We start from the raw sequence: 72,089 nt of genomic DNA on the forward strand, positions 1-72,089 counted from the left end.
AAGTATTCATGCCAACTTCCCCACCCTAACCATGATGCCATCAGTGAACCAAGAGGCAACTCAGTTGTCATGTGTATCGTATGGTGGGCCTAGGTTGTTATTACAGATGAAGCAGTATTAAAGTCTAATAAAACATTTGAAATAGTGAGTTTTAAACACTGCACATCTTGAACTGATGTGTTACATGGTGCTCCCAAATGCAACGATAAAGGAAAACGAGACACCATAAAATATGCTCATTGCCTAGGATCACACAATTTGGTGAAGTAAGATAATCGGAATTGATCCGAGGTTTCCTGAATGACCACATTTCACAACAAAGGTTACTGCTTCGTCTTTAATTCTTTCAGGATATACATCAGTACACTATGCTAAATAAATATGCAGATTACATAATAAATCATGTTGAAACAAGAAAGCTGTCTAGAAAATAGTGACCAGGGTAAGAGCGTGATAAGCAGAAGCCATACGAAAGTGCGGCTAGTTTTTGAGTAAAGTTTCCAATTGGACGTCGAGCTGAACCAGATCCAGGCATCTGGCTTTAGCCTGACTCAGGCCTTCACTCAGTCTCACGCCTCTACTAGAGATTGTGGAAGAAAGAGTGTATGTCTACAATGTGATGTAGGTGGAGAGCGTTGGATGTCATGCATGAGGGCTTGAGGGGAGCTTCTGCTTGTAGATTGGGTTAGAAATAGTGGGGAAGTATTTCACATTGTGAAATACTTTATAAGAAAATATACATATACATATACATAAAATATACATATACATATACACATATACATATACATATAAGAAAAAACAACAGAGATTCAGAAAAGAATGAATAGGTGCAGCAGTGCAGCCTGCTATATTATTTTATTCTTATTTGGGCAGTTCAGAGGTCTACAGCCATATATATTTTGTACCCTGGTGGTGTGCAAGCATGTGATTTTTTCACGTTTGCAGGACGGTACATATTAATACATAAGTTAGTATACCGTACACATAATAAACAATTATATTTTTTCTTTTTTATGCTTAACTTATTAAACATATGTGAAAACAAGCATTTGCAATGCAATCGGTCTCACCTTTGGGACCTTATATGTATTCAGCTATGCAGCACATTAGCCTGGGTGCTGAAACATCTACTGTTGTTTGACATGGAGGGAAAGTAAGCACCAAACTGCGTGACATGCATGGTATGGGAGCACATGGAGAGAGATATTGCCTTTCAGTGGTAAATGGTATAGTCCAAAGCTCTGTTTTTAATATAAAAGCAGGGCCTTTGTGGTCATATCACTGAAAATACAAGATTTGAAAAAGATATTATTGTCTACGGGTGCTCGTGGAAGACAATTTCTATGGACTGGAATCTAGAGAATGCTAAAGTGATTCTGGTATGTTACTGACCGTTGCTGGTCGTTTTCTATCAAGACAGTTAAATAGAGGCAGTTGAACAGAAAAAAAAGTCCCTAAGTGAAAGCAGAAAAGTCCTAGGGCTGATATCCAGAGCCCACAAAGAACATACACAAATAAGTATATACTAATGTATATACAAGAAGTCTTGCATGCTCAACCTAAAAAGACTGTGAATATCACTGAGTTATATTGCAAGCATTCGGTGCCTATATATAGTAGGTGGGAAGAAAACAAAGGGTGATTAGGGTTTCTGTGAAATATGGACACACATGCTTTGCTATCAGAAAGCTATACTCTTTGTGATGTTTTGAAATTAATGGGGGAATGGTAGTTACCAAAGTTTAAGGATCCGTTAGGAAAGGAAAGTTGCTTGGCTCTGTACTTCAATCTAAATCAAGAAATCATGTGTACTCCACTTATTAAAACTGATAATTATTTTGTATTTTATTAGTTGCAAAACATACAGTGTTCTGCGTAGGTTAATCGGCTAGGCGTCTTTATTAATTTGAGGATTGTGGTGTATTATATAGTATGGTGTGCAACCCTTCCACGTAATACACTTGTAAAGCTATTTTGGGTCAAGTCAGCCTCATTTGTAAAACCTTTAGCTCAGCCCTGTGTAGCTGTGGGTTTGAACAGTAAGGCTTAAATGACAGAACTAGTGTAAAGAATTTAGAAGCACCAAACAGCGAAATAAGAAAGTAAACAAACATGAAAAAAATCTGAAACCAATTTGAAAAATAGATCATATTTTTATAACTTTTTAGACAACAAGATGAACAAAATCCACCAGAGGGTTCCAGAGGTATAGATTTTTTTTAAAGAAAAGGTAAATCTAGTTAAAAGTGCAAACAAACATTGGTAACTGTAAAGTTTAGCAATTTTTGCAAAGTTTGAAAGAGTTGTGTTCGGCTACTCAGACCCGAGCTGGGAGACCAATTCTGACATGAAAAAGGTCGGGGAGGCAATAAGGAGTATTTCAACAGGTACTAAGAAATAAAGTGAGGAGGGTCACATGGGGGTTGTTTAACGACCACAACATCTCAGACCCCAACATATACTAGAAAAACATGAAGAGATGTATGGTCCAAAAAACTATTTGTGTGTTGTGTTGAGACTAGAAATCCGAGGGTCCATCAAACCACATTAAGAAATGACACTGGGTTGAAAAATTCCCATCAGCCCACCCTTATGGCGGAATATCATCATGTGGGATACAAATCGTGAATCCAGATCTCGCCCAACGCACCTGGTAATGATGCTGAGATGGATTATTGAGGTATTTTTCTAACCACAGTGTATTTCAGATGGTGCCGATGGTGTGCAGTGCTAGTGAAAATAAGGTGAGAGTAAAGTGGAGATAAAATTGGCTTCTGGGACAAAAAATGTGTTTAATAGGTATTGTCCTAGGGTCAAAATTTAAAACAACGCCTGATAGTTTAAAATAATAGCTATACAGTGGCGCAGTACAGTGGGGTCAACATGTTTCAGCTCAAACGGACAAACTGTCCAGCTTTCTTCAGGACCGGATAGTAATAGCGACTGCAATATTAGATATGTGATAACAATAATGCTAGTAATTATGTTATGTTATGTTATGTTATGTTATGTTATGTGGTTTTTATTAGGCGCACAGATGCTCCAGCTAAGGAGCGTCCTGGCGCCCGACAAGGCAGCTACACAACACAACTAAATAAAAACAGCACAGGCAAAATAACTAAGGGAATAAAAATGTTTTCACAGCGCGACGAAAAGAAAGCAAATCGCTCGTAGCGCGAATTGCCGGGGGTAAGGAGTTCCACAAAGCAGCGGCCCGCACTCGAAATGAGCGTCCACCGGCCCTGCCTCGCTTAAAGCGCGGTACCACGGCCAATTCGAGGTCTGCCGATCTTAAGGGTCGTGCTGGGATGTAGTTGGCCATGAGGGTCGTAAGGATCGTTGCCGGGGACCCCTTCAAGATCTTATAGGCGACGCAGAGGACCTTAAACTGAATCCGCTGCGCCACCGGGAGCCAATGCAGCGCTCGTATGGTGCTGGAGGTAGGACAGAATCTTGGAAGGCCTACCACCGCTCTCGCTGCTGCATTCTGGATCCGTTGCAGGCGCCCGATCTCAGCTACGTTCAACCCGGCCAGCAAAGAACTAGCATAATCCAGCCTGGAGATGACGGTAGCTTGGATCATGAGTTGCCGAGTGGGGGCATCGAAGAACTTTAGCACAGGACGGAGCCCACGCAAGATGCCGAAGCAACAAGCAGCCGTGCGTTTAGTGTGGCATGCAAACGTAAGGGAAGGGTCCAACCAGACCCCGAGGTTCTTAAGCTCGGCGACTGGGATGGGAGCAGGACCCAACTCCTCCGGCCACCATCTCTCTCCCCACAGTTCCGGTTGCCTACCAAATACCATCACCTCGGTCTTACTAGCGTTTAGCTGGAGACAATTGAGCGTCATCCAGCTAGCGACCGCCCTCAGTCCTTGTTGAAACCTAGGAGCGTCGACTTCAGCATCCCCGCTGATCGTGACCGCTAGCTGGGTGTCATCGGCATATGACACCATGGTCATACCCCATTGTTTGACAACCTCAGCTAGCGGCCTTACGTACAGATTGAACAGCGTAGGACTCAGCGAGGAGCCTTGGGGGACGCCCAGGTTCAACGGAAGGAATTTTGACTGATAAGGTGGGACGGTCACGCTAAAGGCCCGGTTGGTTAAGAACGACCGGAACCAGTCGAGAGCAGTGCCGGTAAAACCAGCCTCCTCTAAACGCTGCAGAACATATTAACAGACACATTAAATTACTCCTACCAGGAACTTGGATCCCCAATGTTTGCTGGTGGATATTTAATCATTTGTTCTTTCCTATAAAAAGAGAAAGATAGTGCACAACAGCATACAGTAAAAATAGTGTGTGATGGTACCTCGGTGATAAAAAGAACAAAACACAGCAACACAAACAGGGCGAAGAGAAACTCTCAACGCCACTCAGAAGACTCAAGGTCCTCCTGGTCATACCAAATATAAATTAAGACATTATTTGCAATGTATTACTTACCCAGCGTTTTGTGGGAAGTTACCTCACCTCGCCCGGCACCCGCTCGGGAAAAATGAGGCCCCGCTCTGTTAGAGTGGAAATGGAAAAATGAAAAAAGAGACCACCTCAGAGACTCTTCAGAGGTGTATAGATGCATTGCTCCCTCATTTCCATAATCTACTAACAAATACCAGTTGTTCTAAAAAAAGACTGTAACCCAAGCAAACATATATGGCTGTGACTAAGCATGGAGAGACCATGTTAGATAAAGAACCCAATTGGCTCTCATTTAACAAAGAAAAGAAAGAAAATTCATTGATCATGAAAGAGCTAGATCACTGTCTCCAGTAAGCTCTCATATAGAGTGGCCAACACATGACAAGCTCTCATGCAGAGAAACCAAATTCGAAAAGAGACAGAGAGACAAAGACTTTTACATCTCTGAAAACAACAAGATCAATCACAAACATTTATCAAGGAGCCTACCTGTCCGTCGGTGCCTCAAACTAGCGTCCGAGTGGGAGTGACGGTGACTTGCTCTTTTCTCGCGCGTCTATTTAAGCGCTGTTGTGATTGGATAATAAGCTGATTACATGCACCTTCGTCTCCAGGAAGTGTCCTTCTTGAACGGGTGCCGCGAACTGCGCTTAATCAGAAACCCGGACACTTGTCTTGATAGCGCATGCGCAGGTGATGTGTATTGTAGCGCATGCGCAACCGAATAGTTGCTACTCTATCACGCATGCGCATGAAAACAGAAGTTAATCGAGCGCGTGTGGCAGGATGAAGGGAAGTAGATGTGTCTACATTAGATGAACTATCGATTAAAATCGAGTTATGGCCATTACCGCTTGGCCCTAGGCCAGAGTGTAATTCTAATTTGGTTTTATCCGATGGTTGTTTAAAGCAGTAATGCCAAAAGGCGCCCAACACAGCCAAGACTATATTTTGGTGAAACATAATATTTTGGTGAAAAATAATATTTTGGTGAAAAATCATTGGGATATTCGTGTTTTTTGGTCAGGCTGTGCAGCCATATGACAGAACATCTATGTCATATCGCGATGGCATATGGCTATATTGTACAGCATTATTGCTATCCCAGAGTTATTATTTAAGCATGTAAATGCAAAACGCATTGTCTTCGTGTGGGGCTTTTATAATGATGTCCACGGTATATCACCGTTAAGGCCCTGGGTGTCACTTTTGAGATGAAAAATCCATTTCTGTTCCTTAACAAACAGGAACCTTGACACGTCACTGATATAAGGGGGGGTGTAAGGGTGTTCTAAGACCACCCACCTCATGTCCTCTGCTGTGTGTTTAAAGGTTAAGAAATAGTTGGTCAGCCTCGTTGATTGTTTGCGGCACCTGATAGTGCTTTTGTGTTCACCAATCCTCAGTTTAATTTTACGGGTGGTGTATCCGACATATCTTAGGGAACAAGGACAGGTGATCATATAAATGACCTTATCAGTGTTACAATTTGTATGTTTTTTTAGGAGCCACGTCCTACCTGTTCCCAAATCAACTGTGTCCGTTTTGCTCGTCTGAGGGCAAGCACTGCATGACCCACAAGGGTAGTGGCCAGAAACAGGAGGAAGATCCCAAAGGGTCATGGATCTCTCAATGTTTTGTGTCCTAGGTCTCGTGTGGACCAGTGTATCATGCAGGCTAGGTGCTCTTTTGAATGAGAAAAGGGGCAAAGGAATATTGACATCAGTGATGTTTAAAATCCCCCAATGTTTTCGTACAGATTTTTGAATTTTGTTGGACAGTGTGTTAAATGTACTAACCAATGTAAGCCTGTCCAATGGTGGTTTGGGAGGACGTCTATCCACAAGTGCCTCGCGATTATTATTTGAGGCACGTTTCCATGCCTTTTTAACGAGGTGTTTGGGGTATTGACGTTCCTGCAATTGGGCAGAAAGGTTGGTTGCATGTTTGTTAAACAGTTCTTTGGAAGAACAATTCCTCCTGAGTCGGAGGAATTGCCCAACAGGAAGGTTTTCCCTCAAGGAACGAGAATGATGGCTATTGAATAACAAAAGAGAGTTTCTGGCCATGGGTTTAGTGAAAAGTTCACTTTGTAGGCCCCCTGCTTCAGGAAAGATTGACAAATCCAAAAAGGGGAGTCTCTCATGGCTGAATTCAACAGTGAATTTGAGATACTGATTCCGCTCGTTTAGCCATTGATGGAAAGACTGGATCTCAACATGGGAGCCTCGCCACACCACCAGGATATCATCTATGTATCTCTTCCATAGCACCACTTGATGGAGAAATGGGTTGCTATGGTTGAGAACATGATCCCGTTCAAATTGATGTACATAAAGGTTGGCGAGGCTCGGGGCAAAAATACTCCCCATCGATGTCCCGGAGATTTGGAGAAAAAACTGGTCTTCGAATTAGAAAAAATTGTCCATCATGGCTATTTTTGCACATGCCAAAATTAAGTTTACAGGAGTGATGCTGTCAAGATCCTCTGTAGATAAAAGATGTCTTATAGTATCAAGAGTTTCCTGTTGAGGTATACAAGTATAGAGAGACTCAACATCGAAGCTGACTAATAAGTCTGTCTCGACATTGAACTCTACACTTGGTAACAGTCTAAGGACATCGGCTGTGTCCTCCAGGTAAATAGGCATTTTTTTAACAAGGGGTCTGAGAAAAAAGTCAACGAACGTAGAAAGAGGTTCAAGGAGAGAACCAATCCCCGAGATGATGGGGCGTCCTTGACTGGTGACAGAGAATCCTGTTACACCAGGGTTCTACTGCCTACCTAAAATCCACAAAGCCACTAGACCACCACCAGGACGCCCCATCATCTCGGGGATTGGTTCCCTCCTTGAACCTCTTTCTACGTTTGTTGACTTTTTTCTCAGACCCCTTGTTAAAAAAATGCCTACTTACCTGGAGGACACAGCCGATGTCCTTAGACTGTTACCAAGTGTAGAGTTCAATGCCGAAACAGACTTATTAGTCAGCTTCGATGTTGCGTCTCTCTATACTTGTATACCTCAACAGGAAACTCTTGATACTATAAGACATCTTTTATCTACAGAGGATCTTGACAGCATCACTCTTGTAAACTTCATTTTGACATGTGCAAAAATAGCCATGATGGACAATTTTTTCAAATTCGAAGACCGGTTTTTTCTCCAAATCTCCGGGACATCGATGGGGAGTATTTTTGCCCCGAGCCTCGCCAACCTTTATGTACATCAATTTGAACAAGATCATGTTCTCAACCATAGCAACCCATTTCTCCATCAAGTGGTGCTATGGAAGAGATACATAGATGATATCCTGGTGTTGTGGCGAGGCTCCCATGTTGAGATCCAGTCTTTCCATCAATGGCTAAACGAGCGGAATCAGTATCTCAAATTCACTGTTGAATTCAGCCATGAGAGACTCCCCTTTTTGGATTTGTCAATCTTTCCTGAAGCAGGGGGCCTACAAAGTGAACTTTTCACTACACCCATGGCCTGAAACTCTCTTTTGTTATTCAATAGCCATCATCCTCGTTCCTTGAGGGAAAACCTTCCTGTTGGGCAATTCCTCCGACTCAGGAGGAATTGTTCTTCCAAAGAACTGTTTAACAAACATGCAACCAGCCTTTCTGCCCAATTGCAGGAACGTCAATACCCCAAACACCTCGTTAAAAAGGCATGGAAACGTGCCTCAAATAATAATCGCGAGGCACTTGTGGATAGACGTCCTCCCAAACCACCATTGGACAGGCTTACATTTGTTAGTACATTTAACACACTGTCCAACAAAATTCAAAAAACTGTACGAAAACATTGGGGGATTTTAAACATCACTGATGTCAATATTCCTTTGCCCCTTTTCTCATTCAAAAGAGCACCTAGCCTGCGTGATACACTGGTCCACACGAGACCTAGGACACAAAACATTGAGAGATCCATGACCCTTTGGGATCTTCCTCCTGTTTCTGGCCACTACCCTTGTGGGTCATGCAGTGCTTGCCCTCAGACGAGCAAAATGGACACAGTTGATTTGAGAACAGGTAGGACGTGGCTCCTAAAAAACATACAAATTGTAACACTGATAAGGTCATTTATATGATCACCTGTCCTTGTTCCCTAAGATATATCGGATACACCACCCGTAAAATTAAACTGAGGATTGGTGAACACAAAAGCACTATCAGGTGCCGCAAACAATCAACGAGGCTGACCAACCATTTCTTAACCTTTAAACACACAGCAGAGGACATGAGGTGGGTGGTCTTAGAACACCCTTACATCCCCCATCATATCAGTGACGTGTCAAGGTTCCTGTTCGTTAAGGAACAGAAATGGATTTTTCATCTCAAAAGTGACACCAAGGGCCTTAACGATGATATACCGTGGACATCATTATAAAAGCCCCACACGAAGACAATGCGTTTTGCATTTACATGCTTAAATAATACCTCTGGGATAGCAATAATGCTGTACAATATAGCCATATGCCATCGCGATATGACATAGATGTTCTGTCATATGGCTGCACAGCCTGACCAAAAAACACGAATATCCCAATGATTTTTCACCAAAATATTATTTTTCACCAAAATATTATGTTTCACCAAAATATAGTCTTGGCTGTGTTGGGCGCCTTTTGGCATTACTGCTTTAAACAACCATCGGATAAAACCAAATTAGAATTACACTCTGGCCTAGGGCCAAGCGGTAATGGCCATAACTCGATTTTAATCGATAGTTCACCTAATGTAGACACATCTACTTCCCTTCATCTTGCCACACGCGCTCGATTAACTTCTGTTTTCATGCGCATGCGTGGTAGAGTAGCAACTATTCGGTTGCGCATGCACTACAATACACATCACATGGCAATGCGCTATCAAGACAAGTGTCCGGGTTTCTGATTAAGCGCAGTTCGCTGCACCCGTTCAAGAAGGACACTTCCTAGAGACGAAGGTGCACGTAATCAACTTATTATCCAATCACAACAGCGCTTAAATTGACGCGCGAGAAAGGAGCATGTCACCTTCACTCCCACTCGGACGCTGGTTTGAGGCACCGACAGACAGGTAGGCTCCTTGATAAATGTTTGTGATTGATCTTGTTATTTTCAGAGATGTAAAAGTCTTTGTCTCTCTGTCTCTTTTCGAATTTGGTTTCTCTGCATGAGAGCTTGTCATGTGTTGGCCACTCTATATGAGAGCTTACTGGAGACAGTGATCTAGCTCTTTCATGATTAATGCATTTTCTTTCTTTTCTTTGTTAAATGAGAGCCAATTGGGTTCTTTATCTAACATGGTCTCTCCATGCTTAGTCACAGCCATATATGTTTGCTTGGGTTACAGTCTTTTTTTAGAACAACTGGTATTTGTTAGTAGATTATGGAAATGAGGGAGCAATGCATCTGTACACCTCTGAAGAGTCTCTGAGGTGGTCTCTTTTTTCATTTTTCCATTTCCACTCTAAAAGAGCGGGGCCTCATTTTTCCAGAGCGGGTGCCGGGCGAGGTGAGGTAACTTCCCACAAAACGCTGGGTAAGTAATACATTGCAAATAATGTCTTAATTTATATTTGGTATGACCAGGAGGACCTTGAGTCTTCTGAGTGGCGTTGAGAGTTTCTCTTTGCCCTGTTTGTGTTGCTGTGTTTTGTTCTTTTTATCACTGTGATAACATCACACACTATTTTCACTGTATGCTGTTGTGCACTATCTTTCTCTTTTTATAGGAAAGAACAAATGATTAAATATCCACCAGCAAACATTGGGGATCCAAGTTCCTGGTAGGAGTAATTTAATATGTCTGTGCATAATTACTAGCATTATTGTTATCACATATCTAATATTGCAGTCGCTATTACTATCCGGTCCTGAAGAAAGCTGGACAGTTTGTCCGTTTGAGCTGAAACATGTTGACCCCATTGCACTGCGCCACTGTATAGCTATTATTTTAAACTATCAGGCGTTGTTTTAAATTTTGACCCTAGGACAATCCCTATTAAAAAAAAATTTTGTCCCAGGAGCCAATTTTATATCCACTTTACTCTCACCTTATTTTCACTAGCACTGCACACCATCGGCACCATCTGAAATACACTGTGGTTAGAAAAATACCTCAATAATCCATCTCAGCATCATTACCAGGTGCGTTGGGTGAGATCTGGATTCACGATTTGTATCCCACATGATGATATTCCGCCATAAGGGTGGGCTGATGGGAATTTTTCAAGCCAGTGTCATTTTTTAATGTGGTTTGATGGACCCTTGGATTTCTAGTCTCAACACGACACACAAATAGTTTTTTGGACCATACATCTCTTCATGTTTTTCTAGTATTTCAACAGGTACCTGGTTACCAAAGCAGTCTCATGTCCAGTTACACACTTTACATTACGACATTCATAGACTTTAATTAAGTGGTCCCGGTGCTGGTGATGCAGGATGCTGAGTATGCTGAGTGATGCTCAGGGTGCTGTGTGGTCGATGGGAGTGTTCCTGCAATTATTCGCCAGTCCACCCACCCAAGGTGGGGAAAACTTTGCCCACCAGGGTTGGTGTCCCTCAAAGTCCTCTATGAGCCAGTTGAAGGACACCTGAGTCTGAGTCACCAATCTCCGTACAAGGCCAGTCCAGTTGTATCCTTTTGTGTAGGCTGGTGTCCATCTTTGGCAACAAATCTGGACTCAGACAATATTCTCAGGTCCAGCAGACTCGGGTGCAATATTTGGCCATTGAGGATAGGTCTCTCAAGTTGCCTGTTGGCAGTAAGCGGCTATTTGAGGAGTGTGGCTACTGACTTGACGGAGTGGGCTACTTCAGCTTTGCATGGGGGGGTCAGCCAACTGACCCTTGGAGCCTCTTCTTTGGCTTGTGGCTTGGTAGCGATGTTTCCATTAGCCAGGAGCCACAGTCACAGTCTTCTCTTTGCTAACCCAATTTGTGGCAGGTGCAGTCCGCTAGTCAGTGCACCCTCTCTTGCTAGGTTCAAGGGTCAGCAGGGCGGTCCTTCTCTGGGAATGCCTCCAGTTCCATTCGATCAGAGGTTTAGGATGTCAGGGGTGCCATATTTATGCTCAGAAAGTGCCTTGGGGTATGATGCAGTCACGAGAAAATGGGCTACCAGGATCCCTCCAACCATGTGACAACTTCTGGTTATGTGTGGCATCTAGCAATACCAGAGTGCACAATTCTGCCCACTCCCAAGATGTCTGAACCCCTACTTGGATATTAGGAGTCTGGTAGCTCACCCTACAGGTGTAGCTACTGTGACCCACCCGTCCATGGGAACATTGGTTTGGTAACTGGTTTCCCCTCTCTGTTCCTGCAACCAGCCTGTCTACCTGAACAAAGGGGCAGCCCTACATGAGTGTGATCGCTATTTGCCCGCTGAAGCTTGCCTTTTGGGCCAATTCCCTGTTTGACTTCCTGCAAGAGAGAGGTATTACCTTGTGGGAGGCCTCTATTGTTTGTCAGCCTGGGAGTTGTCCACACGACTCCCCAGGAGGGCAAACAGCTGTCTGGTGGCCAGCAACGGTGAAAGGTCACTGGATAAACTGGGCAACGGAGTGGCACTTTTTAAAAGTTGCCTTTACATAACTGTGACATTAAATTTGACTTGGGCATCAACATAGATTTAAGGCCATGATTAATTTGCTACCTTGAATTAGCCATGTTAGCAATCCCATTTATAAGTTAGTCGGACTCAGCTATCAGCTTGTAAGAAAGTATTAGCCAATGGGGGCTACTAACGTTTCCAAAACATAAATGACAATTTGAGAAAGGTTACTGTTAGGACATACTAAAGTATATGTCCTAACTAATATTATATAGAGTTCTCTGCCTTAGGGCTCGATAGGCCTTCCTTAGGGGAGGCTCACATAAAATTGTAAAGGAAGTGGGGGCTTTGCCATTGGTTTACATGGCAAAGTCAATTAGTGGCTGAGCTCAGAAGACTGTTACAGATTACGGATCCAGAACCTGCACAGCACCCACTCATACAAATAATGTGTACTATGGATGAGAACCGTCAACTGATAAAATGGCTGACAAGGGCCCTAGCATATCTATCACAAGATCCCTTAATAAGACTCCGCAGAGGCTGGAAGGAGAATATAGTCCGGGAATGGGCACAAAAGGAGTGGGTTATGGCCCTCATTCACCCATGAAAGGTCTCCTGTCATGCTTGGTTCCCGTACATCCAGCACAACATTCTGCACAGGGCCCACCCCGGTGAGACTCCACAGGATTTTACCAGTATCGGAATCGTCCTGGCCAAGATGTATGTAGTGTGAGGTAGACATGGAACACATTTTCTGGAGTTGCCCGCTGGTTTGGGTTCTCTGGCTAACAGTCATAGACAAGCTTAGTGGAATAATGGGCCGCACAGATCTATATAATATGGCGAGAGCGCGTATTGTGCAGGGGCACTGCAAACCACTTAATTGATTTAGCAATGTTGATGGTCCATAGACTGATTGCCATGCATTAGAAGGCTGGAGTATTGCCCGTGAGTGGGACATTATAATGTGGCAACACTTAAGTAAGGTAGAGCCAAAGCTGTGGCGCTGAGGCGGAAGGAAGCACAAGGGTTATGAAAGAAACTCATTGCGGCAGACTGGGATGGTCTCATGGGCTCCTTACCACCACAGGACATGCAGGACTGTAGTAGTGGTTCGTTGGAGTACCATGTCCCCTTCATGGGTAATGGCCTCCTTGCCCACTTATGAACGTGCAGGAGTTGGGAGGGCAGAGTGTGCAGAGAGGATGTTGATCAGGTACTTGAATATATTGATTAATAGGACTTACAATACCAGTTTGAGGGTTGAGAAGGGCCTAAAAACTGGTAGGAAAATTTTACCCCTCATGAATGTGCTCTGTACGATTAGTGATACCTTGGCCTATTAGAATTGGTTATATGTGCAGAACCTGTCTCTCGTGATGCAACTGGAAATGCATAAAATACTTACAAGGCAGAGGCGGGATTACTGCCTGCATTTATGTGCTTTACTGGCTGGCATGTGCTGGCCTGCATAAGATGGTTAAAAAAATGCATGACAAAGCCGAACTAGCAGCTTTAATTTTGCTCTTCCAGGCTACAGTGGTAGGTGGGAGCAATTTTGTATGTTGTCACACGCAGATGGCACAATCAGTGCTGCAGCCCTGGGTGGACACTCTAACTTACATGCCCTGGGTACCGTTGAAACCATATACTATGGATTTATTAGTGGATCATATTTTTTTTTAATTGGGGGTAGCCAATTCCACAAACATTTTGTAATGTGTTAGAACACTGGTACTGGAGTCTGGTAAGCAGGCCTCAGTGAACTTTCAGAGTCTAAAAACCAGAACCTAGTAGTCCAAAACGAAATGGGGACCTGCAAAAAGCCTGAGTCCTCACAATCAATATTGATATTTATTAAGACTGATAATATTAATGTGGGGCACTTGGTTTAAGATACAATAGGCAACCACAAAACCTTGTTGTAAAGAAAAATTGCTGTACCAACTTCATTGATATACTTTTTTGGCATATGATACATTTAATTTGTATTAGATGTATTTTAATAATACCAGCGATAGGTGCAATGAGAGGTCCAAATGTGTTTATATATGATTCCTGTACAAGTCTCTTAAGAGAAGAAGGAATGGTAGTAGGTTATTATGGTTACTGTAATATTGACAGTACTACATTCCATGAAGTCTCATACCATGCCTGTTAAGGGTGCAAACCAAAGTATTGATTCATTGTATGTCCAAATCCGTAGACATGCTGCTTTTAAGCTTGCCAGTCATGCTGATGAGTACCAAGCTGATAGGGTCACAGGTAAAGTAGACTACCTAGTGTTGCTTGTTGAATGTCACTTGTGTGAGAATTGTAGGCTCTTGTGCATGATGGCCTGAGGGGTGAACCTGACCTGTCACTGTGGTTCTGGAGCTGAGTTGCAAAGGAAACTGAGGTAGACATGCTCACATTTGTCAATAACTTTCTCGAAGTGAGCTCTAGGCCACTTAAATTGAATTTCGACTTATTGGTAGCATCGAAGTTGTAAAGCAATCTTGATTCAATGGCAAAGGCTGAGGAAACTAGTCTGTTAAAGACAGACAGACCACCAAAGCTCTTCAGAGATCTTGGAGGATAGGTAGTTTTATGATACCTTTTCTGATTGAGCCCCACCAGTGGTTAATTTGAAAATAATAAGTGCTGTGGCTCTTGTCAGGAGGCAGCTTTACCAGACCATTTCTCCTGTTAGCGCCGCCTAAAACAGAACCAACTACTAACCATGAAAGAGGGGAGAGGATGTGGCCTAATGGCCATAGATGCTAACTTCGGAATAGGGGAACCAGGTTCGAGTCTCGACATTCAGCCTATCATCCTGTGAATCTGGGCAAATCACTTAATCTCCCCATAAATTAATGTGTCCTTAACTGGTGCTCATGAAAAGCGACGGTGTTGATGATTAAGTGTTGGTGCTGAGCACGGAAACCACTGGCTCAAATTAAGCACTGAGTAGATTGTCTGTCTCTACTCTAAAGGTTCTCCTACCAGTGACAGACGTTCTGAGCTTGGGTCAAAAGTGTTTCCAGATTTGACCTCAGGGTCCTTCTAAATTTGAAGGTGATGAGTTTGTGTTGCAGAAAAATCATTTTGGCTTCATAAACAGATCGATATGTAACGCTGATGCCTTGAAGGAAATACGTATGGCCATTGGGCCCTCTGGAGAGCTTTTAGGACAAAGGATATGTGATCCCCCTGCTGAAGTACGAAGAGTAGGTGTTCCCTCCATTAACCACTTTTTCCAAGATTGCAGAATAATAATCAGGTTTAGATTAAGATGTTAAAGTCACCTTCTTTGGTGTTTGTGGTTTATGGGAAAAGAAATGCTTTAGATATTTATATCACGTAAGAAAATATTATTTTCAATACAATTTAAGCTTTATCATTTTAATCCATAACATTTGCAGTCAGGGCATTATTACACATAAGCTCATCATGCAATTTACAGTTTAGTGCCTTAAATGAAGCGTCTATCTAGCGCGGTTTAGGCATGCGATGTTTCTGCAGCCTGCAAACAACAGGGGGAAGATGTTTAAGACTAGAAATAAATAAGTGTTGTGACAAGTTCTAGCTCAAAGAAAAGGGACAATTGTAGGTATTCTCTTCCACCAGCCTTTGATTTCTCAAAAAGGACAGAAAAAGGCTCTTCCACTGAGCCTGTGAACTCGAATACCCCAACCAGTGACCCTAGTGCAAGCATTCAACCAAAATCGATGTAGTTGCAAATTAATTTGTATAGTGCCGGGGTCTCCAATCTCTTCTACAGTGTGAGCTACTTTTGATTAATGAAAATGATACTGAGCTACTAACAAACAAAACAACTGCGACAGTAGATACCACATCAGACATGGTTATCAGATTATTTTTTATTAAGTTTGCATATCTTGATTCCAACTCATGCAGTTCTAAACTTGGGATACTCAGCTCTTTTGTTCCTGCCAGAGGTATACACACATACAAGGACATTTCGGAGAGCTGTGCTGCGCCAAATTAGGCAGCGCTGCGCTCTGACATTTCCAAAACTCAGGGATACACCGTATTTACAAGAATACTCCGCACCCTTGTGTTTTCTCCAGCACTGGCACTGAAATTAGCTGTTTGGAGCCAACGCAGGCCCCCTTGCACCATAGTAAAAGGGTTCCTGTGATGCAGGGAATGATTGTTCATTTACAGGTAGGTATTCCTTCCTGCACATAAACAATCCATAATGGCGATTTGTAACGTCTATGTGTGCTGCAGAACACATAGAAAAAGCAAAAACGAGGAGGAATAACAGTATTTCACCATTCTAACGCCTGCTAATGCAGGGCATTTGTTCTTGGCACTGCCTCAGATTTACGCATCCATGTAAATCTAGGGCAGCGTCAAAAAGCAAAGGGTGTTGCGGTGGAACACCCACAGCAACACCCATTGCATGCCCCTTTCATGCAACGTAATGCATTTAAAGGGGTTGCATTTACAAGCCGGCATTTAGCTACAAAAACTGGCGTAATGATGCTTTGTAAATATGGAGAAGGGCATAGCGCCACCAGAAAGTCGCTAAAAGTGATGTTCTGGTGATGGTATCCCCTTGAAAATATACCCCATAGTGTGACTAACAGTACCAGGCCCCACTGTAGCAGGTAGCTTTGCTGCATGGCGATTTTCTATGTAGCAGGCTTCATGCTGGCAGTCTCATTGTGTGAGTTTGAGCATGGGACCTTGCTATTGGTTTGGCTGGCTTCTACTTTAAAGGGTCGGCAACTCAGCAGTGATATGCACAAGGTAGCACTGTTAAGCTTCAGACTCTTTGAATCATATACTTGGTTAGACTTCATGTCGAAGAGCTACTTTCCGGCAGCTGGTGAGCTACTGGGAGCTCTTGAGCTACCTGTTGGGGAACCCTATAGTACATCATATCCTATTGTTATGTGAGAAACTACATTATGGGACAGATAGGATGCTATGCCACGGGGAAGTGCTTGGTTGTCAGGGTATGCACTTTCAAAAAGGCCAATATGGTGAGCATTTTGGTGTGGTCAGTGATGATCAGAGTGGCACTCTTATCCTGTCTTGAGTTGCAGCGCTTAACAGTATGAATGTTTAAAGACAAGTGGGAGATTGAGAGTGCACAGTTTACGTTAGGCAGCTGATATGATTTACCATACAGATCACATGACATTCCCTCTTTAAAACTACTGTGGTCTAAGAAGGGAAAGAGCACAGAGAACTCTTGAACTGTGCCAGATCCATGTTTTTTCTATTTTCTAGATCTCTCTTCATGCACCCTTTCTCTCTCATCCTGATGGTGATCTAGTCTTTTTCTTTTGAACTTATCTGCAGCAGCTCAACCACTCCAGAGTTCGGTCTGTCTGCCAGTGCTAGGAGTGAATATTGCTCTACTTTGGCCTGTGTTGAGAAGGAAGCATATGCTATATCAGCTAGATATATTATACAACCCAGTACTATATCTGTTTTATATGGAAAACAATTTGACAGCTGTTATGCTGTATCAAATGTATGTGTAATAGAATCATGCACTGCAGATGCCTTTACTGTGCCTATTCTGTGAGCGAAGCTTGCACTGTTTCTGCTCACCCTGCACTTTTCTCTTATTTAGTGAAGCATGAGAAACACTTTTTAGAATATAAAAGACACAACTATTGTTTTTGTCAATGCTTTTTTAAGGAAGACATTACAGTAGTTCTGGTCTGCTTCTCTTTAAGGATCTAACTAAGCTTAGCTTGTGTTGCAGAGTAAAAAAAAACATTTTCTAAATATTGAGTACCAGGCAATGCAGCCCTTTACTATATATGGTGCATTTGGAAATGTACCTCTTTTTCTGGCTTTGATGACATGACTGTAGAAATGATATGTCAAGATTGCAAAATAACTCCTGGATATAGGTCTTCGGCCTACACTTGTGGGTTTTCACAGTTAGACATTTATCAAAGCCTCTGATTTCAATGACTCACACTTGTAATAAACTATTTTGAAGGCCATTTTAGACATGTCTATAACATTAAACGGTTTGATCCAATGAACACTCTTTAGGACCATTCTGAAAATATACTTTTCCATTCTTTCACATCACAAATCCACTCTCTGGGATACCAAATTAGACAGCAATCTACATTACTGTGATAATGTTTATTAGGCAGGCCAAGCAACACTCCCAAGTGGTTCCTCGTTATTACTGAAGCCTTCTGTTGGACTTGGCCCTTTTTGCAGGGTCATCCCTGAACTTTTGCCTTCCTCCTGTATTTTGTCGACCCGTTTTTGTTGGTTTTATGACTCTGGGCACTTTACCACTGCTGATCAGTGCTAAAGTGCATATGCTCTCCCTATTGTAAATTGTTATATGGATTACTGACTTCATGATTGGCTGACTTGGTTTACATGTCAGACCCTAGTACAGTTCACTGAGTGTGCCCAGGACTTGTAAATCCAAATGCTGCTGGAGGGCTTGCAGCACTGGTTGTGCCACCCACAGAAACAGCCTGTAAAAGTGTGTCTCATGTCTGCCATTGCAGAGCCTGTGTGCAGTCTGGTACTGCCATGCTGACTGGGCAAGTGCACCCACTTGCCTGTCCCTAAACCTTCCCTTTTCGTCATATCAGACACCCCTATGGTAGGCCCAAGGGCAGGGTGCACTGTCAGTTTAAGATAGGGCAAGCCCTGATGTATGTGGCATGTCCTAGTAGTGAATTACAGCCTTTTTCGTTTTTCACTATTGCAAGGCTACCTATTCCCCATAGGCCAAAATGGGCAGTTAGATTATTACATTTTATAATGCTAACTGACTCAGGGAACCAGGTGAGTTTAGTATGCCTGAACTCAGAATGATAAAACACATATTTTAGTGAAGTTGGTTTTAACATTCTGTGTTTGAAAATACCACTTTTAGAAAGTAGGTATTTTCCTGTCTAACCATCCAAGCCTTCCTCTGCTAGGTTGTGTATTCCTTGTCTGGGGTTTATGTGACAGGGGCTGGGGATTCCAGGAGACAGGGTGAGTCAGCACAGGGTTGAATAGAGAGATCTGAATGTAAATGGGTGGGAGGAGTTGCACCTGGGACCTAAATAGGGCTGTGCCTGCCTTCCACGATACCAGCTCCACATCCTGTGGTACGTCTGATGTCCCTGGCTCACACTGTCAAAGGAAAGAAGGAGTCATGTAAACAGAGTGCTCCAGGACTTACCAGAACTGGTTTGGACTAGGCAAAGGCCTCTTTGCCTTCAGAGAACAAAGAGAAACTGTGTATAAAAGCGTGGACCCAGTCCCCAGAATTTTAGATCATTTTTGGACAACAAGAAGAAACCTTTGCTTAGGAGTGGACCCCAAGAGACTGAGGAGAGACCAGTAGCGGTCGGCAGTAGGAGTTACTGCAGGGCGGTGACGTGGGCAGGGGGAGGAGCAGGGGGGGGTAGTAATGTATGGATTACGGAGTTTAACAGGTAAGTAAACATTTAAATAAAGAAAACTAATTTCTTTGCGCATACTGCATCACATTTGGTGATGCAGTGCGCGCAACAAAATTCGTTTTATTTATTTAAATGTTTACTTACCTGTTAAACTCCGTAATCCATACATTACTACCTCCCACCCTGCCCCTCCCCCTGCCCACGTCACCGCCCTGCAGTAACTCCTACTACCGACCACTACTGGGAGAGACTATCTCTATTCTGAAGTGCTGCTTGGGGGATTGGCCTGCAGTGGTTTCCTGACTGCCAAAGGAAGGAGAAAGGAACTTTCTGTGCTTTATTGAACTTGTAAAGGATCTCCAAGGGCTTGAGAGAAGAGCTTGCCTCCTGCTGAAGTCTCAGAGACAACAGACTTCAACCACCAGCTCCCCAAGAGTTCTTTGGAAGTGCCTGCAGCTGTTTTGGGCCTTCTGAGGGACTGTGTGTCGCAAGGAGCTGGAAGCGCGACTCACGAAGAAGAAGCGTGTCGCCATTGCAGCCGCTGCCGTTGTATCACTGAACAAGGATGACGCCGCTGTAGCTGTCACATTGCACCGCATCACAGGAAACGTCTCACAACATCGAAGAAGCGTGTTGCCGTCACAGCCACTGCTGTCGCATCACTGAGCTAGGGTGTCGCCGATGTAGCTGTCGCAGTGCACTGCAGAAGCGCATCGCATCCACGGAGAAGCGTGCCCCCGTCGCAGCCGCTGTTGTCGCATCACTGAACAAGGGTGTCACCGCTGCAGTTGTCGCATCAAGCGGAAGCGTCTCGCATCCTCGGAGAGGAGTGGTGCCGCCAAAGCCGCTGTCGTCGCATCGCTGAACAAGGGTGTCACCGCTGCAGCTGTGGCATCGAGTCGAGACATCTCGCAACATCGGAGGAGTGTGTCACATCAAGAAGAAGACGCCATCTTTGTTTCTTTGCACCGGATCTTCAACGCATCACCGTCTTTGAATTTAAGGAACTACTGCATCCCCATCCCTGCAACACTTTTGTTGTAGAAGCATTACGCATCTTAAGGTATATTGACTCAAAGTGTCGAATTTTAAGATCTAAAGAGAACTGAGCAAATTCTACCCTTTTAAGTACAGTATTGTGGAGTTTTGTCATTTGTGGTCTTATGTTAAATCTATATAAAAGATACTTATTTTTCGTATGCAACTTGTGTGGTATCCATTTGTAGTGTTGTCACTGGATTACGGTATGTGTTCACAAATGCTTCACACACTGCCTCTGAGATAAGCCTGTCTGCTCGTGCCAAGCTACCAAGGGGGTGAGCAGGGGTTATTTTAGGAGTGTACCCTCTTACCCTGACTAGACGCAAGGGTCCCTATTTGTCATATGTACCTAGCTATGCCAACTAGATATCCCCAAATCTAACATTGGTGGGCAACGGTGAGGATTCTGGACTTGCATTTGTGACTCATATACAGTGATTGGTGAACACTGCTAGTGAGTGAAGACCAAAACGCGACCACATACTTTATGGTAGATTTCTGTTTCCTGGAATTTTCTATTTTTGCCAAGTTTTACCATCATGGAGAAAGCAGAATCCATAGCCTCTCTTGATTTTGGGTGGGAAGAGGAGAAACTGGAATGCTACAAAGTAAGGCAGCTGAAGCACTTCTGCAAGAAATTCAATGTTTCAATTATTGGACTCACCAGGAAGGAGGAGTTCTACAAGGCGCTGAGGGCCTGGGTAGGAGCAAGGAATACCCCTGAGAATGAGGAAGGTGGTGAAAATGCAGATGTGCTGCTGGAAGGGCCACTGAGCCTAGGAGGGAGGAGAGCACCTTTCTCCGCAGGTAGCAGTGTTTCTGCCAAGAGTCTGTCCCCAGAGGAGCTGGAGGATAGAGAGAGATGTAGTAGGCATGAAATGGAGCTGGCCAAGCTCAAATTGGGTGGGCAACTGGAGTTAGAAAATAGGAGATTGGCCCTAGAGGAAAAGAAAATATAGTTGGAGCATGAGTTAAGAATGAGGTAGCTTGAATTGGAGCTCGAGTGGCTTGAGGCCATGAGTGTCTCAACCCAGCAACAAGAAATGAATTTTCTAATGCTGAGGGAGTAGTACACACACCCAGAGATGTGGTGCCTGACTTGAAGGAGGGGGTTACCATATACCAGGAGGTTCAAGGACATGAGGTAGCTCCAGTAGTGCACAGTATCCCTAAGGAGAATGGGTAACTGGCGCAGGGTTTCATGGTCCTAGTGGTGGGAGGGACACTCTACTGACTCTAGATGAGAGGTGCAGGGAGAGGGGTTCCCCCAAAGTTGAAGTTCTGGTATGTGAGTGTGAATACCGCCCAGAAGAGTATGGGTTGAGTGACAGAGACAGTCCGAAACTGTCTTGCCAATCTCAGGAGAGTGGTGTGGAGTATGTGTGTGAGGCACTGGATGGTGAGGTGAAGGATAGTTTGGTTAACCCCTGTGGGGGCTGTGTGATACAATTGTGGGAGATCATATTGTAAGTCCCTGTTTCCCAGAGCTATGGCAACACCTGTTGGAGAGTGAGTTCTCTGACCCCAGGGAGCTCACTTGGGAGTCAAACCTTTTGGTGGATTCCAGAGGATCCGGAGAGGCATGGGGGAGTGACCCTGTGGGGAGTGGCTCAGGTATCTTCCAACCCAGAGTGATGGAAGGGGTGCAGAGTAGCCCAGCTAGGTCCAGTTGTAGTGGGAGGGGTGTAGGGGCTCATGTCCTGTCTCAGTGGAGAAGGAGTGGGTGTGGGACTGCATGTCCCCGGGTGCCTGAAACCCAGTCTCAGAGCCTGGATTGTGCTTTAAGGGAACACAAGGTGGGGAACCTAGGCTGTCCTGATGGGCCGCCCGTTGAGGGAGATCCCCTAGTGTCTGGTGAACTGGGAGTGTCTGTAAGCAGGCCTCCATTAGTTCTGGTGTCTGGCAGTACTGCTCCTAAGTGGAAGGTACAGAAGTCCAGACTGAGGGGTGAGAGGGAGAAAGAGTCCCCAGTGGAAGAACCAGTGGGTCAGGGGCCAGCCAGAAGCGCTGCATCACCAGTGAATGACCATGGTGACACCACTTCTGTCCATGGGGGATCTTCACACACTGTCAGATGGACAGGGGTCGGGAGAGCTGCGCCAAGCAGACTATCACACAACACATGAGTTATGTGTTACCCTCAGGTGGGGCATGCGTGCTCCCCAGGGAGTCCTGGTGCACCAGGCAAGTGTTCAACCGCAGGGGTTGGGTCCTAGGTTGGGAAGACAGGTTTAGCTGTTGTCTGACCTGGAGGGAGAAACAACTGTAAACAGAGTCCTGACCGGTTGGTCTTCTAGGGGTACCACCCCTGATGGGAGGGTGCAGTACTCTGGAAGGGGGTGCAGATGCCTATCTCTTCTACAGGATAACATCTGAGTTAGCTTTTTAAATGTGTCTTTTCCAAATGGGAACAGATAACCAGTTCAAAATGGTGTCTATAGGACCAGCATTTAAAATCGTACCTCATGGTGAAGTCGAATTTTAAATTGCCATTCTGAAAATGCCACTTTTAGTGAGTTGGCATTTTCCAGCCTTTTCCATTTAGTGCCTGTGGTCTGTCTCTGGTCGCATTACTGGGTGTAGCTTGAGGTAACGGGTTTTTAGGAACCCGTTGGTGTCAGGGGATAACACCCGAAGACCTCTGAGTTCTCCCTTGTTCCGGACCACAGAAACACGGAGTCTTCTAGTCGCAGTCAAAGATCAAGTTTTATTGGTAGCTACCAAGTAACACGTGTCCCAGAAGTACACCACACGGAGAGTAGGTTCTTGGGAGACTGTTCGTTTTTACAGAACCAGCCTTCTCCTTATATATCAAATATATGGCTTCAAGCAAGAATTCTTGAGTTTATGGTATGGCAACACACATATTTCTACAACAATACAAAGAGCGAAGTCATGTAGGCAAGCCCATATTTTAGATGTCCAGTTCGTGATAGATTACCCGGTTAGGCCCGGAACTCCCATCAGATATCGATGAAACACCAATAAAGGAAGGTACAACCCAGCCATAAAACTGACCATAAACAAGATACGTGGACAGGTGCATGTTTGTAGAAAGCATGATCTGTATGTAGTGAATGGTTCGTGGAATGTTATGCGTAGAGGCTATCGTATTCGGCCACTGGGCGAGGAGCTGCCTAAACAGGTTTGGCCGAAGACAGTGGAGTCAGTTGGGACAGGTCAGGGGAAAGTCACGAAAGGTGGACGTGTCTATTTGGATCAAGCTCGACCTTTAATTGACTTAACATGAGGGCAAGATGTAAGATGGATGCCGTTCACAAAATGGAGTCTAAGGGTTGGGACGGAAACTGTAATTTAGGGGTGTTGGCAACCCTCGATTGTAACGTAAATACATAGGAATGATGTCCTACCCATTATCGGTTCATAGACACCAAAATCGTTATGGTACGTTGAGGTTTTGTGATACGGGTATTGGACCCCGATATAGACAAAACAACAGGGTCCAGATTTTCAGTACCACAGACCCTCCTTTTGCCCTCATATAAGGCAATAACTCATGCTAATCTGAGTCCAAATCGGTATGACGAAATTCGTGGAGATGTTGCTGTAGCATCATTCTGTTACTCAGCTCGTTCTGTGACACAGGCTTCCGTACACATGAGGTAGCACAGAGGCCACATAGTGCAGGAGCGCACTGTATACACAGGCAAAACATGAACAGAAGTGCCAAGATCATCCCAATGAAGATCAAAGTTTTCCATCCCCAGGCAGCGATCAGTTCCCAGAACCACCCCAGCAAGGACCAATCCCCTTTCTCAACGTGAAGGGAACCAGATATTTCGTGCAGTTTGGAGATGGCCTGGTATACTGTCGGTGCGTTATCAGGGATGAATATGCAGCAACTGGATTGGATGACTCTACACACACCACCACGATCGGCGAGTATAATGTCTAAGGCAATTCGGTTCTGAAGGGTCATAAGTCGATCCGACTGAAGCTCGGTTGTCAAATTGCCAAGGGCTCCGGCCGTCGTAGTCATGGCGGATTCAACTATCCTTGCTAACTGGCGAATATTCCTGCTGTTCACCATAGGCCCCCAAAATGGCAGAAAACCCTTTGTAAAGTCAGCGAATTCCTGACCCGCGGTGTCGTCTTTACTCATGACACCCCTAGCTGTCCTTGTCGGATGGTAATCTGCTCTGGCCGTGTAGGTGGGAGGCAGCAGAAATGAAATGAAACACGTGCCTGAGAAATCAGGGGGCAACCACGTGTAGGCTTGGTCGTGGCAAACGAAATACGTGCCTTTGGCAGCCAAGAGTATAGGGGAAGTTCGGGAAGCAAATACGTATGTTTCCGTGCAAATGCTCCTTCCTAGCTGTGCTGTGGGGTCCCTACCAATACCCTGTAAGCATAAATGACCTCGGTGGGGCACTATCCAAACTGGGCCGGATTTCTTTGCTGCCTGGCTCTTGACCTGGTAAACCCCATGTTTGGTCACGTTCCGACGGGTGTAGGGACTGAGTTCCTCTTTGGGCATTGTCAGATATGTGTCGATATCCCTACTCATGTTCCTTATCCCTGCAATCAGTGCCTTGTTACTGGAATCGCTTGCAGCGGAACTGGTCGGGTATGGTTCTAGGGAGAATAAAAACATGGTCTGGAAAGCCCACAGAGAACCATAGTAGCTAAATGGCAAAATGAAGTATGGGATTCCCTTATCGGTTGTGTGTGGCATAAGTCCGCATATCCAACAGTTGGATGTGTTCATTATGGACTGGTGTTGGTGTAGAAGCTGAATGAAAGAGTTGTTTGTAAATTCGAGTCTTCGGGCAGACTCGTGTTCAGGTAGAGAATGAAAGTAGTGTGGAGAAATAGTGGGAGGAGGTGGTGTCTGGGTGTCATTTGAAAAGGTAACTTTAAATACGAACAAAGTATAACCAATAAAAAACACAAGTATGCTACATAACATTAAAACACATAATATCAGGAATCTTCTTTTGGACAGTATCGTGCATAACTGCTTTTTGAAGTTCGTGAGTCTGATAGGTCTCTCTACCCTCGGAAACTCCATCCTCTAGTTGCTGCCCGCGGTGGTTGATTGATGCTCCCAGGGAGCGCGCTCTGCTCAGTCCGGGGTAACTCCCGTGGACCAATCAGAACCGTGGACCTAGAACTTCCCAGTTGCACTCCCCAGACTTCAACCGCGACCCTAGCAGCAGAACCAGATGGCGGTTCGAAAAATCAAAAATGAGCTAGTTCCCAGGGGACGAGAGAGCTGAAAAATCCAAAAATAGTTCTTAGGGGAAAAAGGAAATTACATTAGATCAAACTTTTATTAGTTCTTTTGTTTAGACCGTAAGTTGTATCGTCGTTTCCCAGGTACGGTGTGATCTTCAAACAATGTCTTAGGTTCAGTAGTGTCCAATTGCATAGACGGTGACACAGGTCCTTGCAAAATGTGACCACTCTCTTTTTCGGTACTAGTTTCTTTCAACCGTGCATCGCTGAAAGGGATGAAACGACGTACGGATTCTGTTTCAGAGTCGGCAAGTCCTTTGTTGACCCACCGGTCGTATGGAAGGGGTAGAGGGACCCGTTTGCAGTGGGTCCCATGCACCCAGTTCTTCTTGCCTTCCACTCGCACAGCAGATCTTGTTGAAAGTAGTACTAGGTGCGGTCCGGTCCACCTCGGTTGTCCGTTGTTGGTGCGCTGAAAGTTCCGCAACAGGACCCATGAACCGGGTTCGATGAGGTGACCAGGATCGTCAGAGGCTGGTGGAGAAGAACTGTGAACCTGTTGGTGTAAAACACGCAATTTAGTTGTCAATTCGCACAAATAGTCTAGCAGCACGGGGTGCTCTATCTCGCTTAGTTTCTTGGGTCTCGGCACGCCCCAGACGTTGGCTGGGCGGCCAAACACAATCTCATGGGGGCTAAGTCCTAATCTGGAGTGGACAGTCGTCCTGGTTGACAAGAGTGCTAGAGGCAAGGCATCAGGCCATTTAAGACCTGTACTGGCTTGGATCTTGGCTAGTTTGAGTTTCAGAGTGCCATTGTAGCACTCTACTAATCCAGCTGATTGGGGGTGATTGGCAGAGTGGAATTTCTGGTGGATCCCTAAACACTCACACACTCTCTTCATCACGCATCCTACGAATTCACTTCCGTTATCACTCCAGACAATTCTAGGCATACCGAACCTAGGGAAGAACTCTTTGACAAGTGCTTTGGCAGTTGATAAAGCGGTATTGTCCCTAAGGGGGTACGCTTCCACCCACCTTGAAAAGGCACAAACAACAACGAGAACGTACTTCAGATTGTTGCACCTCTCCATGTGGATGAAATCGAGCTGCAAAACCTCGAACGGGTACGTTGGAGGCGCAAAATGACCAGCTGGAGTTGGCGTTCCCCTACCGGGATTGTACTTCAAACACACCATACAGTTTCTGACCACGTTTTCTGCGTACTTTGGGATATTGCTATTCTGCCATACTGGGGCCAATAGTTTACATATTCCTCTCAAACTAATGTGTGCCATTCCGTGAGCCATCATCACTACTGCAAATATGTATGCATTAGGTAACAGCCATCGCTGGTGTTCCGATAGTTCGACCCAACAACCATTCGCATCCAATCTACCTGTGCTTTCTCTCCATTCATTCACTTCGTTCTCAGTGGCCTCGGCTTGTATTGATTTTACGCTTTCAATGGTGTCCTCACACATTCCCACATCAGCAATCCATCTAGCGGGACCCATAACATACATTCGAGTCATTGTGTTCCTTGCAGTCTCTTTCGCAACCTCATCTGCGAATGCGTTCCCGCGGCCAACATCATCCTGAATCTTTTTGTGTGCACTACATTTTATAATGGCGACCTGTAGGGGCAAGGTGAGTGACTCAAGGAGCTCATTGACTAACTGGCCATGTTGTATCCTTGCACCATGGGACGTAAGGAATCCACGTTCACGCCATAATCTCCCAAAACTGTGAGCCACGCCAAAGGCATATTGGCTGTCAGTGTACACATTCACTCGCTTTCCTTTTGCCAGCACACATGCTCTGGTAAGCGCTACAAGTTCGGCGGCTTGTGCAGAACCGTGGGAAATGCGTGCAGTCTCTACAATGGTGTGTAATGTCGTTACGGCATATGCTGTAGTCGTATCACCATTTGGCAACTTGAAACATGAACCATCAACCCATAAAGTATCATTGCATTCGGGAAGGGGAGTGTCTTGTAAGTCTACTCTCCCTTTTGTCTCTTCCTCTGTCCTGAAACAACAGTCATGCTTGTCAATCTTGTCTGTCTCTGTCGGGATGGGTAATAACGTAGCGGGGTTGAGTGTATCACACCTCTTTATATGGATGTGACTTGCTAGCAGGGTAAGTTCGTAACTGGATAGTCGAGCGCTAGTAAGATGTTGCGTCTTTGTCCTATTTAGCAAAATGTCTACTGCATGCGGAACCATTACGATCAGAGTGTTATTCATGACTAATCCAGCAGACTGTCGAATGCAGACAGCTGCTGCGGCGGTTGCTCTTAGACAACTTGGCAGTGCCTTAGCCACAGGATCCAAAGTTGCCGAAAAATACGCGCATGGGCGCTGTTTGTCCCCAAAGTATTGCGTTAGGACTGATAATGCACAACCTTCTTTTTCGTGGACATACAATGTAAAAGGCTTATTGTAGTTGGGGTTTCCCAACACAGGAGCCGAACATAATGCATCACGCAACTCGTGGAAACTCGTCTGACAATCGTCAGACCAAGGCATAGGATTAGGCATGTCTTTGCGGAGTAGTGCTAGTAAGGGTTTGGCTAGTAGTGAGAAATTCGGTATCCATTGTCTACAGTACGATGTAATGCCCAAGAAGGCTCGAACTTCTCTCTGTGTCCTTGGGGCACTTAGTTCTGTAATTGCCTGTATTCTTTCTGGTGTCAGTCTCCTTCCCTCCTTCGACAAGATGTGACCTAGGTAGGTCACTTCTTGTCGGCAAAATTGCAATTTGGAAAGAGAGACTTTGTGCTTCATGTCACATAAGTGACGCAATAGCGACAACGTAGCTTCCTTGCAAATCTCTTCAGTGTCTGCAGCGATTAGTAAATCGTCTACGTACTGGACCAAAGTTGACCCATCTGGCAGCACAATTGTGTCTAGTTGTGTTTTCAGAGACTGACTGAATATTGATGGGCTTTCGCAGTAGCCTTGAGGGGCGCACTTGAAGCGGAAGCTTCGTCCTCCTAAATTGAAGCCGAAAAGGTCTCTACTTTCTTCGGCGATCGGGATGCTGAAGAAAGCGTTCTTCAGATCAATCACCGAGAACCAGGCTGCTGAAGCTGGAACCATTGTTAATAAAGCAGTAATGTCGGGGACGACTGGAAACTGTGGTATAACTACCTTATTTACTTCTCGGAGGTCAATCACAAACCTATACACAGGGGGTTGTGAAGGACTAGTACGTTTCAAGACCGGTAAAACTGGACTGTTGCAAACGTTACCTGTTGTTTCCTCGATAACATCTTTATCGATCAAATCATAAACGATCGTTAACAACGCCTGTTCGCAGTCGTTAGAAATTTTGTATTGGGGAATACGTGGCAATCTGACGTTGGCTTTCAAAGTTATGACATACGGTGCTATCTCCAAACGACCTACATCGTTGGAACCATTAGCCCACAGTGTATCAGGAAGTGATGACAATTCTGTCGGAATACCTTCTTTTGACAAATACATTGGAGAAATGACTTTTCTCCCCAAAGTAAGTTGTACTCCCGAGGGAGAACAGTACAAAGTCGCATATAACCGTTTTAGTAAATCCAAACCTAACAAATTTTCACCGCAACCTGTTGTCAAAATGAGGGGTGCTTCTAATTCATAGGGACCAACAGAAAGGGAAACAGGACTAGAGATCGGGTTTCTAACAGGGGCGCCAGAGAAGCCTACTGAGACATTCATTTCGCCAGACAAAGGTGCGCCAGGAAGTTTTGAGTGCATAATAGAACTTTTCGTAGCACCAGTATCCAGCAGAAATGGCTCTGACACTCCTGAGGTAATTACCTTGACATAAGGTCCATTCTGATCTACTGGAACTGAAACAACTCCCTCTCTTTGTCCATGGCTGTCCTAGCAATCATTACCCTCGTTTTCGTGTTCGGTGCAATAGTCGTCGGCATAGTACTGAGCTGACTTGGATGATGAATTATTCTGTTGATCAAAGCTATTCATGGATTTCTGAGGCGGAAAAGAAGTTATATTCTGAGTGAAATTTCCACGGCCTCTACCTCTAGGTGCATGCTGAACACCTCTTCCCCTTACACCTTGAGTACTGTTTAAACGTCGCGCAAGGGCCGGACAATTACCTTTAAAATGACCCTCTTCTTTGCAATACGCACATTGATTCGGGCCATATGTAGGACGCTATTGGGAAAGCTCGTTTCCTTGCGCGTCTCTAGAATACTGCTGATTCTGTTGATAATTGGGCGGGCTAGCCATACGAGGCGGATAGGCCTGTTGGAGAAGAACTTTAGTTTTTAAATCTTTCGTCTTTTTGTCTGCTTTGTCTAGCTCGTCTTTACGCCTATTTTCATAATACTGGGCTGTTGCTAAAATCTGTGCTGACGTAGAGACAGCCCAAGCACTTTCAGAGTCTTTTAGTTTATTACACAGTTCAGGAAGCAAATTGTGCACAAATTTGTCTACAAACAATCTTTGGCCACCCTCGGTAGCCATATCCTGACCACTATGGTCAGTGAAAGTTTCCTCAAATCTCGTGAAAAAGTCAGACACATTCTCATCTTTCTTCTGCTTGCACGCTGATAGCTTGTCCCAGTTTACGCGTACTTCAGGCATAATTGTCTTCATGTACGCAATAATTCTACCAGGAAGTTCAGCTATTAACGGCTCAGGTTTGAAACCACCGACTTGTCTAGCATCTGTAGTCGCAATATTCGCCCATGAGTCACCTAATTCCTGGTCATGATCTGTATGACGTATCTTGCTCCATAAAGGATGTGGAACAACGTTCCCAAATAACATGTCTATATCCGCTAAATTCATTATGCATGAGCTTGCAGTTTGGGACAATTCCTTATAATACCCAGTTGGGTTTTTACGGGGGTCGGGTAGTGTCTGCTTGAGTGCTAAAACTTCGGATCTCTTCCAGGGGACATGTACCCATACACGCTGGAAATGAGGCAGAACCGGTGGAACTGCGTTTGCATCACCTTCCCTCCAAACAGGAGGAACCTCTCTCATGGGGTACTGTCTCGCTCTCTTCCTATTAGATGTACCACATTCAGACGATGACGCAGAATTACCACCTGTACTTCGATGTGATAATAATATCTCTTCTGCTCTTTCAACGTCGGGACCAACTATCATACCCTCCCCGAATCTAAATCGTAACCTACACAACTCTGGCAGGTTGCTCTTCTGACCATTATCTTCCAAATCCTCACACAGGAAAACACACATCTGTTCAAAGACGTATCTTTGTGTTGGTTCATCCCATTGACGGAAAACGTTCATGACAGATTCTACATCATATCTCGCTGTATTCATAGCCCAATTCCGTGCTAACTTATTCAATGATTCCCTTTCCTGATAATCGGGCATTTGGCTTCGTAATTGTCTTCGTTCCGTGTTAGGGGTCGTTTTAGGCGACCGAAAAAGTGGTGAAGGAAAGTTAGTAACAATGCTGGCCATTTTATGCCAGACGGAAGGTGAAAGTGGAGGAATAACTGGTGGTAGAACAGAGTCACGCAAAGCAGAAACAGAAATGTTCGTAGAACGAGTATCAGGGAGACTAGAAGGTGCGCTAGGCGAAATTTTGGAAGGAACAGTAGGAGGAGTAGATGTGATCGGTGAGCCTTGAGGAGGCTGCGCCAGAGAAACAGGAGCCAGCTGAAGAGTAGCTGGTGTGTGCGGTAAAGGAGCCTGTATAACAGCTACCAGAGGCGCAACTAAAGGTTGCGGAGGAGCTGTGGCATTTTGTGCATAGGGTGGTGGCGAATTTAGCAAATGTGCCATTAATGGATCTTTTTCGGATCCTTCCTTTGGACCTTGTCCCTTATTTGGCAGCATCGGGTAACATTTATCTATCGCTAGTTTCTTGCTCCTAAGCATCTGTTCTCTTTCCTGCTCTTCCTCGTTATCTCTGTATGCAACGGCAGCTTGCACCATCGACATACCTCTTTCTCTCTTATTTTTCTTTTCTAATTTAATTTCTTTTTGTTTGGCCTCTTTACGCCATAAACGGAAAGAGTCAAACATCGCCGGCCGGCCTTTCTTCTTGAATAATTTGACCTCTAAGTTATCTAATATTTCTGAGTCGAAACTACCATATTGGGGCCATTTTAAAACACCATCCTTGCGGGTGTATCTCATCCATACTTCGTTATATGTTATAGGACCTACGCCATGCTTCACATAGAGCTCATACGTTGGAGTTCCAATTGGAGGAACCGGACAAGAATCCTCTAATCGAGAGTCCTTACTATAACCAAGACAAAACAAGTTTCCAAGTTTGCTAAAACTAGGCATCTTCGCTCACTAGTCTAGCTTCAAACTTCAAAGGATTATCTGTTACGATATTTCTCGTGAATACACGAGTCCTTCGGCTTTGGGGCTTGCAAGTTCCAAATCAAAGCGTATCTCAAGGATACCAAAAACTAAGGACAAACTAAGGACTGGAGACGCTCCACTTATACTTAACTGAAGTAATTGAAGATCGATGACGTCGCTAGAAGACTCGTCTATCGTTTCGCTCTACCAAGGATCACTGGGTCCAAAACAAGGCGATAGTCAGGGCAGCAGTCCTTCGTAGCCGTCGGGACGCGGGGAACCTCGCAGCAAAGACCTTCGGAACCACGTCGACATACAGGGGTCGCTGAAGTGGCTGGCCGTCCTCCGGAATTTTCACACGAAGCTCCTCACGAACATCTGGCATGGACCGTCACCGCTTGATATCACCCAACGTTGGGCGCCAACTGAGGTAACGGGTTTTTAGGAACCCGTTGGTGTCAGGGGATAACACCCGAAGACCTCTGAGTTCTCCCTTGTTCCGGACCACAGAAACACGGAGTCTTCTAGTCGCAGTCAAAGATCAAGTTTTATTGGTAGCTACCAAGTAACACGTGTCCCAGAAGTACACCACACGGAGAGTAGGTTCTTGAGAGACTGTTCGTTTTTACAGAACCAGCCGTCTCCTTATATATCAAATATATGGCTTCAAGCAAGAATTCTTGAGTTTATGGTATGGCAACACACATATTTCTACAACAATACAAAGAGCGAAGTCATGTAGGCAAGCCCATATTTTAGATGTCCAGTTCGTGATAGATTACCCGGTTAGGCCCGGAACTCCCATCAGATATCGATGAAACACCAATAAAGGAAGGTACAACCCAGCCATAAAACTGACCATAAACAAGATACGTGGACAGGTGCATGTTTGTAGAAAGCATGGTCTGTATGTAGTGAATGGTTCGTGGAATGTTATGCGTAGATGCTATCGTATTCGGCCACTGGGCGAGGAGCTGCCTAAACAGGTTTGGCCAAAGACAGTGGAGTCAGTTGGGACAGGTCAGGGGAAAGTCACGAAAGGTGGACGTGTCTACTTGGATCAAGCTCGACCTTTAATTGACTTAACATGAGGGCAAGATGTAAGATGGATGCCGTTCACAAAATGGAGTCTAAGGGTTGGGACGGAAACTGTAATTTAGGGGTGTTGGCAACCCTCGATTGTAACGTAAATACATAGGAATGATGTCCTACCCATTATCGGTTCATAGACACCAAAATCGTTATGGTACGTTGAGGTTTTGTGATACGGGTATTGGACCCCGATATAGACAAAACAACAGGGTCCAGATTTTCAGTACCACAAGCTGACAGCTGCCCTTTACGTATTTGTCCTAGACATCCACACACCTTAGGGAGCTTAGGTGTGTCTCGATGGACCATCACTGGCAGTATGGGAGGGAGGAGATGGACACAGCCCCACTTACACTTGAATAGGCTGTGTCCTGTCCCTGCACAAAGGGCTGCATGCTCACAGTTAGTCTGGAGTGAGTAAAGGGAAGACAGGATGCTTGGGGACTTCAAAGGGAAACCTCTAGGAGCTTCTCCCCATTTAATAGGCAGAACTCTGTATAAGAAATGGACCTCAGACACCACAACTGCTGTACACTTCTGGGCCTGTGGATGCTCTGCCAGGAAGAAGGGCTGCTGTTCTGCTGAAGGACTGCCACTCTGTTGGACTGCACTCAGCTGGACTCCTGCTTTGCTGTGCTGACCTGCTGCCTGCTGCCCTCTTGCCTGGGTGAGAAGGACTGGACATGCATCTCTTGAACTGAGAGGCCAAAGTGACTCCAAGGGCTGGTTGGCTGGCCTCCTGATTGGGAGCCTCAGGGACATAGTCTTCCAACAACCTTGCATCTGCACCTGGACACTGCCATCTGGTAATCTCCCCCGCCAACTGGTGGCACTCCAGTCCATGTCCCTTGGAAGTGGGCTTAAGGTGCTTTGCCAGCCCCTGTGGATCTAGTAGAATCAACACATTTCCTCTGCTGCATGGTGAAACCCTGAGCAGAACGGATGAATCTCAGCTGCTGCATAGATTGGACATGTCGCAAAGACTTGCATCGCTGCCGCAACCCACATTGCCTTCAGAACCACCACCACAGGACACATCCTTGGTAAAGACCCTCGCCTCTTCTTGTCAATGGCAGCCTCAATGACAATGTGGGACTCCACATCACAGCCTCGCAGCTCTTTGGAACCAACACATCACCTCGATTGAGCACTGCATCTTCGATGCCGAACTGTGCATTGTAAGTAGGGCTCCCAGTTTTCCGTTTAAACTGATTTTTACATATAAATACAGACGGAAAACAATTTTTCCTTTGTCTGTATTTATATGTAAAAACAGGAAAATACTAGAAAATTACGGCGCTGCCCTGCTCAAATCCAGAGCTATCTCGCCCCCCCATTGTGTGTGGCAGCCCGGGATGAGAAAGCTTCCCGGGCACACACACAGCCACACCCGAGCACTTCACAAGTCTTTAAGAGACCATTTACATGTTAATGATGCTTTGTTGTTGTTTCACCCCTTCTAAGAGCCCCTGCAGCTCCACTCTGATTGTTGCTCTAAGATTCAGTCCCCCCTCCACCCACCCCGCCCCCCCGTAATTTGACTCTAGTTGCGCCTCTGGGCAGAACATTTTATAACAAGGATTTGTGACCTGTTCTTCATACGAACTCCTTATCAACAGAAGGCCCCGGATAAAATCATTTTATTTAATAAAAAAAAAGGAAACATGTCACTCTGACCGGGTTTTTACTTAGCTTTCTAGTCTTGGATGTAGACTGTGAAAAGGAACAGAAATCACCAGCTTTTCAGGACGAGCGCAGACTTGTGGCGACACACACATACTCACACACACCTCTGCCAAAGATCTGATTAAGGGCAACAATGGTCAAAATAATAAATAATTAAATAGCACATGGATTCCACCCATATGCCCTATAGCGCTACTCGGGAACCAAAACGATTTTCAGCTTACTCCTTCGACCTGGACATTTGAAGAATAAAAGGAAGTTAAAACCGCAAACTACAGTTTTTTGTGTAGTGCTTGCTGCCAGATTCTTACGGATTCATAGCACTGCAAATGGGATAATGTGCCGAGCTTTGGAAGGGTTAAAAACCAAGACTGCGCAGAGATTGAACATGGGACCTGTATCTTCCACAATGGTTATTACTATGCGTGCAAAGCCCATTGGGCTCAAAGGGCTTTAGCTGCTCAGAAGCCAGTACTGTCTTGTTCTATTCTCTATATAAAGAGAACAATATTTGGGCTCTGGAACGCATAGAAAAAAATACAGCCATTTAAATGTACACTCTCATATTTCAATGCACAGTCCAGAATCTTTACCTACACACCGCATGGCTAATTCCAGTCTTTGCCAAGTGATAGCACAAGGCTGGCGGCAGAGAAGCAGAGGAGAATGCTAAAGTGAGGAATAAAATAAATGAGCAGAAACATTGTTACCGTAACTGCCGCAAAGTCTTGTTCATACCTTTGGCATGCCTTCATGAAGTACCTGTATCATACTGTACATATGTACACATAGGGCCTTCTCATACAATCTTGGCTAACGCTCCTGTTTTTTAAAGCTGAAGAATTGCCTAACGTGTACACATTGATTGGAAAATAAAGGCATCCCATTCCATTCAGGAGAACCATATTTCCAGTGAGTACGACGTTATTGAACAAAGACAGCTTCAGTTCCCCACATATTCTGAAACACATTTAGAATCTGTGTACAGGTAGGAGCATTTTTTGCTGCCCCGGCCCTTCAGAGAATTCACCATCTCCAAGGCTCTGCCTCTCAAGTGACCTCTGCGCCAGCCCTCTGCCATTTCAACTCGAAAGATACCTGTTAATATCTGAGACTCCAAAAGAACCAGGGCACACCATCACTCACTCATCGGGGCCAAGCAGATTGGTACTTTCTCTCCAGTACTACCCTATTACGGTAACCAGTCCCCAAAATTCGCACTTCCACATCGGTGCTGTCCGGGCTCTCACCTGCCCCTTCTCCACCTAGGGTCACCAACATCCTGCTATGGCCACCCCCTACGCCCCGAACTCCTCCTGTCCCAGGCCCCATACAGTTGACCAGCTCTGCCCACTGATGCCTTTAGCCTACCCACCCTCCAGACAGATGTGTTGTCTCTGCCTCGAGTGTCCATCACTATCACCCACTCCCACCTGGCGCCCTTGCTTGCTCACCCCCCCTTTCTTTGTTACCACTCCGCATGTTCATGACATAATGACGTGTAATTCCACAGCCTGCAGATCCCAGCAGCTCGGGCTCACGGCATACGCCGTGGATTCCACGCATCTCAACCAACCTCCACCCAGGGTTTTAGATGGAAATACAGAAGCTCTGGCACATGTTTGCTCCTGATAAGTGCTTGTACTCTATCCTAATGTGTCTTATAACAGAACTGAGGAGCACAGGTACTCTCCTTTTCAAATTACTCACTACCGGACCATTTCAAGCAATGCTAAAGCCACAACAAATCGCTAGTTTAAGTGAGCGCATGTGTGCATTGTCAATTTAAATAAATGTGGAAAAATACCAGCTGTAGCTTCGTCTTTTGCTTGTGGCAAAAATAAATGTGGATAAATAAGAAAAAATGCCCAAAAAAGAAATATGGATAAATACAGACGGAAATTGCAAAAAATAAACACCATAAAACCAGGAGCCCTAATTGTAAGCCCCGCCAACAGATCACCTTTTGAGCCAATATCCGGTTTTCCTTCCTGCAAGGTAGAGGTAAGACCTCCCTCTGTGGGAGGCTTTTATTATTCCTGAACCTGGGAGTCATTCACACTACTCTCCAGGAGGGCAGACGTCTGTCTAGTGGCCAGAAACTGTGAAAAGTCACTGGATAAACTGGGCAACAGAATGGCACTTTCTAAAAGTTGCCTTTCCATAATTGTGACAATAAATTTGACTTGGGCATCAAGTTGGGTTTAATACCACTAATACTTTGATAATTTGAAGTACCCCTGTTAGTAGTCCCATTCAGTGAGATGTCAGCCTGTAAGTCTGTATTAGCCAAAGGGGTTACTAACCTTTCCAAACCAAAGTGACAATTTGGGAAGGTTTACTGTTAGGACATATTAAATTGTATGTCCTACTTAATAATATACAGCTCTCTGCCTTAGGCTCAATAAGCCTTCCTTAGGGTAGACTCACATAAAATGTTAAGCGAAGTTGGGGTTTTGCCATTGCTGTACTCTGAGCTCAGCAGACTGTGGCAGATTACGGACACAGAACCTGCTCAGCATCCACCCCTACAAACAATGCCCACTATGAATGAGAGCTATTGTCTGATAACATGGTTGACACCAGCCCTATCTTATCTATCACAGGATCCCTTAATAAAACTCTGCATGGCCTGAGAGAAGGATATAGGCAGGGAATCAACACAAAAGGAATGGGACAGGGCCCTCACATACCCACAATATGTCTCCCGTAATGCCCAATTCCAGTATATCCAGCACAACATTCTGCACAAGGCCTACCTAACCCCGGTGAGACTGCACAGGATTTTACCAGTATCAACATCATCCTGCCTTAGATGTATTGAGACTGAGGCAGACATGGAACACATGTTCTGGAGTTGCTTGCTGGTTAGGGACCTCTGGCTAGCAGCCATAGACATGCTTGGCGAAATAACAGGCCTCACCAATCTATATAATATGGTGAGAACCATTCTGGGGCTTATAAGCCCAGCTGTGCAGGGGGCGCTGCAGACCACTTCATTGATTTAGCAATGTTGATGGTCCATAGACTAATTGCCATTCATTAGAAGGCTGGAGTATTACCCAGGGTAGGATATTGGAACGTTGTAACACTTAAGGTGAGTAGACTCAAAGCTGTGGCGCTAAGGCGGGAGGAGGCATGAGGGTTATGAAAGAAATCCATTGTGGCACACTGGGATGGTCTCATGGCACCTTACAGGCACCCAGGTAAACTCTGACTTGCAGAACTGAAGTAGTGGTTCGGTGGAGTACCAGGTCCACTTCAAGGGTACTGGCCTCCTCACCCATTTATGAGCATGCAGGAGGTAGTAGGTGGGAGTGCGGTGTGCGCAGAGAGGATGTGGATCAGGTACTTGAATATATTGAGTGATAGGACTTACTATACCAGGGTGAGGGTTGTGAAGGGCCTCAATAGTGCAGGACTGGTGGGACAGCTTTGCCCTTTCACGAAGTGCTCCGTATGACTGCTGGTACCTTGGCTTATTGTTTGAATTGGTTATATGTTTTTATGCTGTGCAGAACCTATCTCTCCTGATTAGATTGAAAATGCATAAAATGCTCACGAGGCAGCGGAGGGATTACTGCGTGCATTGATGCGTTTTACCGGCTGGCATGTGTGGGCCTGAATAAGATGGTTAAAAAAAAACATGACAAAGTCAAACTAGCACTTTTAAAACTGCTTTTCCAGGCTACAGTGGCAGGTGGGAGTTATTTTGTACTTTATGGCAGGTGGCACAATCAGTACTGCAGCCCTGGGTGGACACTCTAACTTACATGTTTTGCGGACCCTTGGTACCATATGCTATGGATTTATTAGTAAGTCAGATTATTCCAATTGGGGGTAGCTAATTCCATAAACATGTTTTAATGTGTTAGAACACTGGTACTGGAGTCTAGTAAGCAGTTCTCAGCGCCCTCTCAGAGTCAAAACACGTGAGGGGGACCTGCACAAGCCAGTAGAGTGCAGAGTGAAGCGTCAGAAGCGTGGAAGCGTGAGTGAGAGGAGGGCGAGAAGAGGCGTCCTTACCATCTTCGGCCCTCTCCACCTCCCCCGGCTAGGTATCTGCTGTACCCTGCTGTACCCTGTACCCTGCCCCCCCCATTGCAGTGAGGTGCGGCACGCGGGGAAGTATGAGCGCAGGAGGCCGCCAGAACCAGAGCCAGAGCTCGCGGTCTCCTTAGCAGCCGCAGCTGCACCGGGCAAAAAGCGGGCTAAAAACGGGAGCGGCCCGGTAGCGGCAGGAACCGCTGCAAAGCTCTTTTTGCGAGGCTCTTTTTCAGGCAGCTGGGACAGCGGGAGCAGGAGCTCTCGGAAACCTTTGGAAATACCCCAGTGTCATTCCAGTGGGGGGTTACAACCGCGGTCTGTTCGGAGTGGAGCAACTACGGGAGACTGTGCAGAGCCAGCACCAGAGGAGCAGACTGCAGCATCAGGAACGGAGTTAATCGGCGTGAAAGCCGAAGATTTTTTCATTTTTTCATTAATCCCCCGCAGTCATACCCACATGCCCTGAAGCCATAAAAGTCGCAAAGGAAAAGGGAAAGGTGGCGGCTGCACTTGGGTCGAGCAGCAGGGGGCATGCCCGTGTTTCCCTGTACTGGTGGCGGCCACTCTCCCTGATTACACTGCGGCAGCAATAGCTGGGGGTTGGGCGCAGATTCTGTCTCCCCAACTGTCCGGCTGCCAGGTTGTGCATGAGCCCCGCTTACCTTCTCTGCTCTTGCCCCCCCCGGAAGTGATATCCACAGCAAGTCTCGCAGTGGTGGCGAAGCGGTTCGCAAGCTGCTACAGGGCCGGCTCAGAGGTGAACGTGGAGATACGGCAGGCAATGAACAAGACATCAATGTGATACTGAGGTACTGGGTCGTTTGAAAAAATAGTGCTCCTACACACTTTGAAATTGTATTTCTTCCCCCTTTTCACCTACCTGCTGTTAGTGCCACTACCTTTCCCTCGACGGCTGCTGCTCATGGTTGTCTATCACGGTCTGCCTGTCGCCATTATGCATTGTTAAACTGTGCATTTGAGGATTGACTGAGGTTCGCACTGAGGTCAGATTGCCATGCTGTTTGGTCTCGATGCGTGGTGCTACTGGCGGCTGCGGAACGAGCGTGAGTAGACAGGCTGGGGAGGCAGTTGGTCTACAGCTTGAATTGATGAGATAAGGGGAGACACGGAGCCGGAAAGACTCATCTGCCCTATGCTTAGACAGGCTGGCAAATAAGGAAGTTCAAAGTACCTATTCCAATACTCACAGTGGAACGCGTGCTGAAAAACCCTACATTTTATTGTAATCTAATTTTGAAAAGTATGTCACTGTTCATTGCACTAAGTATCATACAAGGTATACATGGTATCACAGACGGGCTGAATTACACACAGTTTCTCTACCAGGGAGTTTGATCGGTCCTAAATCATACTACATCGATATCACTGTACTACATTAATAACAATACATTCTGGGAGGGAACGGCTATCTGCCCCCCCCGACACGTAGATCACGTAAATCTAAAGCTCCAAATACCATAAAGAGCTCCAAGGCGCAACCTAAGGAGTTGAGACAAACACCCATCTCACCAATTGCGAGAATGTTTGAAAAATCCTCTAAAATCCCTAAAAAATTTGACTTTCTAAAGGATCCAACAGGAGTTCTATTGTCAATGCAAGGCGACCAAGCAATAGGTAATCTACAAACACCCATTATACCTATTAATGTTATACCACACAATAACCAAGAAAGCAAAAATAAACAACTTGGAATAAATGAGGCAAATATGGAGATCACACAATCTAACACCTCAGTGAACTCTGTAAATCAAATATCAATGGAAGCCTCGGATCAGGATGATTTGCATATAACGAGCTCACAAGAATCTGTTATTAAAGGTAATACCAAGGACGGGATAAAAACTGGAGACTCTATTGTTGATCTCAATGGGGACTCAGCAATAGTATCCATGCCATCTAGGTTACCTATTGAAGTCAATGTTGAAATAAGGAAAAATACAGCACAAATAGGGATACTAACAGCCAATAATCAAACCATCTTTAATACGTCGGATAGTTGCATACTCAAGAGTCAACTAAGTAAAGAGAAAATTGTTTCATTGGACATCGAAAATGACAGATTATCATTAAGAAAGGAAAGTAGAGAACAAGGTACTCAAATAAAAGATTCATTAAACCCCAAATCTGCCGAACCATTGAAACAAGCAATCAATGCAAACTCGGACAGGGAGATAACACAACCTGCGGGAGCTAAAAGAAGACGATTCTCTGAACCAGAACAATCATTAGACTGTGAAGACAATACTAGTAACAACGCAAAAGTCTTTATTAGTAATGATCTTAAACTGCAGGGGAGTTAAAAAAAAAATCATTGATAATCAGGACTTGGCCTCGGTTTGGGATATTTTCTATCAAACCTCAACACTTACTATCGAAGCATTATCACTTCAGTCTAATAAAATGGATATCCAAATTGATATTCTAAGCACAATGGCTAAAGCAGTAGCAGGAAGAGATCGCAAATTAGCTAACCTCCTCTCCCTGATAACCAGAGTACAGGCAGACAAATCGATATCCTATGTAGAATGTTCACACACACCAATAATGAACAAACTTGCAACTATACCAGAGGTTATAAGTACGATGCTAGAAGATATTAAAACAACGCTCAATAGCGGCCTAAAATGGTCATTAGATGGGAATGAAGATATGATTTGTACATCTGGAAGTAAAGAAAATAAAAAAGAGAACAAGGCATGCCAAATTGAATTTCAAACTGTTAATCGATTGACAGACCGACTAATTCCAAATATTCCAAATACTCGAGAGATTGTTAAAAATACTGAAACTGAGAAAGTAATCGCACAAAAAATGGAAATAAGCAAAGGATATATTGAAGTGGAGGAAAAAAGTGACACAGACCGGAACCCATTTATTATGTCAAAAAGGAACAAGAAAAAGTTACGCAAAGCCCGAAATAAAGCAAAACTAGTGGAACAAGTAGGATTAGTCCCTCTAGAGGAATCATTACAAAGCAGACCACTGAAAGGAAATATAGAAAATCAACCTACTAGGGAAATAACCAGGCAAATAAGTAACAAATCGCCAATCCAGACAAATGGAAAAATTAAATATTATGACATATTTGCGCAAAAAAGAAATAATACTAATATGGATAAAAATATGAAGGATGCCAACTCCGGAGATAAGCAACCTAAACAATATACACCAAACCACGTAAGTGCTAATAGTAACCTTTCAAGTGGTAAAGCCGAAAAAATCAAGACTCAAATAGTACTCAACTGTTGCAATACAAATGGGCCAATAACACAAGAAATATGTAACACTGTACAGGAAGAAAACAATGCAGGTACAATGTATGCTGTGCCAAAGGACCAACATCCACGACTTATGCTCAAAATGAAGAAACAAATCGGAATGAACTTTTTTCTACTGATCTGGTAAAAGAAAAACAGAAAACGCCTAATAAAACTATCACAGACAGAAGACAACTCCCTTGGATTGTACCAGCAAAACCCTCGGAACCTATAGCACTGACAGAAATTGTGATTGAAACAACAAAAAAGGAACAAATACAATTTATAAAAAGTGCTAACAGGGAAAGAGTTATAAATATCGTCAAAGGGGAGTCAAATTTCTATAACACAAGGGATACAAAAGACCATAGGAGGGAACAACTAACATTTAAACCATAATATGAGTCCAGAGGTCTGTGGAAAAGTAAATTTTGCCATGTTCTGTGTCCCTACGCGTCCTCCATCATATGTTATGTGCGCATGATTAATATGCATATGTATTCCCCATGTTCGATTAATGACGCAATTACAGTTGTGTCCATCTCTAGTATGCCAGTTTCCAGTTCTCGTGAATACTACGAATATCAGGCCTATGTAAAGTTACGTTGCCACGTTTCTCAGTGTGCACGTTATTCCATTGTAAAGTCCCCGTTTCTAGGCCTCAAAAGGGCCTGGACACCAGATTCAGCTCCTGTCTCCTGAGCCTCGCTGAGGAGCGATACAGCCCCCACCTGTATCCTCGACCCTTCACTTACTTCCTGCCTTGCAGTGCCCGGTTCAGCCTGGCTCTGCCTCTGAGTCTGCCAAGAGTATGTTATGATTCTAGTTATCAGTCCAGTCCTCCTTCTCTGCATTCCTAAAGTTACTGAACCGCATCAATAAGTTTCCGTCATTGTCTAGCCTTTACGTCTCCATGTAAGAGAAATACTGTATTTAATGGTCATTTAATATTCTTCATCACGCATTACATGTAGAATAATGCATGCTCCAGTCTTAGAATCAAGTTAGCCTTTCCCCTCCTGACTTCTAGTTTATATCAACATGTTCTCTAAACATCAGATACTAGATACTGTTTAGGTACATGTCGCCCTGACTCTCCAGACTTCAGTCTCTGCTCCTAGCACAGAGTTCGTAGCCCCCAGCTTCTCCTAGTAACACGTCATTGCCAGTTTGCGCGCACCATCAGGTTAGAGGTCCCGGCTCCTTAGGTAGCCCCCTCCATGTTTCCGCCCCATTTATGACATATTCTGTTACGTTTGCATCACATGTCTATGTATACGCCTCTGTTACACCTACTTTCACCCTTATCTTTCGCGACTGCTATTGACCACACCCACTGCTCCGCCTATCGTATGTATTGTAATGCAACTGTTTTAGTATATATGATCGTGTATTGTTATTAAATGTTAGCGCGCTCATCCCAGATCCAGCCCCGGCAGCTGCCGGGCCACGCTAGTCCAATCCGGCCCCCCTGCCGGGCCCCTGCTATTCTATTCCTATGCAGGTTGTCCTGTTCCTGTCCTTTATGCTGTAATAAACCTGCAAACTCCTACTACCTCGAATCTTGACTCTTATTTATTGAGCTATCTGCTATTGCTATGCCTAGACAAAAATAGATCCGGTATTATTTATTTATATACCACATAATGGCGCCCGAACAGGGACTTGCCCTTTCCCCACGCGTCGGTGAAGCCACGCCGGCCCCCTGACCCTCTGCAGTCGTGACGGAACTCTTCTGCGCACCGGCAGATATTTCTGCTTTAAGTATCCCTCAGGCCCACGGAGGAGACGGAGGAGGCGGTCCAGCATCCAGACGAGACGGTGGAGGAACGCGGCGAGTCCCGACCAGAGCCCAAGCCGAGAGTCCAAGGTCCGAGGTATCCGGAGGCCCACCCGTAACAGAAGTCCGAAGTTCGTCCGTCCGGCGTCGAAGCAGTCCAGTCCAGTCTGAGGCCTTCCGTTCTTGCTGCCCGGTGAGTACCGTTGCTGGGGTAGTATCTAGACAGGGTCAATCTAAATTGTCTCTGGTCCGATGGGTCTGGGTACGCAGATCTGAAACGAAGTGTTCACCTAGGTGGATACGGGTCTTGATGCGTCCCTTTATGGGACCGGTATGTTCCGTGCTGTTTCAGCAGCGCATCCAGTAATTCTAGTCTGTTCCGTTCTCGAGAAATTCATGTGTTTCTGTTCTCAGTGTTCCAGGTAGTATTCTGTCCGAACTGTTGCTTCATAATGTTATTCAATGTATTTTCAATGCCGTGGTATGCCTGAATTGTTTTCTCAATTGTTATTGTTCCTCGTGTATTGTATTGTGTTCAGATTCAAGTTTGCAATGTCCCTCTTTTCGAGATTACGTCAGTTAAAAACTAGAAAGGGTCTGCTAGAAGAAGCAGTTCCTGTCCCGCCTAGGGACAGTCCAGGTCATTTTATGTATCAGAAGCATGGCATAAGTGCCATATTATATCTAGATTTATGGGTAGAGTATACCAAACAGTTAGAAGAAAAGTATAGATGGCCTGTATCAGGCACATGGGATGCCGAGTGCATCATGCGAGTAGAAGAAGCATTATGGAAAAAGAAAGCCAGACAGTCACAGAAAGATGCCATCGAGTTATGGCGCAAAGAATCTCATAAAAGAACCGAAAAAGAAATCAGAAAGTCTGAATTAAGTCGAGAATCCTTAGAACGAGCCCAAGAAAGGGAACTAATCGAGATAGGTGAACGAGTTAAAACCGAACAGTCAGACAGACAGAGGCATGCTCTTATTAAGGGTATGTATCCTCTTCTTGCCGAGGGCTTGCCAAAAGCGACCCCGGAGGCATTCAGCAATTCTCCGCCACCCTTAGTTCCGACCAAGCTACGTCACAAACCGACCGCAGCTGATATTTTCATTTCGTCCTATTTGGACGACACAGTCCCAGAATATGCAAATCCCGCACCGCCAGTCCCTGTAAATCAGGCAATTCCCGCTCCTCCAGACACGGGAGTACCTGTTACGGTACCCCCGATCCAGCCCGCCATACAAGTCCAGCCTGCACTTCCATTTCCCACTCTGCCAGGACGAAGAGCATCAGTAGATGACTCTAGTTTAGGGGCCGCAGGGGGAGGTCTTCCAGGAACCCCGCCGCCACACAAGCGTTTAACGTTAGCCGAATTACATGCACAAGCGTCACAGCGTACGCCCAGGTATCAGTCTGTTGCAGAAATAAGAAAAGCCCTTGACGAATGTGGCTATGATCCAGTCCCAGGCGAGGATAATATGGTTTTATATTCATTACGAGTGAGAAAGGTGACCGAGTATCTAGTCACCCTACCAGATATGAAAGAAGATCTAGACAGAATATATCGTTTCATCCGTACAGGGAATGATCCAGAAAGTATTAGTGACGTCATGTGCCAAAGAAAAGTTGAAGTTCAGCTCATGCTATTAAAGTTTCTGATTAATTGTTTAATACGAGAACAAGATTATCCGACCAAAGATCGAGCCGAAATGAGAGTCTTGACAAAGTGGAGTGATAATATAGCCGAGGGTAAACACAAGACTATCAGTAGTATAGAGAGTATGTACAAGAAAATCCGTAAAGAAATAATAAAGTTACACGATCAACGTAAAGCCGCACAAGTAAGCGAAAAAGAAAATGACTCTTCTACTGAAGAGGTAGACGACGAGAATCCCGCCAGAATAGCGTATGTAGGAAAATCTAGATTTCCAGATCGCCATTTGCGCCTAGAACACAAGTCAGTTTTACATCATCCAGCACCAGAACAAGGTTCTCTGGAACAAGTATTTCAAGCTACCGATCACATTCTGAAATCACGAATCGGTTACAGTGAATTAAGTACTATGCATGAACAAGAACTAGTCCGATCAGCAGTCCGATGGATTACTGATTCTACCACTTTTCCAGACGAAATAGTGGCACAAATGTTTCTGAAAATGTCCCCAGCCGAGCAACGACTGGTGGGTATGTATATGATCCAGCACCTCATTACATTGTATGAGGGTCAACATTCTGATCCAGGTCCGTTACATGATGTCCTGAACGAGTTACTCCAGTATAAATGGAAAGGTTTAGGTACCGATTTAATTAGTGTCATTTTAGAACAGCGCCACAAATATAGTATGTTTCTGAACCCGCATTTTGTTCATGTCTCACCTCCAGAAAGTAAACCGTTTTACATAGACAGACAGAACCCGTTACGAGAAGTGCATCCAGTTAAGACAGACGGTGGTGAAATGCAACGAGTGTTTGTTTACACCCCGATCACAAAGATGGAACTCTTAGAGATGAAAAAGTTAATTCCCTGTCATGATAAAGATCCAGCAGGGTTCCACCGAGAATTAAAGGACATGCTCCGTATGGGAGAATACACGTATCCAGATATAATTAAAATGTTAAAGGTCCTGTTGCCCGCAGGGGTATATGAGAAACTCAAGGAAAAAGAATGGGAGGTGGGAGAGAAAAAGATCGATTGGGCAGTTCTAGAAGCTGAAGACAAGATACGAGTACCAGGTACCGGTCTTGGAGATAAATGTAAAGAATTACCTGAACTGTTAATACAAGTTTTGCCCAGACTATTAGCAACTAAAAAGGAAGACTGGGATGCAATCTCAGCCTGTAAACAGAAACAAGACGAAGACACTAGTGATTTTTACTCTAGATTTGAAAAATGTTTTATTATAAACAGTGGCCTCAAGACGAGTAGCGAGTCATACCCTCATCTTTTTGTTACTAAATTAGTCGAGAATTCAAGTCCACAAGTTAAAAATCGAGTTTTGAAAGTCGAAAGTACCTGGCAAGCTAATACCCCGTCCCAGATGTTACAGATGCTCCAATACCACCAGAATAGAATCAGAGAAGAGCAAGACCACGAGAGAAAACGTATGAAAGACACGAAAATGAAAGTACTAGTTGCACAATCTGTTCCTCAAGACAGTCAGAAGAGGGGTCCGAATCAAGCCAGTCATTCTGCAGCTCCCGTTAAAGGAAACTGCAATTATTGTAAACAGCCAGGTCATTTTATAAACGAGTGTGCAGTTCTGAAACACAACATAGCTACCGGTAAGACTAAAGAAAGACCACGTCCGCCTAGACAAGAACAAGTTTCACAGACTCCTCAGCCACAGAATGCACAACAGACAGTTACAGCACCGCAGCCCATCGCTGCAACACAGCATGTTACACAACAGATGTACCAGTATGCACAGTCCGAGTATCCAGAGTATCAGCCATATTCATGAAACAGCCTAGAGAGGGAGGTAGGCTTGCCTCTCATCGAGATACCTGTAGATCAAGAAGGTCCCTATGTCCACAGTCAAGTACTAGGGAAAGACAGAAAGTTTCTGATTGATACAGGGGCAAGTAGGACCACCATCAGTCACGCCGAAGTTCCAGGGGCTCCGCTCTCAGGCTCTAGAAATGTTTCCCTTGGATTTTCAGGAAAACCTATCGTAAATGAAATTTCAAAGCCAGTTACTCTAGAAGTAGGTCCATTGTCCCGCACTACTGATCTGTTACTTACTAAGTCATGTCCAGAAAATCTATTAGGCATTAAAACACTGAAAGAGTTAGGTGCAGTTATATGCTGTTCCCCAGAGGGAATACGATTGTTCCTACGTGACTTCAAGGGTCACTATGTATTACGAGATTTTTATCCGAGATTGTCTAATGTTCCGCAGCATCTATGGGCGCAAGGTCCAACTGATGTTGGCTTTATGCAAATCACACCCCATCGTGTGACTCTTAAGCCAGGTGTAGTCCTGCCACGAATCAGACAGTACAGATTGCCACCTGAGGCTGTAGCAGCCTTATCCAAAATTATTGACGAGCTCATCGCTCAAGGAGTAGTTGTAGAAACTGACTCCAATGTATGCAATTCTCCGATCATTCCTGTCATGAAACGTACTGATCCAAATGCACCTCCAGTATATCGATTAGTGATTGACCTTCGCGAGCTTAATAAATGTATTATTCCCCAGTATCCAGTTGTCCCAGATATCTCTTCCCTATTGACAGCCATTGATTCCGAAGCTTCATTTTTTACAGTCATAGACCTCAAGAACGCATTTTTCAGTGTCCCCATTCATCCAGACAGCCAGTTTCTTTTCGGATTTTGTTTAAATGGAAGGAGCTATATGTTTACACGAGCTCCTCAAGGTTTCACAGAAAGTCCTAGTATTTACAGTCAAGCACTCAAGAGACAACTAGACAACATTCACATGCCAACTGACACTGCCCTGCTCCAATATGTCGATGATCTACTGATCACAGCCCGTTCTGAACATGCTTGCGAACGAGCATCCCTTACAGTCTTGTATTTCCTAGCCGAGATGGGGCACAAGGTGTCCCCTTCGAAGCTTCAATTCTGTGTCCAGCAAGTGGTCTACTTAGGACACTTACTGTCCAAGTGGGGTAGGCAGTTGACACCAGACCGTATCCAGTTAATAGCGAGTCTTCCTCAGCCCAAGACCCAGAAGGAGGTACGTGCTTTTATCGGCCTTACTTCTTATTGCAGACAATGGATTCCTCAGTATGCATTTCTAGCTAAACCACTGATATAGTTAACGACACAGGAGGCAGCCGTATCGACTGTCCTCCCTTGGACATCTGAACATACACTTAGTTTCAATGAGTTAAAGAAAGCCCTATGCCAAGCTCCAGTTCTAGCTACACCAAACTACAGTAAGCCTTTTACACTTTTCGTCACAGAACGTGAAGGTACAGCATTATCTGTTCTCACACAAGATCAAGCAGGACAATACAAGCCCTGTGCTTATTTTTCGAGCACATTAGATCCTGTAGCCCAGGCTTTGCCTGCGTGCCTCAAGTCAGTTGCAGCCACAGCACTAGCTATCAGACAAAGTGATTCCATAGTCTTAGGACACTCCCTGACCGTACAAGTTCCACACTCCGTGGAAGTTCTTTTAAACCGAACACAAACTCAGCACTTGACAATTGCACGTTTAACAGGTTATGAATTGACACTGTTTCAGCCACACATAGAAATCAGACGCTGCAACGTCCTAAATCCTGCCACACTGTTACCGTCAGTTAATCCAAATCCTGCCACACACGATTGTGTGGAAGTAGTTAACATCATGACCAAGCCAAGACAAGATCTGACAGATATTCCATTACCAGATCCCGACCTGACACTTTATGTGGATGGTTCATGCATGAGAACCAGTACAGGAGAACTAGTAGCCGCGTATGCAGTGACTACTGACACTGAAGTTATAGAGACACACCGTATTGACACCCTGTCTGCTCAAGCAGCAGAGCTAGTTGCTCTGACTCAAGCCTGCATACACGCCAAGAACCTGAAAGTTAATGTTTACACAGATTCACGTTACGCATTTGGAGTCGTACACGACTTTGGAGTGCTCTGGCAGGAGAGAGGTTTCATGACTTCTCATGGAACCAAGATTCAGCATGGTCTCCTTATTCAAGCTCTGTTAGATGCCATACATTTACCGACATCCATTGCTATCATGAAGTGCAAGGCACATACGAAAGTTACTGACATTATTTCCCAGGGTAATGATCTAGCAGATCGCACAGCCAAGCTTACAGCTCAGACTCCAGACATTTCAGTTAAGCCAACACAGACACTTACTCCAGATCCGACTACATGTATGACAGTTAAGGACCCTACTCAAGATGTCATAGATATCCAGTTACATGCTACTCCCGATGAAATCAAGAAATGGTCCGAACAAGGAGGGGTCCAGACAGATCAGGGATGGGTGACGAAGGGAAAAGCCACATGGTTTCTCCCCGACTCTATGGTTCAAGTCATTATTAATACCGCACATAGTCCAGCACATCTAGGAGAGAAAGCTATGTTAGACAGTATCCAGAACATTTGGTTCAACAAGCATTTACGAGCTGCAGCCAAGCAGAAAGTCCGTACCTGTATGATATGTTGTCAGTTCAATCCAGGTAAAAGTGTCCCGGTGGAACAAGGTGGATTCCAGCCCCCTGACCACCCTTTTGAAGTCCTCCAGATGGATTACATTCAGATGGAGCGATGTCGAGGTTTCAAGTATGTCCTTGTAGTTGTATGCGCTTTGTCCAGGTGGACAGAAGCATATCCAGTCCCAGATTACACAGCCGCGACTACTGCCAAGCAGTTGGTTCGTGAGTTCTTCCCCCGTTACGGACTCCCTAGAGTCGTATATTCTGATAACGGCCAGCCATTCTCATCTGAGTTGATGAAACATGTTTCCCTGTTGTTAGGGTACCAGTGGAAGTTCCATTGTGTACGCCATCCTGAAGCAGCCGGTCTCGTAGAGAGACATAATCAGACCCTGAAAATTCGCATCGCCAAAGTATGTCAAGAGAAAGGTGTGGACTGGCTAGTAGCTCTGCCAGTTGCCCTGTTTTATATGCGAATGGTCGCACATTCCAGATCAGGTCTGTCCCCGTATGAGGTCATTTTCGGCCGCCCCCCTAACATGTGGGGTACACCTAGACCCCGAAGTATTACCGATGTTTCAAGTAATATGCTGACAGATTACCTAGCTTCCTTGATGTCTGCCCTCAACTCTTGTCGTTCACAGGTTGCCGCCGCATTTCCAGACAATACCGAGGTGGCACCGCATGAAATCATTCCCGGATCCATGGTCCTAGTGCGAAATTTCGATCGCTCAAGTCCACTGGAGCCTCGCTGGAAGGAGCCCCGACAGGTCCTCCTGGCCACCCGTACAGCCGTGAAGTTGGAAGGACGCAAAGGCTGGGTGCATCTATCGCACATCAAGAAGTTTTATGGATTGAAACCAGTTTCAAAGGACATTTCCGAGGATTTAAAGGACTGCCAAAGTACTATTCTTAAGGACTGTCCCGCAAAAGACAATGTTACTACACCCTCCCTGTTAGAGACAACTCCGCAACAGGAGTATAAGAAAAAGCTAAGTTCTAGTAAAATAAGTCAGCCAGTTTGATTGTCTAAGTCCTCCCCTAGGTGAAACGGTTAGACCGGTTTCTGACATGTATAAAATAGACCCCCATAGTGAGAGAGTTAGTCAAAACTCAATCCGATGTATCGTTTTTCTAAGTTTCATATTATTTCTCAGCATTATGATTTCCTGCACCAGTTATGCATTTTACCTGTATTTTCCAGTTTCCCATGTAAATAAGTCTTCTAATGTTACAGTAGAGCACACGTTTAGTGATCTGCCTCCTCATGAACTCTCTTACCGCCTCGCTATGCGTAACAATTCTTTTATCCGCATGTTACATTATTCACACCAGACCAGCAATGCCACTAATTGTTGGGTGTGTGGTCGACTCCCCCCTTTCCAGACACCGAAGGGAGTTCTGCCACTCTTTCCTTATCCATTTTCACATAATGGTTCGTGTGGAGCATGGTCCACGTTAACGTCATCCTCAACAGATATGTCTTTTCTTAACAGTACATGTTTCCCAGACAAGCAAGGTCTTCCCCACAGAACAGGGTTAGATCTAGAGAATGAAGTTTATAATTTAGGTAATTATTCTTCGAATTTTATGGTCCTGAATGTTCAGTCTGATTCTACTCCAGACTTACCTGCTATATCAGTACTACCAGTCAAAGGCGAATTATGTGTCCGAAATAATGGTTCCGTACATGTAGGACATAGTGATTGTACTACTATTGTCAAGTATAGTGACAGTAGGAAATCTATTTTCAAAGCTTCACGTCATTCTTATTTTATTTGTGGTCAGACCGCATATGTTCGTCTGCCCCTCGATTGGGAGGGAACCTGTTACATTGCCTTCCTACTGCCACCTGTTTTCCTAGCCCCACCTGATTATCATAGAAACACACATCTAGTACACATTAGACATAGAAGGGAGATCGAGTCCCCGATTGTCGATTATACTGAAACTGCTCTAGAACAGTATACAGATTTCAATAGAGGTTTCTTCTTCTTTATAGGACCTATCCAGAATAGTAAGCTAATTCGTAGGTTAACCAGAACCCTTGAAGCTGTAGTAAATGAGACTGCCTCTGCTCTAGGTAACTTAACTGAAGAGCAATCTGCTATGAGATTTGTCGTTTTGCAGAATCGTCTTGTCCTTGACGTCATACTGGCCGATAGGGGCGGGGCCTGTAGAGTCATCGGATCTAGTTGCTGCATTTTCATTCCAAATAACGCGCCGTCTGTTTATTCAGCTATAACCAGACTCCATAAAATTGCCCATCTGTTACACCAAAATCCAGGCACCTGGACATGGTCCGGTTGGTTCTGGAATATAATTTCCGCCTGGGGATGGAAAGTATTGTCCTTTCTAGGTATTGCAGTAGCGATCATATTCAGCTGCTGCCTCTGTATACAATGTGGCCCTGCGATTTGCGGCATTTGTGCTACATCTTGTATTCCTAGTCCCAAGCCCCGTTCTAAATCCCGTTCCAAGAAAATTCGAGACGAGCAAATGATACTGTATGAAATGATAGATGGTATCATGAATATTGATGTTTCCTGATGGAAACGTAGTGACAAGGAGGGAATGTGGAAAAGTAAATTTTGCCATGTTCTGTGTCCCTACGCGTCCTCCATCATATGTTATGTGCGCATGATTAATATGCATATGTATTCCCCATGTTCGATTAATGACGCAATTACAGTTGTGTCCATCTCTAGTATGCCAGTTTCCAGTTCTCGTGAATACTACGAATATCAGGCCTATGTAAAGTTACGTTGCCACGTTTCTCAGTGTGCACGTTATTCCATTGTAAAGTCCCCGTTTCTAGGCCTCAAAAGGGCCTGGACACCAGATTCAGCTCCTGTCTCCTGAGCCTCGCTGAGGAGCGATACAGCCCCCACCTGTATCCTCGACCCTTCACTTACTTCCTGCCTTGCAGTGCCCGGTTCAGCCTGGCTCTGCCTCTGAGTCTGCCAAGAGTATGTTATGATTCTAGTTATCAGTCCAGTCCTCCTTCTCTGCATTCCTAAAGTTACTGAACCGCATCAATAAGTTTCCGTCATTGTCTAGCCTTTACGTCTCCATGTAAGAGAAATACTGTATTTAATGGTCATTTAATATTCTTCATCACGCACTACATGTAGAATAATGCATGCTCCAGTCTTAGAATCAAGTTAGCCTTTCCCCTCCTGACTTCTAGTTTATATCAACATGTTCTCTAAACATCAGATACTAGATACTGTTTAGGTACATGTCGCCCTGACTCTCCAGACTTCAGTCTCTGCTCCTAGCACAGAGTTCGTAGCCCCCAGCTTCTCCTAGTAACACGTCATTGCCAGTTTGCGCGCACCATCAGGTTAGAGGTCCCGGCTCCTTAGGTAGCCCCCTCCATGTTTCCGCCCCATTTATGACATATTCTGTTACGTTTGCATCACATGTCTATGTATACGCCTCTGTTACACCTACTTTCACCCTTATCTTTCGCGACTGCTATTGACCACACCCACTGCTCCGCCTATCGTATGTATTGTAATGCAACTGTTTTAGTATATATGATCGTGTATTGTTATTAAATGTTAGCGCGCTCATCCCAGATCCAGCCCCGGCAGCTGCCGGGCCACGCTAGTCCAATCCGGCCCCCCTGCCGGGCCCCTGCCATTCTATTCCTATGCAGGTTGTCCTGTTCCTGTCCTTTATGCTGTAATAAACCTGCAAACTCCTACTACCTCGAATCTTGACTCTTATTTATTGAGCTATCTGCTATTGCTATGCCTAGACAAAAATAGATCCGGTATTATTTATTTATATACCACAGGTCCATATGATACGCTAAATAGAGGCAACCTATTGTGCCTCTGCTCATTAGTTCCGTCTATGGAAACAGTGACAACTAAAGATATTGATTGTGTTGGTTTTTTAGAAAACCCAGATGGTCAATTACCAACAACAATAATAACACTCGCCTCCCCTGTCATAGCCGAGCAAATTATAAGGCAAGAAGACATCTTCAGTAAATGGGGAATATTGGTCAATAAAATCATGCCAAAAGAAAATCCCACACCACTTTTGAAATCATTAAACCTGAATGGTCCAGAGAAAGACAAAAAAGGCCTCCCAACTTATTCGGTTCTTAGAAATCCAAATCAACGGATAGATAAAGGAGTGCTAGACCAAGCAAAAGACACTATAGATAGAACTGAAATTGGGATAAATGATTTATGGATTAAGAGTGCCCTACATGGAAATAATAACCATTGACAAGCAAAATATGAAAAAACAATCAAAAACACAAATAAATTCACTACGGAAATTACGATTTGTTCTTGGAACGTAAATGGTATAACTAACAAATTAGACAAAATAACCGATCTACTCAAGCACTATCAAATAATTTTGCTACAAGAGACCTGGGCAATAACCCCGTTTAAAATACATGGTTATAAAGGATACTACATACCTGCTATCAAGGAAAGCACTTATGGACGCCCATCAGGCGGGTTAGCAATTTTCGTTTCAATTGATCTCAACGCAGAACATTCTGAAATATTTACAAACAGTACGAAACTTCAGTCTATATTAGTGAGGTATTGGATGTACGGACAAAAAAGATCATTGAAGCTGGTTAATATATATATCCCTCCAAATCCACTTCCAGGAACTCTATGTGCACAGCACTGTCCACGTACCTGCTTGAGCAAAGGATTGAGGACCCCTTTATGGATTTTATTACTTCAGGAGATTTCAATCTCAATCTTTTAATACCATTTACAAGGGACGAAGTAACGCAATCACAAGACCACCAATGGTCAATCCCGGTTCAGGTAACTGACCCTTTGAATAAACAAGGTCTCCGACAATTGGGTATAAATTTTATAAAGGATATGGAAGCCTTGGGATTACGAACACTCAATGGAAGATTTCCAACAGACTCACCACCAGCATGGTCCTATTATACCCACAGTACTAAATCCCGTATAGATTATGCTATGGTATCACTGAATATCTTTGGCAATTGTACATCATACTATCTAAAGAAAGTCTTGGAGAGTGATCATAGTCAGCAAATCATTACCACAACATTCAAAAATAAAAATCACCAAATCTATCTAACAACTGAAGGTCAAATTGGAACCACTAATTACAAAAAGTTAATTTGGGAAACGGAATCTCGAAACAACAAACTAACAAGCGATCTGGCACCAAAACGGCTACGGGAATGCAGCGAAGAGGTACCATTTGCATCAGCAATCGAACAATTGGCCAGTTTCACCGGCAGATTACCTACTAGTAAAGGTAATTCCAAAATCTCTAGAAATGGCCAAATGACCCAGATAATAAAAAGGGTAACCAATATTAACCTCACACACGCAGTACAGAAAATGAAACGAACAAGAAATAGATTAAGGAAAGAGCTGACTAAATTCCCAGATAAAGAAGAAACTAGAGCTGCCCTGAAAGTGGCAAATAAAAATTTAAAGAAGATAATATGGAATGAAAAAGCTGAAGCCAATAACGCTCTGTGGACTCGTATATTTCATGCAAGTAACCTAGGAAATTCGAGGGAGTTCTGGAAGATTGTTAACACCTTAAATAGGCCAGATAAAGTGGTAGTCTATTCAGTCCTGACTGAAACTGAATGGGTAAATTTTTTAGGCTATCATCTAAATCCACATCCAGCAGTACATGGACTTGAGGACCATAACCCAGGGAAGGAAACTGTGATAACAAATCAAGAACCAGTCATAGAAATAACACAGGAGCAGATTGTTAAACTAATAAAGAAGCAGAAAGATGGAGCACCAGGACCGAATGGGATACCCTTTTCTGTATACAAAGATGATCCGGAAACATGGGCAGAAGTACTTGTAAAAGTCTTTAAAGAAATAGTTAGTAAAGGGGAGATACCTGAAAGCTGGAGAGGTTCTTTAATATCCCCAATTTTTAAAAAAGGAGACTGGGCGCTTCCTGAAAATTATCGTTTAATAACGCTACAGAACACTGATGCAAAACTCTTTGCAGCCTATCTGCTAACAATCTTATCCGATTTGGTGAAAAAGAATAACATTCTCCCGCCAAATCAAACCAGCTTCATTAAAGGACTTGGTACATCCTCCAATATCCTGGCACTATCTATTTTAATGGAAAAGGCAATCTTAAACGGCAAATCACTGTTTCTATGTTTTATTGATTTTAAATCCGCTTTTGACTGTGTCAACAGAGATCTTTTATGGAAAAAGTTACAAGCACAAGGGATTCCTCAGCCTTTAATATACCTGATCAGTCTCCTGTATACAAAAACTTGGGCCAAAGTTCGCATTGGGAATGGCAGATCATTAACTGAAGAAATACCAACACTTTGCGGTGTAAAACAAGGCTGCGTATTGGCACCTTTATTATTTAATCTGTTTTTAACTGATCTAACTGAAGAATTGAACAAGATAAATGCCCACCCACCGAAACTTGCAGATAAGCACATATATAATTTGCTATATGCAGATGATGTTATTCTTTTAAGCAGAACAAAGGTAGGCCTGCAAAGGTTAATTACATGTACACAGGAGTACGCAATAAAAAATAAAATGGTAATAAATTAATCCAAATCTAAAGTTATGGTTGTCTCAAAAAATCCAAGAAGGAAATACAATATGAAATGGTTCTTAGGTAAGGAAAAACTGGAGCAAACTAAAACCTATAGTTACCTAGGACTGGTTTTTGATGACAACGGTAGCTTTAAACCCCAGAAATTGGACATCGCCCGGAAGACGAACTCCCTAACAGGTGCATTTGGTATGATAAAAAAGTCCACCAGCAATTTAACCTACCAGCCACTACTCAAAGTCATATCTGCAAAACTGTTACCTATGTTACCTACTCCCTAAACTATGGCAGTGAGGCATTAAACGGAAAGGACGCAATAACAATAAACAAAGAAATCTCGAAAACTTTTCGATCCCCTTTCTGTTTACCTAAAAATGCCTCACAGTCCCAAATTAGACTAGAATTCGGCTTGAACAACCAACGGCATGCACGGATGGGTAACGCAATTAAAGTATAGTATAGGGTGAAAAATGACAAGGACAATTTAATCTCAGAGCTTTTATGGAAAGAAGTAGAGGGCAATAATAAATTATCTGTTTGGAAGTACCTTGAAAAGGCTTTGGATGAATTTGGGCTTAAGGAGACTTGGATGACCACTATTCCTCAGGAATCTTTTTAAAAAATTGTAAATAAGACAACTGATATCTTATCTGTGATAAGTGACAAAGAGTCCCTGGTCAAAAGGCAACATGCTTGGTCTATAATAAACGGTTACAAAAAAAAGAGTCTGCAACAATATTTGACTACAGCGTGGACTTGGAAATATAAAAATATATTCATGAATGCTCGATTCGGAATCCTGCCCGGAGAATCTCATGCACTGCCATGGAAAAAGCTGGAAAATAATATATCATGTCGGCTGTGTAACAAAGGAGAGGAAAATATTATACATCTATTGTGCCTCTGCCCAGAACAAAAAAATGAAATATTAACACTTCTAAAAAGGCACTTCAATAAAAGATCAATAAGGACATGTAGACAAGCCCTAATCCAGTGTCTTTGCCTGGAAGATATACATATTAACTCTGCCCTCTCAAAATCCTTAATAAGTGCATGGAAAAAACTTGAATTTTTATAACATTAACTATTATACTGTTTACATTTCCAAATTTTTAATCTTATGAAATTATCGCTTATTTTTTTTTTTTTTTTAAAGTCATCGCCCTTTTACTGTATTACTATAATTGAATTGTTATATTGTGTATTCTCTTTTGGTAAAGATTTTAAATAATCAATCAATAAACATATCTATCTATTGATATTTATAAAGACAGAGATAATAGGATTGTGGGCCACTTGGTTCGAGATTTACTAGGCATCCACAAAGCCCAGCTGTAAAGAAAAATTCTATATTGTGTGCCTTAAAGACTAATCAGCATTATAATTGCATTATAATTGCCGTACCAACTTCACTGATATACTTTTTTTTGCATACAAGCTATTTAATTTGTAATCTATGTATGCAAATAATACCAACGATAGGAGTGATGAGAGGTCCAGATGCATTTATTTAGAATTCCTATACACGTCTCTAAAGAGACAAAGAAATGGTAGTGGGTTATAATGGTAACTGTAATATTGACAGTACGTCATTCCATGAAGGCTCATGTGATGCCAGTAAAGGGAGCAAACCAAAGTACTGATTCATTGTCTTTCCAAATCTGTAGAAATGCTGCATTTCAGCTTGCCAGTCATGCAGATGAGTGCAAAGCTGATAGAGTCACAGTTAAAGTGTCCTACCTAGTGTTGCTTGTTGAATGTCAGCTGTATGGGAATTATAGGCTCTTGTCCATGATGTATCAAACAAAGGGATCCACCCTTATAGAAATGGAAAAAAGTGTTCCTCCAGATTTCGTGTGTCTCCTAAACTGATGGAAAGCACACAGCTTTGTTAAAATACCCCTCACTCATCAAAAGGACCCTTGAAGGCATGCTTCATCATCGGGGTCTTCCTGCCCTGCTGCGGGACGGGCAGTGCTACGACCTACAACTACGTGGGAGCACTGGTTATGAAACAATAATATGTAGGAATGTGATTCTGGTGTATAATTAAAAAAATACCTTGCTCTGCGGAAAAATACATTTTAATATTCCTTTGGGCTGGTATTGTTCAATGGGCAGTGCTTCCTGTGTCAACGTGTTTCGAAGCCCTCCCCTGGCTTCTCATCAGGCCCTAGAAAGATAAAGATCCCTTCTACACTCAAATTATTAAAGATAAAACGTGATTTCTAATTAAGATAAACACTATGTGGTACATATTACAATGTACAGAGACCGTGATACTGCACTGTGCCTGGCCTGCGAGAAGGGGCCCTCTACTATCAAGGTTCCACAATATCCTTATACTAGGACTACACTCCGATGGTACAGAGGCCTGCCACAAATTCGCTGATGCTAAATGCTCTCTCCAAAAACTGGTCCTCAAGTATGGGATGTTCTATCCTGTACGACTCTGGGTTGGATCAGACGGCCAGCACTATGTTTTCAATACTCCTGTGGAAGCTGAGATATTTTGTAAGCAACGCTCGCTCAACAAGTCCTCAGCTGGTGTGGACTCTTGTGCATCTTCTCCCAGGGGCTCAATGCCCACGTCGCAGAAGAATAATGCTTCATAAGGGTCCCCGGGGTATCTACTGATGTGCACTGACTATTGCTTCTGCATGCCTTGCCTGTTTAGACAGCACCTCATTGTTATAGATTGTTGGAATTGTATTGTCTCTGCTGTATGCCACTAATTGTTAGTGCTCTGTTTGTTTTTGCTCACTACCTCTTACAGATATGCAATCGCTGGCTTCCGGGCCTACTCTTCTGAGTCTTGTCACCCCACAATGGTGTACACCATTATGTTTGCAGATGGAATTTTCTATTCAGGTTATTGGGATCTCCAGACTCTGTTTCAGCTGGGGTGGGTGGGGGGCACCAGGGATTGTTTATTGTATTGCTTTATATTGAGGCTTTTTTACTGCCATGGTTCACTGCAGAATTACCATCACACGTACACTGCCACTGTAATTTCGGAGAGCAATCATATGCCTTCATGAATGTCCTTGCATACCTGACTTGGCACAGTATCCAGATGGCCTTTCTACAGGAGACGCACCTGGCTCCCAGTGCGGGCTGTAGATATGCTACTACATGTGGCACACATCTGTACTTTTCTCACTATGCCTCCTACTTACGAGGGGTCTGCATCCTCATTCATAGCGATGTCCCCTTCCAGCACCTACAGACTGCCAAAGACCCTGCTGGTTGATATCTGCTGGTGGCGGGTGTGCTGGTGAGCCACACCATTCTGTTTGTCTATATCTATGCTCCAAACACCGACTCTCCTGACTTCTTCATGGATCTATCATCACAAATTGACCAATTCCAGGTGGATTATATTCTTATGGGTGGGGATCTAAATCTCACCCGGCAGCCCGAGTTTGACTAAACTGGGTCTACTACGATATTGAAACCCCATTTCATGCAGGCCTTTACAAATCTCCTTAATACATTCCACTTGTCAGACGCATGCGCCAAACGTTTCTGCAACAACGGAGCTACACCTTTTTTTCTGCTCCACACGTGTGGACGCGTATCGATCATTGGTATATGTCCTTGAATGCACTTCTATGCCTGCACTCTATTGTTCACTTTCCTCACTGTCAGATCATGCTACTGTAGTGATCACATTACACGTACCTGTAACTGCCCCTATGTACCGACAGTGGTGCTTTCCCGCTAATGCGCTGTATGATGCAGTCTTTCGCTCTGAGGTCCAAGGTGCCATTGTGGAATTTTTCTCCACCAATATCATTTTGGTGGACAGTCCCTCCAAACTATGGGAAGCTTTTAAGGCGTTCATACACAGGATATGCATCTCCAAACACGCTAGGTTACTTCGCAGTATTCAAGCTGACCTCGCTGGGGTTGAGGACAGGCTTCAGCTCTTGGACTCTGCTAGAAAAGACACAACCCCTGACTCCCAGCTGCATGATAGGTCGAAGTTGTTACATGACTTTCACGACCTAGCTCAGCATGAGTTTGCATATATGGGATAATATTCTCAGGCGCGTCTATACAGAGAGGGCGAGCGCCCAGGTCGCACTTTGGCGCACCTACTTTGGCATCCATACCACGCTACATACGTAACACATGGAAATTACTGATGCAGCTACTATTCTTTTGGAATTTACAGACTATTGCAAGTTACTTTACACAGCACGCCCAGGTGCCGGCGAGGAGACACTATCGGATTACCTGCCTGAAATTGCCATGGTGGGGTTCGAGAGCGGCCAGCAGCAGTTTCTATCCTCTCCGATCATATGCGAGGAAATCTCCCAGGCTATTGAGGTCTTAAGTGGCTGCAAGGCACTGGGCTTAGACGGTTTTCCCAGAAATATTGTTATGGCCTATAAACAGTTACTGACCCCGCCTCTACTGGAAATGTATGCTGAGTCTCTTGAATGAGGCCTTTTACCCCCCCACGCGGTGCGAAGCACTTATTATGATTCTGCTCAAACCCAATAAATCAGCCTACCACTGTTCTTCATAGCAGCCATTAACTCTCCTCAATTTTGATACTAAAATATTGGCCAAAGTCCTAGCTACCCGCCTATCCTTAGTGATGGATTGCATCATCTCACCAATGCAGTCCGGCTTTGCACCACACCACTCGACTTCTATTAACCTTTGTACCCTCTTTGCAGTACTCAATCAAATTTCCCCTACTGTTCCCTCAGTTGTCGATTTGAAAGATGCAGAAAAAGCATTTGACTCCCTCGAATGGCCCTTGAGGAATACTAGCCTGGCAAAGTTGGGAATGCCCAATGGATTTCGCAAGCTAATACGGCTGTTGTATCAAGATCCAGTGGCTCGACTGCCGCTGAACTGAACACTAACAGACCCCTTGCCTTTGACATGGGGCACTCAATAGGGATGCCCACTCCCTCCCTTGTTGTCTATTATTGCCATGGAACCCTTGGTCTGCCATCTTCAAGAAAGGCACCTCCACAGGGGCCTCAGATTCACCCAAGGGATATTGCTAGCTTCCCTCTATGCAGATGATATATTATTGTTTGTAAACGAACCGGAAGCTAATTTACTTCCATTAGTGGTTGAGGTTCAGCAGTTTGGTGTGTTCTCGAGATTGGGGATTAATTGGAGCAAATCCAAGCTGCTTTCACTCACTGACACCACGGTACCATGCGATTTCGACTTCCCCCAGTAATGGTTCATAGACCTAACTAAATACTTGGGCATCCACATTCACAAGGACTGTTAAGAGGTGATTTGCCGTAATTATGGCCCCTTCTCGCTAACCTTGAGGCACAGGTAGATAGATGGATTAGGCTCCCTCTCGCCATGGCAGGTCGCAGAGCCCTTATTAAAATAACAGTACTGCCCCAATTTCTCAATAAAATTTTTTTTCCATTATTCTTACAGAAAACGTATTTGCCTATTTACGTGGACTACTCATTCGATTAATATGGCCCGACTCTCGGCAGCATATTAGCAGGGAGATCCTTACACTCCCCTATGAACGAGGTGGGTTTGGGGTACCAGACCTCCAGCTTTTTTTTTATATAGCCGAAGCCCACTACGTATTCCTCTGGTGTCAACCTGATGCTCGCCTGCCATTTCTCAAACATGAACGCGCACAGCTACCACATCTTCCCTTCAACCACGTGGTCCCCGCACTCTTCAAACATTAGCCACCACTAGCGGTATCTAGGTGGAACTTTCTCTATTCCCTCACATCCCTCTTTGGGGTAATCCTTGGCTCCCACTAACTCTCAAACACCAGGTACACCGCATGTACAGAATTTCTGTTGCATTGCCATATTTACTTAAGGGAACTCACACCCAGGAAGTTCAATGTACCAAACCAAAAACATTGAGGAGCAAGCCTACTATTGTAACTCTTGAGAGAGCAAGAGCACCTCAACTTTCGGGTTTCCAGAGGATAACCCACCTGCAGCAACCTTTCAATCCAAAATGGCCTTTTCAACATTAGATTATACATTTGTTTCCATAAAAATGTATCATAAGGTTGCCTCATACTGTTTGGTGGATTCTAGCGACCACCTCCCACAGGCAATCACGGTCAAAGTATGTCCCGAAAACTCAGTCAATCGACGGAAGTTGCCTGCACTACACACACTATAAATAACAAATGATTTAAGTGTAGCATCACTTCATAGATTGTCTGCTGGACCCGCTAAAAATATATTTTAAAAAACTGCAAGACAACTCTGCAAACCAGATAACTGCCTGGGAGACCTTTACGAAAGAGCTAGGAAATACATTTGCCATACCCATGACAAGCAGATATGCCTCACTGCAAGGATCCTGGTAGGGCCATTACACTTATACTCCCTCGCAACTACAACAAGTAAAGGCATGAAAGAGATGTATAAACTCAACCCTCAGAAAACCTCGCTGGAACCGTGTAATGATAGCCTGCAGCAAGAGATGAGACATAACAAAACAGCATTAAAGAAATTAGCATGGTCAATAAAAAGGTCAGGAGAAGACTTGTTCTAGGCAAGACTTCTCCACGATATAAAAAGTAATGATCACACACGGTTCTGGTGCAAAGTAAACAGGCTACAGCATCCTGCACACCAAGGAATCAGCACTCATATAACTGAATAAACCTGGGCAAGGTACCGGCACAAGCACTTTAACCTCCTGAAGAGCAGCTGAATCTATCAAGGGCGCTAGAAGAAACTACACATGATTCCCTCACCAACACAGAGAAAAAGGAAACAGTAGGCATGCCTCGTGCCATATGCCTTCTTCAAGGCCCCTCTACAGACTCTTTCGTACCAACTAGGGAACAAATTGAAGACAGATAGCCAAAGGAAGACATGAGGGGGCTCCGGGCCCAAATGGGATTCCACCCAGACTATTCAAACAGAACGCCAACTATTGGTCAGAAAAATTGAGGCAATTTTTCAACAGATTTAAGTGGATGCTGTAATCCCCTCCTCTTGGAGAGGATCCATAATCTCACTAATACACACACATTGTAACAAAAACAGCACAAAAAATTACCGGCTTGTGGCACTTGTCAACAACGAGACCAAGAACTTTGCCTGAACCGTTCTGGAGGATTTAGCATCATGGGCTGCAACTAACCATATCATTCCATTAAACTAAACCGGCTTCTGCAAACATATGGGAACCATGACAACATCATGGCCCATTCTCTACTGATAGATGGGTCCAACAATGCAAAACTTCTACTGTACCTCTGTTTCATAGACTTCTGCGTATCTATTGATCACATTGATTGTGAAAAATTATGGGCAAAATTAGCGAGTCTGTATGCCCCACTGGCTCTTTTGAAACTACTGATTCGGCTACACACAGACATGTGGTGGCAAGTCAAGCAAGGGTCAGGTAAATATCTCTCAATACGCATCCCAACCACTGAGGGCATGAAGCTGGGCTGTGTCATTGTGCCCACCCTGTTCAATCTCTTTTTAGCTGACCTGGTGATAAAACTCAACTGCTGCAACTCTCATCCTCCAAAACTGGGTGGGCTAATTCTCTCCAACATCCTTTACGCAGGTGACCTGGTGCTAATAAACTGTACCCTGATCCATTTGCAAAACCTTTTTTGATGCCACCCAAGCATCTTCTGCAGAAAATTGCCTAAAAATAAACTTTGAGAAAACAAAAAAAATGGCAGTGCACAGCTTGTATAGAAAACCATTAAGCTGGCACATCTCCTGCCAATGCCTGGAGTCAATGTTGGAATGGAAATACCTAGGCATCATCATTGATAGTAAGGGATCTTTTAAACCGCAGAAAGAGGTCATGAAATGAAAGCAAATTGCCCTAGCACTGGCCCTAAGAAACTTAAAGAAGAAAGTGGCGGGACCGACTCTGAGATCACTGCTCCAGGTAATACAGGCAAAACTGATCCTGACAATACCATATGGCAGTGAGCCAGTACGCGGAAGGGAAGCATCAACGTTGGATGGGATCATGGTGGGATCCTATAGAATGATCTTTGGTCTCCCCAAATACACCTCTCCCACACAGATCTGACTGGAGTTTGGACTTCAGAAACAATCCCTTGCCAGGAAGGGTGCATTCATCAAGTGCTGGCACAAAACAAAGAACACAGATCCAAACACACTAAATGTTTATTTACGGCTGGAACTGTCGACCAGGAGCAACTCTCACGCCAAGTCCTATCTCAAAGAACCAGTCACTCAACTTGGCCTTCAGGGCCTTTGGAAAACACCTGCAACTCACACCAGCTTCAAAAAGATAATAAATAAAATCATCAAATTTGTCTCATCAACCAAGGACAAATCAGCAGTGGCAGGCAGAGCCCAGGGCTGGGAACTACTAAACAGCTACAGCAAAGTAACATCTCAGCCCTACCTTGATATCGGATACAAAAACTCAATAAAAGAAACATTTATGAGATATTGCTTGGGCTTTTTACCGTCCCTCCTACACATCCAACTTGGAAACACACCACCACCACCACTGATTGCCAGTTGTGTGGTAAAGGGAAAGTAAGTAAGTAAGTCAAATTTATTTGCACAATTAATTAAAATCATTGCAATATACACACTCATAATTGACAATTAAAAAAGAAAATTTTCAGATCTGATAAAAAGACAGTAAATAGGTGAGATGAAAAAGTGTCACTTAGGAGGGTTAAAGCTCAGTCTTGGTCAGATGGTAAGATCAAGGAATTAATTTCTGTGATAAACTTTACAAAGCGCGTCGCCATCTGAGGTGAATCGCCCCTCATGCATTCATCGAGTGCTTCTTGGCAAGTCCTGATGTTAAGAAAAACCCAAATTGGGCAAAGCCAAAAAGTTCTTTGGGCTAGTATGCGTCGACAAATGCACAAGATTTGAATGAGATTTTCCTAAAGGGAACGAAGACATGGTACACTTGGTGTGTATCTACAAGGAGATAAAGGATGAATGAAGGGCCATGTTTCACCCACTCTTCAACCAAAGAAGCATTTGATCATGCAGACAATTGGTCTTGGACTGCTTTTTATCAACAAACTCCCAGTTGAACCGCCTTTTCATGAAATTCCTTGTTAAGACAGAAAATACCTTTCTACCTGTACTGGCTGCCTACAAGTAGCTGGAATGACCCCCTCTTTGAATTCAAGGACACATGAACGCTACTGCCACCCCTGTTTTTTGCTCCCCTTCCTTTTAGAAGTCAAATAAACATACACTGACTAATGCGTACACAGGTCACCTAAAGTTTACGGGGGTAAAGTCTTTGCACCCTGTAGGGCAAAGTCTTTGCACCCTGTACACCTTGCTATTTTGCACATAGGCAATCGTAACAGTCTTTATACTTCCTCAAAAGCAGTGATGACTGCCTATTGCACCATAAGCTTTTATGGCCATCATGGCCAGTATGGCCTGTCTTCTGCACTATAGCTTTAAAGGCACTGTACAAATACCTCAGGGCATTATGGTTGTTTAATTGCACTTTGATTTCCTCTACTTTGCACATTTCAGATTTATTGTTTATGCATCCTTCCAGATATTTTAGACATACAGTTGTTATTTTAGATTGCCTAGACTGCACCTAAAGCTTTAAGTTCTTTTATTCAAGAAACACTATGGGCCCGATGTAGGTAGCCCTTTAACGGTCGGTAACGGGCCAAAATCGGTAAAATCGTCCGTTACCCACCGGTATTGAGAAAAAGAGATGTAGGAGTAAAAAATATACCAAATCGGTAAATATGAATCGTGAAAATACCGAATCTGTATTTACCGAATACATATATACCGAATCGGTATTTACCGATTCCTTATTTACCGAGTCCTTATTCACCGAATCGGTAAATAAGAAATCGGAAAAAAAGCCCATCGAGATGTAGGAAATGCCAAAAATACCGAATTCAATGAAAATCGGTATTTAAGAGTCGGTATTTACCATGGAATGAAAGCAGGTGGTAACCATGTGCAGCCTATAAAAATGGGCCCAAAATGCAACAGTGTTGCAAAAATGGCGGCACTCTATGTGATTGCGAGGAGGCAAAGGCTACAGGCTGCAGGTCTGAGGGTATGGCAAAGGGAGGAGCAGGTATACAGGCAGAGGATCACACTGTTCCAATTGACTGAGCCTGAAATACTCCAGAGGTACAGGCTGCACCCCAGGACCATCATGGACCTCATAAGGGACCTCCAGCCATACCTGGATCACCCAACACCCAGGGCCCACACCATCCCACCCCATGTCCAGGTGCTGTGTAGCTTACACCTGCTGGCCTCTGGGAGCTACCAGAGTGTGATAGCTGCAGTAGGAGGTGCATCCCAGAGCTGTCTGTCCCGTTTCTTCAGGAAGTTCCTGGATGCCATGACTCAGAGAATGGGACATTACATCCGGTTCCCTGACACACCTGCGGAACTAGCAAAAACAAAAACGGATTTCTATGGACTGGCACACTTCCCGCATGTGATAGGCTGCATAGATGGCACCCACATTCCCCTATGCCCACCTGCAGCCACCGAACACATATACAGAAACCGTAAGTCTACGCACTCCATCAATGTGCAGGTGATATGCAATGCAGGCAACATCATCACCGACATAGTGGCCAAATTTCCTGGGAGCACGCACGACTCCTACATTTTCCAGAACAGCGGAATATACACACGGCTAGTTGCAGGAGATTTTGGAGATGGATATCTGCTAGGTAAATACATGTAACACACCCTGTAATGAATGGCAGCTGAATGTGCAATGTGTTTGTAACTCATGTACCTCTCATTCCCTCCCAGGTGATAGTGCATATGCCCTGTGTTCCTTTGTGCTCACACCGTACCTCAACCCAACCAACAGAGCCAAAAGGCGATACAATGTGGCACACAGGTCTACTCGCAACGTAGTGGAGCGAACATTTGGACTCCTCAAGAGCAGGTTCCGCTGCCTCCACAAGAGTGGAGGTGCTCGACAGTACACCCCCATCCTGTGTTGCAAGATAATTGTGACCTGTGCCATTTTGCACAATCTTGCTACCAAGGAAGGCACAGAGGTGCCTTCACGAGGACATTGATGAGGACCAAGACCATGCAGAGCCCCAGGCAACAGGATCAGCAGCACTAGATGGTAGATTGAGACGGACAGAATTTACACGTCGATATTTCTAGGTAATGTATGACACAGAGACAGGTGTAGTGTTTGACAAGTGTAGTTTAATCTGTACTACATCATCATTGTGACACAGAAAAGGCTTCGTTACTCAAAGTCAATGTCTCTGCCTGCTCCTGCTCAGTTGCCGTCACTGTGCGCAGTTCAGTAAATCAGCACCATAGGTCAGTGCTTACGTCCACGCACCACATTGCCCGATTGTTGTTCCTGGCTTTCAGATCCCCTGCTGGGACCTGACTCTGCATGGCTGCGCCTGCCGCTCCTGCGCACCTCCGGGACTGGTGTGCTAGAGCCACTCCTGCTGCTTGACCCCTCTGTCTCCACCACACCGGTATCACCAGCATTGCCAGTGTTGGTGTTGAGCATCTGCTCCATCGCAGACGTCACTCTCCCCATGCCCCATGTCAAGTCTGTGCAGCAGTGCACTACTGCATCCTGCATGGTAATGGAGCGTCTGCAGAGTAGTGAGGTACTAGTAGCAAATCGATTCATTACCTTAGTTTGTTGGCGCATGTACTGTCGATCCCTGGCACGCTGCAGATGATCCCTGTCCAGCTTATCTGATAGTACTCCCATGTATGTGGAGATGTCTGTAATCCCCTTTGCAATTTGGTCCAGACTTGAGGCTATGTGGCCAATGCCCTTGTCCATGTTGGACATTTTACTGTTCATGCAGCGGACCTGCCTATGCATGGCTAACAGTGCTTTGGCCTGCTGCCGCTGGACCTTCACCATTGTGCCCTCCAGGCCACAGAAGACGCTCTCCCCTTCCTGCCCCTCCCCACCCTCACGTGCCCTCCTGCCAAGCACACTGGTGCGCGCAGCGCCTGCTGCTGTCGGTGGTCTTGCCCTGTCAGCCACAGGTGCATTCTTGTGGGGGATGTCATCCTCATTCTCCGATTCAGAGGTTTGCAGGATCCTCTGAGGGGGCTCCTCATGCCTACTTGCCCCTCCCGGCATGGACACCCTGGACATTGCAATGGGTGTATTTGTCAGTTCAGGCGATCCGAACAACAGAGGGTAAAGTGGGACAGGTGTTGTGGGTCGGTCTGGTGATGAGGCTGCCTTGGTGTTGTCATTGCCTCCTTCTACCGCACTGGGACCAGATTGTCTCTTCTCTTTCTCCCCTCTCTTAGGTGCAGCTGCCCTCTCCTCCCTTGGTGGTGCTGAACTGCGTGAGGACTCTCCTGTGGAATAAAATTGACATAGGGTCAATGTTGTTGTTCACCTGTGTGTAGTTCCTAAATAAATAGTCTACACATCTTTTCCCAGTGCACATTGTGTGTTTGGTGATGTGTGTGGCATTCCTTGCAGAGTCATGTGGTGGATGCTTTGCATCTATGTATTCATGACTACGTCTACCATGATGCATTGCTAACACCGAGTATGAGTTGTTATGCAGTATGATGGGTCTACACAGTGGGGTACGGGGTCAGGTTGATGGGTGTGGATAAGGGTACATGCCTCTTACCTTATTTTTTTGTAGCTTTTGCTGTGCTGTCCATGTCTCCTATCCCATGGATGCATTCTGGCTCCATGGTGGTTTCCACTAGCTCCTCAATTGCTGTCAGCTTAGGGGCTTTGCTCCTGCCACCTCCAGTCTCCCCAGCATCCTTTTTCTGGGCCGCAATCTTCTTTTTTGTCACGATGCGCAGGTCATACCACCGCTTTTTTATGTCCTCAATCTCCCGGTGGGTCACACCTATGGCATTCACTTTGCCCTGTATGGCAATCCAAATGTTCCTCTTCACACTCTCTGCAACATGCAGAGAGTGCCTCCTGAAAATTTGGCTGTAGTGGCTGACAATTTCCTCAACAGCCACCTGTAGTTCCTCAGGGCTGAACTTGATTTTCGTTTTTCTCTCCCCACCATCCTTTTGGCCTTCATTTGACTCCATCCTGTTGCACTGCTTGCCTGTGGATGCTCTGCTCCTCTCACCTCTGCAGAAATGTTTGTTCTGTTGGCTTTGCACCTGCATGGGTGTGGCCACTCCCAGGTACTGGGGTTGAGTGCTTCAATCTGATTGGTTGGATTCTCAGGGCCTTGGTTGTGGGGTGTGGAGGGGGTCCCTGATTGGTTGGCAGGCTCACATGGCTGTTTTCAAACTCACGACTCGGTAAATACCGATTCGGTATTTACCGAATCGGTATATTCCGATTCGGATTTATCCGATTCAGTAAATCCCATTCATTCCTGTGGGCTAGGAGGCCCATAGGAATGCTTGGGTTTCACCGACTCGGAATTTACCGACTCGGTAAAAGTTACCGAATCGGAATGACTCGGTAACCCAATTCGGTAACTTTTACCGATTTTTTACCTACATTCCATTTACCGATTCTGTAATACCGATTCGGTATGAGTCGGTATTTATGAATCGGTAAATGGAATTTACCTACATCTGGCCCTATGTCCTTAAGCTTTGCACTCAACGGCCTGCCTTTCTGCCATACCTAACTACTGCTTAAATATATGTCAGCATTTTACACAATGGAAATTAAACTAGGAATTTTTGTTCTCAACCCTGCAATTATTGTCTGGTGACTCTATAATTATTGTATGGTAACATTGTTATTTGAATTGGTTTGTCATGTTTTATAATATTGCTTATGTTGCAAAGGCTTTAATTAACCAAGCAAAACTAAATAAACTAAACTAAACCGAGTACACCAGGGCGAATTTGTGCCACTGTATGTGAAAAGGCGTGGGAGTAACAACCTAACAAGCAGCTGGGGGTGATGGATATGAGGGTCAGTCTAGCGGATTAAAACACATATTTTCCAAATGATTATACCCGATTTGATTCCCTGTCAGGGGGAGTAGTAGGAAAGGTGTTAAGATTTGATTGACTCACAGAAGCATGCACCACCAGGCTTAAGGATGCTGTGAAAGATAAGCAAGGTCACCTGGAGCAGGGCGATGGCACCTGGCAAATTGTCAAAAGCTGGGGGGCTGGAGCAAGGTTAGGCCAATGCCCCAATAAGGTATCCATCAGAGCCTCTTTAAATGGGAGGAGGAGCTCAGAGGATGTTTGTCTTGGTTGGAGGACTTCCATCAAGATGTTTGTCCTTATCTCCACGGCGGGGAGTTGGAGATCCAGGACTTCAGTGACCCTATGCATCACCATGGTGTAGAAAGCAGATTTTGCTATGGCAGGTCCTGGGGATGAGACGAGATCCGTTTCAGTAGAGGTTTTGAGACCACTAGCTTCCTGTATGTCCTGGTACCAATTATCATCCTGGTAGGGTTGAGCAAACTCATCCCCTGGGTCATAGTCATTGTCCAAGTTTGTACCAAAAGGGAATTTTTTCATTCATTCATAAAAACTTTATTTCGGCTGTTACAGCCATAAAAGCACATACATAATAGCGACCTGCACAATTCAAATGTTAATATATTAATTAAAAACTAAGAAGGGAAAGAAATACAATATCATGAGAACCACTACGTAGTAGACTGGTGCCAACGTACAGAGAATCAAGAAGATCCCCCAGAAATCCTGTCCAGCCCAGGAGCTTTATTTGGTAGTACTTTGGCCAGGGCCGCTAGTACCTTGGCCAAAGTACAAGGAGGTATGTCTCCAGGTGAGTCAAAGGTTTGAATGCTAACCGATGTCCTTATCTCACTAGATCCATTGTGTAGGCTTGAATGCAAAGCTTTAAAATGGGCAGACCAGACTTCCTCGCCAATATTTGGCTCAATGGCAAACCTGCACTCAGTTTTATCAGTTTTAACTAGATTCCAGAAGCCTCTTATATCTTTATAATCTAAGGCATTCTTAATGGCCTGCCATCTTTCAATTTCCCATTCCGATTTGGCAGCTAAAAGAATTTTTTTTTAAAACACCCTTGCTCCCCTTATTTGTTCCCCCGCTTAAGGCTTAACAACAGGGCACTCTTTGCATCCCTACATGTCCTGTTGTACCAGGGGCTTTTTTCTCTATGTTGGTTACCCTTATTGGGCTTACTACTATAAAAAAATCTGCCAAGGTTGCAACAAATCCTGGTGGATTTTACCTAGATCCTTTCCGGTTTCTGGGTTGGCACTATTTCCAGGGACGAGACTTGCCTTTTCTAAGAGAGGAATAATACAGTTATAGATCGTGGACATTACTTCTGGGGATTGTACTATTGCACCCCAGTGGATTCTTCTCCCTCCTTCAACCATGATTAAATTGTGAGGTGGTGGATTATCTAAGGCTTGCCCTGCTTCTGCGAAATGGCTATCTAAAGTCACGACCAACGGATTATGGTAGCTTTCTTCATGAGAGTGGACAAGAAAATTCAAAACCTTATGCCAAATTTCCACATTTATCAGAATAAAATCGATTATTGTTGCCTGGCCATTTCTATTAAAGTAAAATCCCCAGGATTATCATCAGGAAACCGACCATTGCAT

Source organism: Lissotriton helveticus, chromosome 9, assembly GCF_964261635.1.
Source record: "Lissotriton helveticus chromosome 9, aLisHel1.1, whole genome shotgun sequence".
In the NCBI taxonomy this organism is placed as follows: domain Eukaryota; kingdom Metazoa; phylum Chordata; class Amphibia; order Caudata; family Salamandridae; genus Lissotriton; species Lissotriton helveticus.